Genomic DNA, 71,872 nt, shown 5'->3' with positions numbered 1-71,872 from the left:
GCTCGTCTTGCATCTCCCAAGACGAACGGATGTCTGAATCCCCTGTGGAGACCACAGAGAAAGACCTAGTTCCCCACTTCATCGCGACCGGAGGCCTCACATCCTTTGAAAACTCCAGAGGGACGCGGAGATCAGTGCCTCCAAAGGAGACGATGCCTGACTCCTCGTGAAAATTGATAGGAGTCCCTGGATTCCTTCGGTACGTGAAAAGGGGCCCTTGGTCTCCCGCCTCAGCTGGAGAGGCGTCCCAATTGCCCTGCCAAGCCTCGAGGAGAATCCCGAGTTGTCCCTCGCAACTAGGCAGGAGTCCTGACGTCGCTGAACAAACACGTGTGTGGAAGGGCCATCCCCGTCGTAACTCGAGAATATACCCCAGGTTCCCGCCGCAACTCGAGAAAAACCATGACACTTCCCCCTCGCCGAGAGATGAGGCCCGATTCCCCTGCACTGCGTGCAGAGCAATGCCGTGTTGCCCATCACAATGGAAAGGAGCCTTTATTTCCTTGATGGCACTCCAGAGAAACCCCAAGAACACTGTTTCAAGGCTAGAGGCATCCTGAGGTCACTGTAGTAAGACGAAAAAGCTCCGTGGACCAAAAATCAACTCGAGATGAGAGGTTAGTCCCTGGCTTCGACTCCATAGGAATACCACATTAACACAAGCACCTCAAGAGGAGGCTTCTCTCAGCTCTAGGTATGTGAGAGGGACCCTGAGTATGCGGCCTCAAGTGGAATGGACCCCGCGATGCCGTGACTCGAAATAAAGCCGGATATCCCTGCAGTGACTTGAATGCAGGCTCGTCTTGCATCTCCTAAGAAGAAAGGATGTCTGAATCCCGTGCGGAGACCACAGAGAAAGACCTAGTTCCCCACCTCATCTCGACCGGAGGCCTCACATCCTTTGAAAACTCCAGAGGGACGCGGAGATCAGTGCCTCCAAAGGAGACGATGCCTGACTCCTCATGAAACTTGATAGGAGTCCCAGGATTCCTGTGGCACGTGGAAAGGGACCCTTGGTCTCCCGCCTCAGCTGGAGATGCGTCCCAATTGCCCTGCCAAGCCTCGAGGAGAATCCCGAGTTGTCCCTCACAACTAGGCAGGAGTCCTGACGTCGCTGAACAAACACGTGTGTGGAAGGGCCATCCCCGTCGTAACTCGAGAATATACCCCAGGTTCCCGCCGCAACTCGAGAAAAACCATGAGACTTCCCCCTCGCCCCGAGATGAGGCCCGATTCCCCTGCACTGCATGCCGAGCAATGCCGTGTTGCACATCACACAGGAAAGGAGCCTTGATTTCCTTGATGGCACTCCAGAGAAACCCCAAGAACACTGTTTCAAGGCTAGAGGGATCCTGAGGTCACGTAAGTAACACAAAAGAGCTCCGTGGACCCCAAATCAACTCGACATGAGAGGTTAGTCCCTGGTTTCGACTCCAGAGGAATACCACCTTGCCACAAGCACCTCAAGAGGAGGCTTCTCTCAGCTCTAGGTATGTGAGAGGGACCCTGATTTTGAGGCCTAAAGTGGAATGGACACCGCGATGCCCTGACTCGAAATAAGGCCGGATTTCTCTGCAGTGATTTGAATGCAGGGTCGTCTTGCATCTCGCAAGACGAAAGGATGTCTGAATCCCCTGTGGAGGCCACAGAGAAAGACCTAGTTCCCCACCTCATCGCGACCGGAGGCCTCACATCCTTTGAAAACTCCAGAGGGACGCGGAGATCAGTGCCTCCAAAGGAGACGATGCCTGACTCCTCGTGAAACTTGATAGGAGTCCCAGGATTCCTGTGGCACGTGGAAAGGGACCCTTGGTCTCCCGCCTCAGCTGGAGAGGCGTCCCAATTGCCCTGCCAAGCCTCGAGGAGAATCCCGAGTTGTCCCTCGCAACTAGGCAGGAGTCCTGACGTCGCTGAACAAACACGTGTGTGGAAGGGCCATCCCCGTCGTAACTCGAGAATATACCCCAGGTTCCCGCCGCAACTTGAGAAAAACCATGAGACTTCCCCCTCGCCGCGAGATGAGGCCCGATTCCCCTGCACTGCATGCAGAGCAATGCCGTGTTGCACATCACACAGGAAAGGAGCCTTGATTTCCTTGATGGCACTCCACAGAAAACCCAAGAACACTGTTTCAAGGCTAGAGCGATCCTGAGGTCACTGTAGCAACAAGAAAGAGCAGCATGGACCACAAATCAACTCGAGATGCGAGGTTAGTCCCTGGCTTCGACTCCAGAGGAATACCACCTTACCAGAAGCACCTCAAGAGGAGGCTTCTCTCAGCTCTAGGTATGTGAGAGGTACCCTGAGTTTGCGGCCTCAAGTGGAATGGATACCGTGATGCCCTGACTCGAAATAATGCCGGATATCCCTGCAGTGACTTGAATGCAGGCTCGTCTTGCATCTGCCAAGACGAAAGGATGTCTGAATCCCCTATGGAGACCACAGAGAAAGACCTAGTTCCCCACCTCATTGCGACCGGAGGCCTCACATTCTTTGAAAACTCCAGAGGGACGCGGAGATAAGTGCCGCCAAAAGAGACGATGCCTGACTCCTCGTGAAACTTGATAGTAGTCCCAGGATTCCTGTGGCACGTGGAAAGGGACCCTTGGTCTCCCCCCTCAGGTGGAGAGGCGTCCCAATTTCCCTACCAAGCCTCGAGGAGAATCCCGAGTTGTCCCTCGCAATTACGCAGGAGTCCTGACGTCGCTGAACAAACACGTGTTTGGAAGGGCCATCCCCGTCGTAACTCGAGAATATACCCCAGGTTACCGCCGCAACTCGAGAAAAACCATGAGACTTCCCCCTCGCCGCAAGATGAGGCCCGATTGCCCTGCACTGCGTGCAGAGCAACTCCGTGTTGCACATCACACAGGAAAGGAGCCTTGATTTCCTTGATGGCACTCCAGAGAAAGCCCACGAACACTGTTTCAAGGCTAGAGGGATCCTGACGTCACTGGAGCAACAAGAAAGAGCTCCGTGGACCAAAAATCAAGTCGAGATGAGAGGTTAGTCCCTGGCTTCCACTCCAGAGGAGTACCACCTCACCACAAGCACCTCAAGAGGAGGCTTCTCTCAACTCTAGGTATGTGAGAGGGACCCTGAGTTTGCGGCCTCAAGTGGAATGGACACCGTGATGCCCTGACTCGAAATAAGGCCGGATATCCCTGCAGTGACTTGAATGCAGGCTCGTCTTGCATCTCCCAAGACGAAAGGATGTCTGAATCCCCTGTGGAGACCACAGAGAAAGACCTAGTTCCCCACCTCATCGCGACCGGAGGCCTCACATCCTTTGAAAACTCCAGAGGGACGCGGAGATCAGTGCCTCCAAAGGAGACGATGCCTGACTCCTCGTGAAACTTGATAGGAGTCCCAGTATTCCTGTGGCACGTGGAAAGGGAACCTTGTTATCCCGCCTCAGCTGGAGAGGCGTCCCAATTGCCCTGCCAAGCCTCGAGGAGAATCCCGAGTTGTCCCTCGCAACTAGGCAGGAGTCCTGACGTCGCTGAACAAACACGTGGGTGGAAGGGCCATCCCCGTCGTAACTCGAGAATATACCCCAGGTTCCCGCCGCAACTCGAGAAAAACCATGAGAATTCCCCCTTGCCGGGAGATGAGGCCCGATTCCCCTGCACTGCGTGCAGAGCAATGCCGTGTTCCACATCACACAGGAAAGGAGCCTTGATTTCCTTGATGGCACTCCAGAGAAAGCCCACGAACACTGTTTCAAGGCTAGAGGGATCCTGAGGTCACTGTAGCAACACGAAAGAGCTCCGTGGACCAAAAATCAACTCGAGATGAGAGGTTAATCCCTGGCTTCCACTCCAGAGGAGTACTACCTTACCACAAGCACCTCAAGAGGAGGTTTCTCTCAGCTCTAGGTATGTGAGAGGGACCCTGAGTTTGCAGCCTCAAGTGGAATGGACACCGCGATGCCCTGACTCGAAATAAGGGCGGATATCCCTGCAGTGACTTGAATGCAGGCTCGTCTTGCATCTCCCAAGACGAAAGGTCGTCTGAATCCCCTGTGGAGACCACAGAGAAAGACCTAGTTCCCCACCTCATCATGACCGGAGGCCTCACATCCTTTGAAAACTCCAGAGGGACGCGTAGATCAGTGCCTCCAAAGGAGACGATGCCTGACTCCTCGTGAAACTTGATAGGAGTCCCAGGATTCCTGTGCCACGTGGAAAGGGACACTTGGTCTCCCACCTCAGCTGGACAGGCGTCCCAATTGCCCTGCCAAGCCTCGAGGAGAATCCCGAGTTGTCCCTCGCAACTAGGCAGGAGTCCTGACGTCGCTGAACAAACAGGTGTGTGGAAGGGCCATCCCCGTCGTAACTCGAGAATATACCCCAGGTTCCCGCCGCAACTCGAGAAAAACCATGAGAATTCCACCTCGCCGCGAGATGAGGCCCGATTCCCCTGCACTGCATGCAGAGCAATGCGGTGTTGCACATCACACAGGAAAGGAGCCTTGATTATCTTGATGGCACTCCAGAGAAACCCCAAGAACACTGTTTCAAGGCTAGAGGGATCCTGAGGTCACTGTAGCAACAGGAAAGAGCTCCGTGGACCCCAAATCAACTCGACATGAGAGGTTAGTCCCTGGCTTCGACTCCAGAGGAATACCACCTTACCACAAGCACCTCAAGAGGAGGCTTCTCTCAGCTCTAGGTATGTGAGAGGGACCCTGAGTTTTCGGCCTCAAGTGGAATGGACACTGCGATGCCCTGACTCAAAATAAGGCCGGATATCCCTGCAGTGACTTGAATGCAGGCTCGTCTTGCATCTCCCAAGACGAAAGGATGTCTGAATCCCCTGTGGAGACCACAGAGAAAGACCTAGTTCCCCACCTCATCGCGACCGGAGGCCTCACATCCTTTGAAAACTCCAGAGGGACGCGGAGATCAGTGCCTCCAAAGGAGACGATGCCTGACTCCTCGTGAAACTTGATAGGAGTCCCAGGATTCCTGTGGCAAGTGGAAAGGGACCCTTGGTCTCCCGCCTCAGCTGGAGAGGCGTCCCAATTGCCCTGTCAAGCCTCGAGGAGAATTCCGAGTTGTCCCTCGCAACTAGGCAGGAGTCCTGACGTCGCTGAACAAACACGTGTGTGGAAGGGCCAACCCCGTCGTAACTCGAGAATATACCCCAGGTTCCCGCCGCAACTCGAGAAAAACCATGAGACTTCCGCCTCTCCGCGAAATGAGGCCCGATTCCCCTGCACTGCGTGCAGAGCAATGCCGTGTTGCACATCACACAGGAAAGGAGCCTAGATTTCCTTGATGGCACTCCAGAGAAAGCCCAAGAACACTGTTTCAAGGCTAGAGGGATCCTGAGGTCACTGAAGCAACAAGAAAGAGCTCCGTGGACCAAAAATCAACTCGAGATGAGAGGTTAGTCCCTGGCTTCGACTCCAGAGGAATACCACCTTACCACAAGCACCTCAAGAGGAGGCTTCTCTCAGCTCTAGGTATGTGAGAGGGACCCTGAGTTTGCGGCCTCAAGTGGAATGGACACCGCGATGCCCTGACTCGAAATAAGGCCGGATATCCCTGCAGTGACTTGAATGCAGGCTCGTCTTGCATCTCCCAAAACGAAAGGATGTCTGAATCCCCTGTGGAGACCACAGAGAAAGACCTAGTTACCCACCTCATCGTGACCGGAGGCCTCACATCCTTTGAAAACCTCAGAGGGACGCGGAGATCAGTGCCTCCAAAGGAGACGATGCTTGACTCCTCGTGAAACTTGATAGGAGTCCCAGGATTCCTGTGGCACGTGGAAATGGACCCTTGGTCTCCCGCCTCAGCTGGAGAGGCGTCCCAATTGCCCTGCCAAGCCTCAAGGAGAATCCCGAGTTGTCCCTCGCAACTAGGCAGGAGTCCTGACGTCGCTGAACAAACAAGTGTGTGGAAGGGCCATCGCCGTCGTAACTCGAGAATATACCCCAGGTTCCCGCCACAACTCGAGAAAAACCATGAGGCTTTCCCCTCGCCGTGAAATGAGGCCCGATTCTCCTGCACTGCGTGCAGAGCAATGCCGTGTGGCACATCACACAGGAAAGGAGCCTTGATTTCCTTGATGGCACTACAGAGAAACCCCAAGAACATTGTTTCAAGGCTAGATGGATCCTGAGGTCACTCTAGCAGCACGAAAGAGCTCCATGGACCCCAAATCAACTCGACATGAGAGGTTAGTCCCTGGCTTCGACTCCAGAGGAATACCACCTTACCACAAGCACCTCAAGAGGAGGCTTCTCTCAGCTCTAGGTATGTGAGAGGGACCCTGAGTTTGCAGCCTCAAGTGGAATGGACACCGCGATGCCCTGACTCGAAATAAGGCCGGATATGCCTGCAGTGACTTGAATGCAGGCTCGTCTTGCATCTCCCAAGACGAAAGGATGTCTGAATCCCCTGTGGAGACCACAGAGAAAGACCTAGTTCCCCACCTCATCGCGACCGGAGGCCTCACATCCTTTGAAAACTCCAGAGGGACGCGTAGATCAGTGCCTCCAAAGGAGACGATGCCTGACTCCTCGTGAAACTTGATAGGAGTCCCAGGATTCCTGTGCCACGTGGAAAGGGACACTTGGTCTCCCACCTCAGCTGGAGAGGCGTCCCAATTGCCCTGCCAAGCCTCGAGGAGAATCCCTAGTTGTCCCTCGCAACTAGGCAGGAGTCCTGATGTCGCTGAACAAACACGGGTGTGAAAGGGCAATCCCCGTCGTAACTCGAGAATATACCCCAGGTTCCTGCCGCAACTCGAGAAAAACCATGAGAATTCCACCTCTCCGCGAGATGAGGCCCGATTCCCCTGCACTGCGTGCAGAGCAATGCCGTGTTGCACATCACACAGGAAAGGAGCCTTGATTTCCTTGATGGCACCCCAGAAAAACCCCAAGAACACTGTTTCAAGGCTAGAGGGATCCTGAGGTCATTGTAGCAAGACGAAAAACCTCCATGGACCAAAAATCAACTCGAGATGCGAGGTTAGTCCCTGGCTTCGACTCCAGAGGAATACCACCTTACCAGAAGCACCTCAAGAGGAGGCTTCTCTCAGCTCTAGGTATGTGAGAGGGAACCTGAGTTTGCGGCCTCAAGTGAAATGGACACCGCGATGCCCTGACTCGAAATAAGGCTGGATATGCCTACAATGAATTGAATGCAGGCTCGTCTTGCATCTCCCAAGACGAAAGGATGTCTGAATCCCCTGTGGAGACCACAGAGAAAGACCTAGTTCCCCACCTCATCGCGACCGGAGGCCTCACATCCTTTGAAAACTCCAGAGGGACGCGGAGATCAGTGCCTTCAAAGGAGACGATGCCTGACTCCTCGTGAAACTTGATAGGAGTCCCAGGATTCCTATGGCACGTGGAAACGGACACTTGGTCTTCCGCCTTACCTGGAGAGGCGTCCCAATTGCCCTGCCAAGCCTCGAGGAGAATCCCGAGTTGTCCCTCGCAACTAGGCAGGAGTCCTGACGTCGCTGAACAAACACGTGTGTGGAAGGGCCATCCCCGTCGTAACTCGAGAATATACCCCAGGTTTCCGCCGCAACTCGAGAAAAACCATGAGACTTCTCCCTCGCCGCGAGATGAGGCCCGATTCCCCTGCACTGCGTGCAGAGCAATGCCGTGTTGCACATCACACAGGAAAGGAGCCTTGATTTCCTTGATGGCACTCCAGAGAAAGCCCAAGAACACTGTTTCAAGGCTAGAGGGATCCTGAGGTCACTGTAGCAACAAGAAAGAGCAGCATGGACCACAAATCAACTCGAGATGAGGGGTTAGTCCCTGGCTTCGATTCCAGAGGAATACCACCTTACCAAAAGCACCTCAAGAGGAGGCTTCTCTCAGGTCTAGGTATGTGAGAGGGAACCTGAGTTTGCGGCCTCAAGTGAAATGGACACCGCGATGCCCTGACTCGAAATAAGGCTGGATATGCCTACAATGAATTGAATGCAGGCTCGTCTTGCATCTCCCAAGACGAAAGGATGTCTGAATCCCCTGCGGAGACCACAGAGAAAGACCTAGTTCCCCACCTCATCGCGACCGGAGGCCTCACATCCTTTGAAAACTCCAGAGGGATGCGGAGATCAGTGCCTCCAAAGGAGACGATGCCTGACTCCTCGGGAAACTTGATAGGAGTCCCAGGATTCCTGTGGCACGTGGAAAGGGACCCTTGGTCTCCCGCCTCAGCTGGAGAGGCGTCCCAATTGCCCTGCCAAGCCTCGAGGAGAATCCTTAGTTGTCCCTCGCAACTAGGCAGAAGTCCTGACGTCGCTGAACAAACACGTGTGTGGAAGGGCCATCCCCGTCGTAACTCGAGAATATACCCCAGGTTCCCGCCGCAGCTCTAGAAAAACCATGAGACTTCCCCCTCGCCGCGAGATGAGGCCCGATTCCCCTGCACTGCATGCAGAGCAATGCCGTGTTGCACATCACACAGGAAAGGAGCCTTGATTTCCTTGATGGCACTCCACAGAAACTCCAAGAACACTGTTTCAAGGCTAGAGGGATCCTGAGGTCACTGTAGCAACAAGAAAGAGCAGCATGGACCATAAATCAACTCGAAATGCGAGGTTAGTCCCTGGCTTCGACTCCAGAGGAATACCACCTTACCAGAAGCACCTCAAGAGGAGGCTTCTCTCAGCTCTAGGTATGTGAGAGGGACCCTGAGTTTGCGGCCTCAAGTGGAATGGATACCGTGATGACCTGACTCGAAATAAGGACGGATATCCCTGCAGTGACTTGAATGCAGGCTCGTCTTGCATCTGCCAAGACGAAAGGATGTCTGAATCCCCTGGGGAGACCACAGAGAAAGACCTAGTTCCCCACCTCATCGCGACCGGAGGCCTCACATCCTTTGAAAACTCCAGAGGGACGCGGAGATAAGTGCCGCCAAAAGAGACGATGCCTGACTCCTCGTGAAACTTGATAGGAGTCCCAGGATTCCTGTGGCACGTGGAAAGGGACCCTTGGTCTCCCGCCTCAGCTGGAGAGGCGTCCCAATTGCCCTGCCAAGCCTCGAGGAGAATCCCGAGTTGTCCCTCGCAACTAGGCAGGAGTCCTGACGTCGCTGAACAAACACGTGTGTGGAAGGGCCATCCCCGTCGTAACTCGAGAATATACCCCAGGTTCCCGCCGCAACTCGAGAAAAACCATGACACTTCCCCCTCGCCGCGAGATGAGACCCTATTCCCCTGCACTGCGTGCAGAGCAATGCCGTGTTGCACATCACACAGGAAAGGAGCCTTGATTTCCTTGATGGCACTCCAGAGAAAGCCCACGAACACTGTTCCAAGGCTAGAGGGATCCTGAGGTCACTGTAGCAACACGAAAGAGCTCCGTGGACCAAAAATCAACTCGAGATGAGAGGTTAGTCCCTGGCTTCCACTCCAGAGGAGTACTACCTTACCACAAGCACCTCAAGAGGAGGCTTCTCTCAGCTCTAGGTATATGAGAGGGACCCAGAGTTTGCAGCCTCAAGTGGAATGGACACCGCCATGCCCTGACTCGAAATAAGGCCGGATATCCCTGCAGTGACTTGAATGCTGGCTCGTCTTGCATCTGCCAAGACGAAAGGATGTCTGAATCCCCTTTGGAGACCACAGAGAAAGACCTAGTTCCCCACCTCATCATGACCGGAGGCCTCACATCCTTTGAAAACTCCAGAGGGACGCGGAGATAAGTGCCTCCAAAAGAGACGATGCCTGACTCCTCGTGAAACTTGATAGGAGTCCTAGGATTCCTGTGGCACGTGGAAAGGGACTCTTGATCTCCCGCCTCAGCTGGAGAGGCGTCCCAATTGCCCTGCCAAGCCTCGAGGGGAATCCCGAGTTGTCCCTCGCAACTAGTCAGGAGTCCGGACGTCGCTGAACAAACACGTGTGTGGAAGGGCCATCGCCGTCGTAACTCGAGAATGTACCCCAGGTTCCCGCCGCTACTCGAGAAAAACCATGAGACTTCCCCCTCGCCGCGAGATGAGGCCCGATTCCTCTGCACTGCATGCAGAGCAATGCCGTGTTGCACATCACACAGGAAAGGAGCGTTGATTTCCTTGATGGCACTCCAGAGAAACCCCAAGAACACTGTTTCAAGGCTAGAGGGATCCTGAGGTCACTGTAGCAACACGAAAGAGCTCCGTGGACCAAAAATCAACTCGAGATGAGAGGTTAGTCCCTGGCTTCCACTCCAGAGGAGTACTACCTTACCACAAGCACCTCAAGAGGAGGCTTCTCTCAGCTCTAGGTATGTGAGAGGGACCCTGAATTTGCAGCCTCAAGTGGAATGGACACCGCCATGACCTGACTCAAAATAACGCCGGATATCCCTGCAGTGACTTGAATGCAGGCTCGTCTTGCATCTCCCAAGACGAAAGGATGTCTGAATCCCCTGTGGAGACCACAGAGAAAGACCTAGTTCCCCACCTCATCACGACCGGGGGCCTCACATCCTTTGAAAACTCCAGAGGGACGCGGAGATAAGTGCCTCCAAAAGAGACGATGCCTGACTCCTCGTGAAACTTGATAGGAGTCCCAGGATTCCTGTGGCACGTGGAAAGGGACCCTTGGTCTCCCACCTCAGCTGGAGAGGCGTCCCAATTGCCCTGCCAAGCCTCGAGGAGAATCCCGAGTTGTCCCTCGCAACTAGGCAGGAGTCCTGACGTGGCTGAACAAACACGTGTGTGGAAGGGCCATCCCCGTCGTAACTCGAGAATATACACCAGGTTCCCGCCGCTACTTGAGAAAAACCATGAGACTTCCCCCTCGCCGCGAGATGAAGCCCGATTCCCCTGCACTGCATGCAGAGCAATGCCGTGTTGCACATCACACAGGAAAGGAGCCTTGATTTCCTTGATGGCACTCCACAGAAACCCCAAGAACACTGTTTCAAGGCTAGAGGGATCCTGAGGTCACTGTAGCAACAAGAAAGAGCAGCATGGACCACAAATCAACTCGAAATGCGAGGTTAGTCCCTGGCTTCGACTCCAGAGGAATACCACCTTACCAGAAGCACCTCAAGAGGAGGCTTCTCTCAGCTCTAGGTATGTGAGAGGGACTCTGAGTTTGCGGCCTCAAGTGGAATGGATACCGTGATGACCTGACTCGAAATAAGGCCGGATATCCCTGCAGTGACTTGAATGCAGGCTCGTCTTGCATCTGCCAAGACGAAAGGATGTCTGAATCCCCTGGGGAGACCACAGAGAAAAACCTAGTTCCCCACCTCATCGCGACCGGAGGCCTCACATCCTTTGAAAACTCCAGAGGGACGCGGAGATAAGTGCCGCCAAAAGAGACGATGCCTGACTCCTCGTGAAACTTGATAGGAGTCCCAGGATTCCTGTGGCACGTGGAAAGGGACCCTTGGTCTCCCGCCTCAGCTGGAGAGGCGTCCCAATTGCCCTGCCAAGCCTCGAGGAGAATCCCGAGTTGTCCCTCGCAACTAGGCAGGAGTCCTGACGTCGCTGATCAAACACGTGTGTGGAAGGGCCATCCTCGTCGTAACTCGAGAATATACCCCAGGTTCCCGCCGCAACTCGAGAAAAACCATGACACTTCCCCCTCGCCGCGAGATGAGACCCGATTCCCCTGCACTACGTGCAGAGCAATGCCGTGTTGCACATCACACAGGAAAGGAGCCTTGATTTCCTTGATGGCACTCCAGAGAAAGCCCACGAACACTGTTTCAAGGCTAGAGGGATCCTGAGGTCACTGTAGCAACACGAAAGAGCTCCGTGGACCAAAAATCAACTCGAGATGAGAGGTTAGTCCCTGGCTTCCACTCCAGAGGAGTACTACCTTACCACAAGCACCTCAAGAGGAGGCTTCTCTCAGCTCTAGGTATATGAGAGGGACCCAGAGTTTGCAGCCTCAAGTGGAATGGACACCGCCATGCCCTGACTCGAAATAAGGCCGGATATCCATGCAGTGACTTGAATGCAGGCTCGTCTTGCATCTGCCAAGACGAAAGGATGTCTGAATCCCCTGGGGAGACCACAGAGAAAGACCTAGTTCCCCACCTCATCATGACCGGAGGCCTCACATCCTTTGAAAACTCCAGAGGGATGCGGAGATAAGTGCCTCCAAAAGAGACGATGCCTGACTCCTCGTGAAACTTGATAGGAGTCCCAGGATTCCTGTGGCACGTGGAAAGGGACTCTTGATCTCCCGCCTCAGCTGGAGAGGCGTCCCAATTGCCCTGCCAAGCCTCGAGGGGAATCCCGAGTTGTCCCTCGCAACTAGTCAGGAGTCCGGACGTCGCTGAACAAACACGTGTGTGGAAGGGCCATCGCCGTCGTAACTCGAGAATGTACCCCAGGTTCCCGCCGCTACTCGAGAAAAACCATGAGACTTCCCCCTCGCCGCGAGATGAGGCCCGATTCCTCTGCACTGCATGCAGAGCAATGCCGTGTTGCACATCACACAGGAAAGGAGCCTTGATTTCCTTGATGGCACTCCAGAGAAACCCCAAGAACACTGTTTCAAGGCTAGAGGGATCCTGAGGTCACTGTAGCAACGTGAAAGAGTCTGTGGACCCCAAATCAACTCGACATGAGAGGTTAGTCCCTGGCTTCGACTCCAGAGGAATACCACCTTACCACAAGGACTTCAAGAGGAGGCTTCTCTCAGCTCCAGGTTTGTGGGAGGGACCCTGAGTTTGCGGCCTCAAGTGGAATGGACACCGCGATGCCCTGACTCCAAATAAGGCCGGATATGCCTGCAGTAACTTGAATGCAGGCTCGTCTTGCATCTCCCAAGACGAAAGGATGTCTGAATCCCTGTAGAGACCACAGAGAAAGACCTAGTTCCCCACCTCATCGCGACCGGAGGCCTCACATCCTTGGAAAACTCCAGAGGGACGTGGAGATCAGTGCCTCCAAAGGAGACGATGCCTGACTCCTCGTGAAACTTGATAGGAGTCCCAGGATTCCTGTGGCACGTGGAAAGGGACCCTTGGTCTCCCGCCTCAGCTGGAGAGGCGTCCCAATTGCCCTGCCAAGCCTCGAGGAGAATCCCTAGTTGTCCCTCGCAACTAGGCAGAAGTCCTGACGTCGCTGAACAAACACGTGTGTGGAAGGGCCATCCCCGTCGTAACTCGAGAATATACCCCAGGTTCCCGCCGCAACTCGAGAAAAACCATGAGACTTCCCCCTCGCCGCGAGATGAGGACCGATTCCCCTGCACTGCGTGCAGAGCAATGCCGTGTTGCACATCACACAGGAAAGGAGCCTTGATTTCCTTGATGGCACTCCAGAGAAACCCCAAGAACACTGTTTCAAGGCTAGAGGGATCCTGAGGTCACTGTAGCAACACGAAAGAGCTCCGTGGACCAAAAATCAACTCGAGATGAGAGGTTAGTCCCTGGCTTCCACTCCAGAGGAGTACTACCTTACCACAAGCACCTCAAGAGGAGGCTTCTCTCAGCTCTAGGTATGTGAGAGGGACCCTGAGTTTGCAGCCTCAAGTGGAATGGACACCGCCATGACCTGACTCGAAATAACGCCGGATATCCCTGCAGTGACTTGAATGCAGGCTCGTCTTGCATCTCCCAAGACGAAAGGATGTCTGAATCCCCTGTGGAGACCACAGAGAAAGACCTAGTTCCCCACCTCATCACGACCGGGGGCCTCACATCCTTTGAAAACTCCAGAGGGACGCGGAGATAAGTGCCTCCAAAAGAGACGATGCCTGACTCCTCGTGAAACTTGATAGGAGTCCCAGGATTCCTGTGGCACGTGGAAAGGGACCCTTGGTCTCCCACCTCAGCTGGAGAGGCGTCCCAATTGCCCTGCCAAGCCACGAGGAGAATCCCGAGTTGTCCCTCGCAACTAGGCAGGAGTCCTGACGTGGCTGAACAAACACGTGTGTGGAAGGGCCATCCCCGTCGTAACTCGAGAATATACACCAGGTTCCCGCCGCTACTTGAGAAAAACCATGAGACTTCCCCCTCGCCGCGAGATGAGGCCCGATTCCCCTGCACTGCATGCAGAGCAATGCCGTGTTGCACATCACACAGGAAAGGAGCCTTGATTTCCTTGATGGCACTCCAGAGAAACCCCAAGAACACTGTTTCAAGGCTAGAGGGATCCTGAGGTCACTGTAGCAACAAGAAAGAGCAGCATGGACCACAAATCAACTCGAAATGCGAGGTTAGTCCCTGGCTTCGACTCCAGAGGAATACCACCTTACCAGAAGCACCTCAAGAGGAGGCTTCTCTCAGCTCTAGGTATGTGAGAGGGACGCTGAGTTTGCGGCCTCAAGTGGAATGGATACCGTGATGACCTGACTCGAAATAAGGCCGGATATCCCTGCAGTGACTTGAATGCAGGCTCGTCTTGCATCTGCCAAGACGAAAGGATGTCTGAATCCCCTGGGGAGACCACAGAGAAAGACCTAGTTCCCCACCTCATCGCGACCGGAGGCCTCACATCCTTTGAAAACTCCAGAGGGACGCGGAGATAAGTGCCGCCAAAAGAGACGATGCCTGACTCCTCGTGAAACTTGATAGGAGTCCCAGGATTCCTGTGGCACGTGGAAAGGGACCCTTGGTCTCCCGCCTCAGCTGGAGAGGCGTCCCAATTGCCCTGCCAAGCCTCGAGGAGAATCCCGAGTTGTCCCTCGCAACTAGGCAGGAGTCCTGACGTCGCTGAACAAACACGTGTGTGGAAGGGCCATCCTCGTCGTAACTCGAGAATATACCCCAGGTTCCCGCCGCAACTCGAGAAAAACCATGACACTTCCCCCTCGCCGTGAGATGAGACCCGATTCCCCTGCACTGCGTGCAGAGCAATGCCGTGTTGCACATCACACAGGAAAGGAGCCTTGATTTCCTTGATGGCACTCCAGAGAAAGCCCACGAACACTGTTTCAAGGCTAGAGGGATCCTGAGGTCACTGTAGCAACACGAAAGAGCTCCGTGGACCAAAAATCAACTCGAGATGAGAGGTTAGTCCCTGGCTTCCACTCCAGAGGAGTACTACCTTACCACAAGCACCTCAAGAGGAGGCTTCTCTCAGCTCTAGGTATATGAGAGGGACCCAGAGTTTGCAGCCTCAAGTGGAATGGACACCGCGATGCCCTGACTCGAAATAAGGCCGGATATCCCTGCAGTGACTTGAATGCAGGCTCGTCTTGCATCTGCCAAGACGAAAGGATGTCTGAATCCCCTGGGGAGACCACAGAGAAAGACCTAGTTCCCCACCTCATCATGACCGGAGGCCTCACATCCTTTGAAAACTCCAGAGGGACGCGGAGATAAGTGCCTCCAAAAGAGACGATGCCTGACTCCTCGTGAAACTTGATAGGAGTCCTAGGATTCCTGTGGCACGTGGAAAGGGACTCTTGATCTCCCGCCTCAGCTGGAGAGGCGTCCCAATTGCCCTGCCAAGCCTCGAGGGGAATCCCGAGTTGTCCCTCGCAACTAGTCAGGAGTCCGGACGTCGCTGAACAAACACGTGTGTGGAAGGGCCATCGCCGTCGTAACTCGAGAATGTACCCCAGGTTCCCGCCGCTACTCGAGAAAAACCATGAGACTTCCCCCTCGCCGCGAGATGAGTCCCGATTCCTCTGCACTGCATGCAGAGCAATGCCGTGTTGCACATCACACAGGAAAGGAGCCTTGATTTCCTTGATGGCACTCCAGAGAAACCCCAAGAACACTGTTTCAAGGCTAGAGGGATCCTGAGGTCACTGTAGCAACGTGAAAGAGTCTGTGGACCCCAAATCAACTCGACATGAGAGGTTAGTCCCTGGCTTCGACTCCAGAGGAATACCACCTTACCACAAGGACTTCAAGAGGAGGCTTCTCTCAGCTCCAGGTTTGTGGGAGGGACCCTGAGTTTGCGGCCTCAAGTGGAATGGACACCGCGATGCCCTGACTCCAAATAAGGCCGGATATGCCTGCAGTAACTTGAATGCAGGCTCGTCTTGCATCTCCCAAGACGAAAGGATGTCTGAATCCCTGTAGAGACCACAGAGAAAGACCTAGTTCCCCACCTCATCGCGACCGGAGGCCTCACATCCTTGGAAAACTCCAGAGGGACGTGGAGATCAGTGCCTATAAAGGAGACGATGCCTGACTCCTCGTGAAACTTGATAGGAGTCCCAGATTTCCTGTGGCACGTAAAAAGGGACCCTTCGTCTCCCGCCTCAGGTGGAGAGGCGTCCCAATTGCCCTGCGAAGCCTCGAGGAGAATCCCGAGTTGTCCCTCGCAACTAGGCAGGAGTCCTGACGTCGCTGAACAAACACGTGTGTGGAAGAGCCATCCCCGTCGTAACTCGAGATTGTACCTCAGGTTCCCGCCGCAACTCGAGAAAAACCATGAGACTTCCCCCTCGCCGCGAGATGAGGCCCGATTCCCCTGCACTGCGTGCAGAGCAATGCCGTGTTGCACATCACACAGGAAAGGAGCCTTGATTTCCTTGGTGGCACTCCAGAGAAACCCCAAGAACACTGTTTCAAGGCTAGAGGGATCCTGAGGTCACTGTAGCAAGACGAAAAAGCTCCGTGGATCAATAATCAACTCGAGATGAGAGGTTAGTCCCTGGCTTCCTCTCCAGAGGAGTACCACCTTACCACAAGCACCTCAAGAGGAGGCTTCTCTCAGCTCTAGGTATGTGAGAGGGACCCTGAATTTGCAGCCTCAAGTGGAATGGACACCGCCATGACCTGACTCAAAATAACGCCGGATATCCCTGCAGTGACTTGAATGCAGGCTCGTCTTGCATCTCCCAAGACGAAAGGATGTCTGAATCCCCTGTGGAGACCACAGAGAAAGACCTAGTTCCCCACCTCATCACGACCGGGGGCCTCACATCCTTTGAAAACTCCAGAGGGACGCGGAGATAAGTGCCTCCAAAAGAGACGATGCCTGACTCCTCGTGAAACTTGATAGGAGTCCCAGGATTCCTGTGGCACGTGGAAAGGGACCCTTGGTCTCCCACCTCAGCTGGAGAGGCGTCCCAATTGCCCTGCCAAGCCTCGAGGAGAATCCCGAGTTGTCCCTCGCAACTAGGCAGGAGTCCTGACGTGGCTGAACAAACACGTGTGTGGAAGGGCCATCCCCGTCGTAACTCGAGAATATACACCAGGTTCCCGCCGCTACTTGAGAAAAACCATGAGACTTCCCCCTCGCCGCGAGATGAGGCCCGATTCCCCTGCACTGCATGCAGAGCAATGCCGTGTTGCACATCACACAGGAAAGGAGCCTTGATTTCCTTGATGGCACTCCACAGAAACCCCAAGAACACTGTTTCAAGGCTAGAGGGATCCTGAGGTCACTGTAGCAACAAGAAAGAGCAGCATGGACCACAAATCAACTCGAAATGCGAGGTTAGTCCCTGGCTTCGACTCCAGAGGAATACCACCTTACCAGAAGCACCTCAAGAGGAGGCTTCTCTCAGCTCTAGGTATGTGAGAGGGACTCTGAGTTTGCGGCCTCAAGTGGAATGGATACCGTGATGACCTGACTCGAAATAAGGCCGGATATCCCTGCAGTGACTTGAATGCAGGCTCGTCTTGCATCTGCCAAGACGAAAGGATGTCTGAATCCCCTGGGGAGACCACAGAGAAAGACCTAGTTCCCCACCTCATCGCGACCGGAGGCCTCACATCCTTTGAAAACTCCAGAGGGACGCGGAGATAAGTGCCGCCAAAAGAGACGATGCCTGACTCCTCGTGAAACTTGATAGGAGTCCCAGGATTCCTGTGGCACGTGGAAAGGGACCCTTGGTCTCCCGCCTCAGCTGGAGAGGCGTCCCAATTGCCCTGCCAAGCCTCGAGGAGAATCCCGAGTTGTCCCTCGCAACTAGGCAGGAGTCCTGACGTCGCTGAACAAACACGTGTGTGGAAGGGCCATCCTCGTCGTAACTCGAGAATATACCCCAGGTTCCCGCCGCAACTCGAGAAAAACCATGACACTTCCCCCTCGCCGCGAGATGAGACCCGATTCCCCTGCACTACGTGCAGAGCAATGCCGTGTTGCACATCACACAGGAAAGGAGCCTTGATTTCCTTGATGGCACTCCAGAGAAAGCCCACGAACACTGTTTCAAGGCTAGAGGGATCCTGAGGTCACTGTAGCAACACGAAAGAGCTCCGTGGACCAAAAATCAACTCGAGATGAGAGGTTAGTCCCTGGCTTCCACTCCAGAGGAGTACTACCTTACCACAAGCACCTCAAGAGGAGGCTTCTCTCAGCTCTAGGTATATGAGAGGGACCCAGAGTTTGCAGCCTCAAGTGGAATGGACACCGCCATGCCCTGACTCGAAATAAGGCCGGATATCCCTGCAGTGACTTGAATGCAGGCTCGTCTTGCATCTGCCAAGACGAAAGGATGTCTGAATCCCCTGGGGAGACCACAGAGAAAGACCTAGTTCCCCACCTCATCATGACCGGAGGCCTCACATCCTTTGAAAACTCCAGAGGGACGCGGAGATAAGTGCCTCCAAAAGAGACGATGCCTGACTCCTCGTGAAACTTGATAGGAGTCCTAGGATTCCTGTGGCACGTGGAAAGGGACGCTTGATCTCCCGCCTCAGCTGGAGAGGCGTCCCAATTGCCCTGCCAAGCCTCGAGGGGAATCCCGAGTTGTCCCTCGCAACTAGTCAGGAGTCCGGACGTCGCTGAACAAACACGTGTGTGGAAGGGCCATCGCCGTCGTAACTCGAGAATGTACCCCAGGTTCCCGCCGCTACTCGAGAAAAACCATGAGACTTCCCCCTCGCCGCGAGATGAGGCCCGATTCCTCTGCACTGCATGCAGAGCAATGCCGTGTTGCACATCACACAGGAAAGGAGCCTTGATTTCCTTGATGGCACTCCAGAGAAACCCCAAGAACACTGTTTCAAGGCTAGAGGGATCCTGAGGTCACTGTAGCAACGTGAAAGAGTCTGTGGACCCCAAATCAACTCGACATGAGAGGTTAGTCCCTGGCTTCGACTCCAGAGGAATACCACCTTACCACAAGGACTTCAAGAGGAGGCTTCTCTCAGCTCCAGGTTTGTGGGAGGGACCCTGAGTTTGCGGCCTCAAGTGGAATGGACACCGCGATGCCCTGACTCCAAATAAGGCCGGATATGCCTGCAGTAACTTGAATGCAGGCTCGTCTTGCATCTCCCAAGACGAAAGGATGTCTGAATCCCTGTAGAGACCACAGAGAAAGACCTAGTTCCCCACCTCATCGCGACCGGAGGCCTCACATCCTTGGAAAACTCCAGAGGGACGTGGAGATCAGTGCCTATAAAGGAGACGATGCCTGACTCCTCGTGAAACTTGATAGGAGTCCCAGATTTCCTGTGGCACGTAAAAAGGGACCCTTCGTCTCCCGCCTCAGGTGGAGAGGCGTCCCAATTGCCCTGCGAAGCCTCGAGGAGAATCCCGAGTTGTCCCTCGCAACTAGGCAGGAGTCCTGACGTCGCTGAACAAACACGTGTGTGGAAGAGCCATCCCCGTCGTAACTCGAGAATGTACCTCAGGTTCCCGCCGCAACTCGAGAAAAACCATGAGACTTCCCCCTCGCCGCGAGATGAGGCCCGATTCCCCTGCACTGCGTGCAGAGCAATGCCGTGTTGCACATCACACAGGAAAGGAGCCTTGATTTCCTTGATGGCACTCCAGAGAAACCCCAAGAACACTGTTTCAAGGCTAGAGGGATCCTGAGGTCACTGTAGCAAGACGAAAAAGCTCCGTGGATCAAAAATCAACTCGAGATGAGAGGTTAGTCCCTGGCTTCCTCTCCAGAGGAGTACCACCTTCCCACAAGCACCTCAAGAGGAGGCTTCTCTCAGCTCTAGGTATGTGAGAGGGACCCTGAGTTTGCAGCCTCAAGTGGAATGGACACCGCGATGCCCTGACTCGAAATAAGGCCGGATATCCCTGCAGTGACTTGAATGCAGGCTCGTCTTGCATCTGCCAAGACGAAAGGATGTCTGAATCCCCTGTGGAGACCACAGAGAAAGACCTAGTGCCCCACCTCATCGAGACCGGAGGCCTCACATCCTTTGAAAACTCCAAGGGATGCGGAGATCAGTGCCTCCAAAAGAGACGATGCCTGACTCCTCGTGAAAATTGATAGGAGTCCCAGGATTCCTGTGGCACGTGGAAAGGGACCCTTGGTCTCCCGCCTCAGCTGGACAGGCGTCCCAATTGCCCTGCCAAGCCTCGAGGAGAATCCCGAGTTGTCCCTCGCAACTAGGCAGGAGTCCTGACGTCGCTGAACAAACACCAGTGTGGAAGGGCCATCCCCGTCGTAACTCAAGAATATACCCCAGGTTCCCGCCGCAACTCGAGAAAAACCATGAGACTTCCCCCTCGCCGCGAGATGAGGCCCGATTCCCCTGCACTGCATGCAGAGCAATGCCGTGGTGCACATCACACAGGAAAGGAGCCTTGATTTCCTTGATGGCACTCCAGAGAAACCCCAAGAACAATGTTTCAAGGCTAGAGGTATCCTGAGGTCACTGTAGCAACACGAAAGAGCTCCGTGGACCACAAATCAACTCGACATGAGAGGTTAGTCCCTGGCTTCGACTCCAGAGGAATACCACCTTACCACAAGCACCTCAAGAGGAGGCTTCTCTCAGCTCTAGGTGTGTGAGAGGGACCCTGAGTTTGCGGCCTCAAGTGGAATGGACACCGCGATGCCCTGACTCGAAATAAGGTCGGATATCCCTGCAGTGACTTGAATGCAGGCTCGACTTGCATCTCCCAAGACGAAAGGATGACTGAATCCCCTGTGGAGACCACAGAGAAAGACCTAGTTCCCCACCTGATCGCGACCGGAGGCCTCACATCCTTTGAAAACTCCAGAGGGACGCGGAGATACGTGCCGCCAAAAGAGACGATGCCTGACTCCTCGTGAAACTTGATAGGAGTCCCAGGATTCCTGTGGCACGTGGAAAGGGACCCTTGGTCTCCCCCCTCAGGTGGAGAGGCGTCCCAATTTCCCTACCAAGCCTCGAGGAGAATCCCGAGTTGTCCCTCGCAACTAGGCAGCAGTCCTGACGTCGCTGAACAAACACGTGTGTGGAAGGGCCATCCCCGTCGTAACTCGAGAATATACCCCAGGTTCCCGCCGCAACTCGAGAAAAACCATGAGACTTCCCCCTCGCCGCGAGATGAGGCCCGATTCCCCTGCACTGCGTGCAGAGCAATTCCGTGTTGCACATCACACAGGAAAGGAGCCTTGATTTCCTTGATGGCACTCCAGAGAAAGTCCACGAACACTGTTTCAAGGCTAGAGGGATCCTGAGGTCACTGTAGCAACAAGAAAGAGCTCCGTGGACCAAAAATCAAGTCGAGATGAGAGGTTAGTCCCTGGCTTCCACTCCAGAGGAGTACCACCTCACCACAAGCACCTCAAGAGGAGGCTTCTCTCAGCTCTAGGTATGTGAGAGGGACCCTGAGTTTGCGGCCTCAAGTGGAATGGACACCGTGATGCCCTGACTCGAAATAAGGCCGGATATCCCTGCAGTGACTTGAATGCAGGCTCGTCTTGCATCTGCCAAGACGAACGGATGTCTGAATCCCCTGTGGAGACCACAGAGAAAGACCTAGTTCCCCACTTCATCGCGACCGGAGGCCTCACATCCTTTGAAAACTCCAGAGGTACGCGGAGATCAGTGCCTCCAAAGGAGACGATGCCTGACTCCTCGTGAAAATTGATAGGAGGCCCTGGATTCCTTCGGTACGTGGAAAGGGACCCTTGGTCTCCCGCCTTAGCTGGAGAGGCGTCCCAATTGCCCTGCCAAGCCTCGAGGAGAATCCCGAGTTGTCCCTCGCAACTAGGCAGGAGTCCTGACGTCGCTGAACAAACACGTGTGTGGAAGGGCCATCCCCGTCGTAACTCGAGAATATACCCCAGGTTCCCGCCGCAACTCGAGAAAAACCATGACACTTCCCCCTCGCCGAGAGATGAGGCCCGATTCCCCTGCACTGCTTGCAGAGCAATGCCGTGTTGCCCATCACAAAGGAAAGGAGCCTTTATTTCCTTGATGGCACTCCAGAGAAACCCCAAGAACACTGTTTCAAGGCTAGAGGCATCCTGAGGTCACTGTAGTAAGACGAAAAAGCTCCGTGGACCAAAAATCAACTCGAGATGAGAGGTTAGTCCCTGGCTTCGACTCCATAGGAATACCACATTACCACAAGCACCTCAAGAGGAGGCTTCTCTCAGCTCTAGGTATGTGAGAGGGACCCTGAGTTTGCGGCCTCAAGTGGAATGGACACCGCGATGCCCTGACTCGAAATAAGGCCGGATTTCTCTGCAGTGATTTGAATGCAGTGTCGTCTTGCATCTCGCAAGACGAAAGGATGTCTGAATCCCCTGTGGAGGCCACAGAGAAAGACCTAGTTCCCCACCTCATCGCGACCGGAGGCCTCACATCCTTTGAAAACTCCAGAGGGACGCGGAGATCAGTGCCTCCAAAGGAGACGATGCCTGACTCCTCGTGAAACTTGATAGGAGTCCCAGGATTCCTGTGGCACGTGGAAAGGGACCCTTGGTCTCCCGCCTCAGCTGGAGAGGCGTCCCAATTGCCCTGCCAAGCCTCGAGGAGAATCCCGAGTTGTCCCTCGCAACTAGGCAGGAGTCCTGACGTCGCTGAACAAACACGTGTGTGGAAGGGCCATCCCCGTCGTAACTCGAGAATATATCCCAGTTTCCCGTCGCAACTCGAGAAAAACCATGAGACTTCTGCCTCTCCGCGAAATGAGGCCCGATTCCCCTGCACTGCGTGCAGAGCAATGCCGTGTTGCACATCACACAGGAAAGGAGCCTTGATTTCCTTGATGGCACTCCAGAGAAAGCCCAAGAACACTGTTTCAAGGCTAGAGGGATCCTGAGGTCACTGAAGCAACAAGAAAGAGCTCCGTGGACCACAAATCAACTCGAGATGAGAGGTTAGTCCCTGGCTTAGACTCCAGAGGAATACCACCTTACCACAAGCACCTCAAGAGGAGGCTTCTCTCAGCTCTAGGTATGTGAGAGGGACCCTGAGTTTGCGGCCTCAAGTGGAATGGACACCGCGATGCCCTGACTCGAAATAAGGCCGGATATCCCTGCAGTGACTTGAATGCAGGCTCGTCTTGCATCTCCCAAAACGAAAGGATGTCTGAATCCCCTGTGGAGACCACAGAGAAAGACCTAGTTACCCACCTCATCCTGACCGGAGGCCTCACACCCTTAGAAAACTCCAGAGGGACGCGGAGATCAGTGCCTTGAAAGGAGACGATGCCGGACGCCTCGTGAAACTTAATAGGATTCCCAGGATTCCTGTGGCACGTGGAAAGGGACCCTTGGTCTCCCGCCTCAGCTGGAGAGGCGTCCCAATTGCCCTGCCAAGCCACGAAGAGAATCCCGAATTGTCCTTCGCAACTAGGCAGGAGTCCTGACGTCGCTGAACAAACACGTGGGTGGAAGGGCCATCCCCGACGTAACTCGGGAATATACCCCAGGTTTCTGCCGCAACTCGAGAAAAACCATGAGACTTCCCCCTCGCCGCGAGATGAGGCCCGATTTCCCTGCACTGCGTGCAGAGCAATGCCGTGTTGCACATCACACAGGAAAGGAGCGTTGATTTCCTTGATGGCACTCCAGAGAAAGCCCAAGAACACTGTTTCAAGGCTAGAGGGATCCTGAGGTCACTGTAGCAGCAAGAAAGAGCTCCGTGGAACCCAAATCAACTCGACATGAGAGGTTAGTCCCTGCTTCGACTCCAGAGGAATACCACCTTACCACAAGCACCTCAAAAGGAGGCTTCTGTCAGCTCTAGGTATGTGAGAGGGACCCTGAGTTTACGGCCTCAAGTGGAATGGACACCGCGATGCCCTGACTCGAAATAAGGCCGGATATCCATGCAGTGACTTGAATGCAGGCTCGTCTTGCATCTCCCAAGACGAAAGGATGTCTGAATCCCCTGTGGAGACCACAGAGATAGAACTAGTTCCCCACCTCATCGTGACCGGAGGCCTCACATCCTTTGAAAACTCCAGAGGGACGCGGAGATCAGTGCCTCCAAAGGAGACAATGCCTGACTCCTCGTGAAACTTGATAGGAGTCCCAGGATTCCTGTGGCACGTGGAAAGGGACCCTTGGTCTCAGGCCTCAGCTGGAGAGGCGTCCCAATTGCCCTGCCAAGACTCGAGGAGAATCCCGAGTTGTCCCTCGCAACTAGGCAGGAGTCCTGACGTCGCTGAACAAACACGTGTGTGGAAGGACCATCCCCGTCGTAATTCGAGAATATACCCCAGGTTCCCGCCGCAACTCGAGAAAAACCATGAGAATTCCACCTCTCCGCGAGATGAGGACCGATTTCCCTGCACTGCGTGCAGAGCAATGCCGTCTTGCACATCACACAGGAAAGGAGCCTTGATTTCCTTGATGGCACTTCAGAAAAACCCCAAGAACACTCTTTTAAGGCTAGATGGATCCTGAGGTCACTGTAGCAAGACGAAAAACCTCCGTGGACCAAAAATCAACTCGAGATGAGAGGTTAGTCCCTGGCTTCGACTCCAAGGAATACCACCTTACCAGAAGCACCTCAAGAGGAGGCTTCTCTCAGCTCTAGGTATGTGAGAGGGACCCTGAGTTTGCGGCCTCAAGTGGAATGGACACCGCGATGCCCTGACTCAAAATAAGGCCGGATATGCCTGCAGTGACTTGAATGCTGGCTCGTCTTGCATCTCCCAAAACGAAAGGATGTCTGAATCCCCTGTGGAGACCACAGAGAAAGACCTAGTTCCCCACCTCATCGTGACCGGAGGCCTCACATCCCTTGAAAACTCCAGAGGGACGCAGAGATCAGTGCCTCCAAAGGAGACGATGCCTGACTCCTCGTGAAACTTGATAGGAGTCCCAGGATTCCTGTGGCACGTGGAAAGGGACCCTTGGTCTCCCGCCTCAGCTGGAGAGGCGTCCCAATTGCCGTGCCAAGCCTCGAGGAGAATCCCGAGTTGTCCCTCGCAACTAGGCAGGAGTCCTGATGTCGCTGAACAAACACGTGTGTGGAAGGGCCATCCCCGTCGTAACTCGGGAATATACCCCAGGTTCCTGCCGCAACTCGAGAAAAACCATGAGACTTCCCCCTCGCCGCGAGATGAAGCCCGATTCCCCTGCACTGCATGGAGAGCAATGCCGTGTTGCACATCACACAGGAAAGGAGCCTTGATTTCCTTGATGGCACTCCAGAGAAACCCCAAGAACACTGTTTCAAGGCTAGAGGGTTCCTGAGGTCACTGTAGCAGCATGAAAGAGCTCCGTGGACCCCAAATCAACTCGACATGAGAGGTTAGTCCCTAGCTTCGACTCCAGAGGAATACCACCTTACCACAAGGACCTCAAGAGGAGGCTTCTCTCAGCTCTAGGTATGTGAGAGGGACCCTGAGTTTGCGGCCTCAAGTGGAATGGACACCGCGATGCCCTGACTCGAAATAAAGCCGGATATGCCTTCAGTGACTTGAATGCAGGCTCGTCTTGCATCTCCCAAGACGAAAGGTTGTCTGAATCCCCTGTGGAGACCACAGAGAAAGGCCTAGTTCCCCACCTCATCGCGACCGGAGGCCTCACATCCTTTGAAAACTCCAGAGGTATGCGGAGATCAGTGCCTCCAAAGGAGACGATGCCTGACTCCTCGTGAAACTTGATAGGAGTCCCAGGATTCCTGTGGCACGTGGAAAGGGACACTTGGTCTCCCGCCTCAGCAGGAGAGGCATCCCAATTGCCCTGCCAAGCCTCGAGGAGAATCCCGAGTTGTCCCTCCCAACTAGGCAGGAGTCCTTACGTCGCTGAACAAACACGTGTGTGGAAGGGCCATCCCCGTCGTAACTCGAGAATATACCCCAGGTTCCCGCCGCAACTCGAGAAAAACCATGAGACTTCCCCCTCGCCGCGAGATGAGGCCCGATTCCCCTGCACTGCGTGCAGAGCAATGCCGTGTTGCACATCACACTGGAAAGGAGCCTTGATTTCCTTGATGGCACTCCAGAGAAAGCCCAAGAACACTGTTTCAAGGCTAGAGGGATCCTGAGGTCACTGTAGCAACACGAAAGAGCTCCGTGGACCAAAAATCAACTCGAGATGAGAGGTTAGTCCCTGGCTTCGACTCCAGAGGAATACCACCTTACCACAAGCACCTCAAGAGGAGGCTTCTCTCAGCTCTAGGTATGTGAGAGGGACCCTGAGTTTGCAGCCTCAAGTGGAATGGACATCGCGATGCCCTGACTCGAAATAAGGCCGGATTTCCCTGCAGTGACTTGAATGCATGCTCGTCTTGCATCTCCCAAGACGAAAGGTCGTCTGAATCCCCTGTGGAGACCACAGAGAAAGACCTAGTTCCCCACCTCATCGCGACCGGAGGCCTCACATCCTTTGAAAACTCCAGAGGGACGCGGGGATCAGTGCCTCCAAAGGAGACGATGCCTGACTCCTCGTGAAACTTGATAGCAGTTCCAGGATTCCTGTGGTACGTGGAAAGGGACCCTTGGTCTCCCGCCTCAGCTGCAGAGGCGTCCCAATTGCCCTGCCAAGCCTGGAGGAGAATCCCGAGTTTTCCCTCGCAACTAGGCAGGACTCCTGACGTCGCTGAACAAACACGTGTGTGGAAGGGCCATCCCCGTCGTAACTCCAGAATATACCCCAGGTTCCCGCCGCAACTCGAGAAAAACCATGAGACTTCCCCCGCACCGCGAGATGAGGCCCGATTGCCCTGCACTGCGTGCAGAGCAATGCCGTGTTGCATATCACACAGGAAAGGAGCCTTGATTTCCTTGATGGCACTCCAGAGAAACCCCAAGAACACTGTTTCAAGGCTAGAGGGATCCTGAGGTCACTGTAGGAAGACGAAAAAGCTCCGTGGACCACAAATCAACTCGAGATGAGAGGTTAGTGCCTGGCTTCGACTCCAGAGGAATACCACCTTAACACAAGCACATCAAGAGGAGGCTTCTCTCAGCTCTAGGTATGTGAGAGGGACCCTGAGTTTGCGGCCTCAAGTGGAATGGACACTGCAATGCCCTGACTCGAAATAAGGCCGGATATGCCTGCAGTGACTTGAATGCAGGCTCGTCTTGCATCTCGCAAGACGAAAGGATGTCTGAATCCCCTGTTGAGACCACAGAGAAAGACCTAGTTCCCCACCTCATCGCGACCGGAGGCCTCACATCCTTTGAAAACTCCAGAGGGACGCGGGGATCAGTGCCTCCAAAGGAGACGATGCCTGACTCCTCGTGAAACTTGATAGGAGTCCCAGGATTCCTGTGGCACGTGGAAAGGGAGCCTTGGTTTCCCGCCTCAGCTGGAGAGGCGTCCCAATTGCCCTGCCAAGCCTCGAGGAGAATCCCGAGTTGTCCCTCGCAACTAGGCAGGAGTCCTGACGTCGCTGAACAAACACGTGTGTGGAAGGGCCATCCCCGTCGTAACTCGAGAATATACCCCAGGTTCCCGCCGCAACTTGAGAAAAACCAAGAGACTTTCCCCTCGCCGCGAGATGAGGCCCGATTCCCCTGCACTGCATGCAGAGCAATGCCGTGTTGCACATCACACAGGAAAGGAGTCTTGATTTCCTTGATGGCACTCCAGAGAAACCCCAAGAACACTGTTTCAAGGCTAGAGGGATCCTGAGGTCACTGTAGCAGCAAGAAAGAGCTCCGTGGAACCCAAATCAACTCGACATGAGAGGTTAGTCCCTGCTTCGACTCCAGAGGAATACCACCTTACCACAAGCACCTCAAAAGGAGGCTTCTGTCAGCTCTAGGTATGTGAGAGGGACCCTGAGTTTACGGCCTCAAGTGGAATGGACACCGCGATGCCCTGACTCGAAATAAGGCCGGATATCCATGCAGTGACTTGAATGCAGGCTCGTCTTGCATCTCCCAAGACGAAAGGATGTCTGAATCCCCTGTGGAGACCACAGAGATAGAACTAGTTCCCCACCTCATCGTGACCGGAGGCCTCACATCCTTTGAAAACTCCAGAGGGACGCGGAAATCAGTGCCTCCAAAGGAGACAATGCCTGACTCCTCGTGAAACTTGATAGGAGTCCCAGGATTCCTGTGGCACGTAGAAAGGGACCCTTGGTCTCAGGCCTCAGCTGGAGAGGCGTCCCAATTGCCCTGCCAAGACTCGAGGAGAATCCCGAGTTGTCCCTCGCAACTAGGCAGGAGTCCTGACGTCGCTGAACAAACACGTGTGTGGAAGGACCATCCCCGTCGTAATTCGAGAATATACCCCAGGTTCCCGCCGCAACTCGAGAAAAACCATGAGAATTCCACCTCTCCGCGAGATGAGGACCGATTTCCCTGCACTGCGTGCAGAGCAATGCCGTCTTGCACATCACACAGGAAAGGAGCCTTGATTTCCTTGATGGCACTTCAGAAAAACCCCAAGAACACTCTTTTAAGGCTAGATGGATCCTGAGGTCACTGTAGCAAGACGAAAAACCTCCGTGGACCAAAAATCAACTCGAGATGAGAGGTTAGTCCCTGGCTTCGACTCCAAGGAATACCACCTTACCAGAAGCACCTCAAGAGGAGGCTTCTCTCAGCTCTAGGTATGTGAGAGGGACCCTGAGTTTGCGGCCTCAAGTGGAATGGACACCGCGATGCCCTGACTCAAAATAAGGCCGGATATGCCTGCAGTGACTTGAATGCTGGCTCGTCTTGCATCTCCCAAAACGAAAGGATGTCTGAATCCCCTGTGGAGACCACAGAGAAAGACCTAGTTCCCCACCTCATCGTGACCGGAGGCCTCACATCCCTTGAAAACTCCAGAGGGACGCAGAGATCAGTGCCTCCAAAGGAGACGATGCCTGACTCCTCGTGAAACTTGATAGGAGTCCCAGGATTCCTGTGGCACGTGGAAAGGGACCCTTGGTCTCCCGCCTCAGCTGGAGAGGCGTCCCAATTGCCGTGCCAAGCCTCGAGGAGAATCCCGAGTTGTCCCTCGCAACTAGGCAGGAGTCCTGATGTCGCTGAACAAACACGTGGGTGGAAGGGCCATCCCCGTCGTAACTCGGGAATATACCCCAGGTTCCTGCCGCAACTCGAGAAAAACCATGAGACTTCCCCCTCGCCGCAAGATGAAGCCCGATTCCCCTGCACTGCATGGAGAGCAATGCCGTGTTGCACATCACACAGGAAAGGAGCCTTGATTTCCTTGATGGCACTCCAGAGAAACCCCAAGAACACTGTTCCAAGGCTAGAGGGTTCCTGAGGTCACTGTAGCAGCACGAAAGAGCTCCGTGGACCCCAAATCAACTCGACATGAGAGGTTAGTCCCTAGCTTCGACTCCAGAGGAATACCACCTTACCACAAGGACCTCAAGAGGAGGCTTCTCTCAGCTCTAGCTATGTGAGAGGGACCCTGAGTTTGCGGCCTCAAGTGGAATGGACACCGCGATGCCCTGACTCGAAATAAAGCCGGATATGCCTGCAGTGACTTGAATGCAGGCTCGTCTTGCATCTCCCAAGACAAAAGGTTGTCTGAATCCCCTGTGGAGACCACAGAGAAAGGCCTAGTTCCCCACCTCATCGCGACCGGAGGCCTCACATCCTTTGAAAACTCCAGAGGTATGCGGAGATCAGTGCCTCCAAAGGAGACGATGCCTGACTCCTCGTGAAACTTGATAGGAGTCCCAGGATTCCTGTGGCACGTGGAAAGGGACACTTGGTCTCCCGCCTCAGCAGGAGAGGCATCCCAATTGCCCTGCCAAGCCTCGAGGAGAATCCCGAGTTGTCCCTCCCAACTAGGCAGGAGTCCTTACGTCGCTGAACAAACACGTGTGTGGAAGGGCCATCCCCGTCGTAACTCGAGAATATACCCCAGGTTCCCGCCGCAACTCGAGAAAAACCATGAGACTTCCCCCTCGCCGCGAGATGAGGCCCGATTCCCCTGCACTGCGTGCAGAGCAATGCCGTGTTGCACATCACACTGGAAAGGAGCCTTGATTTCCTTGATGGCACTCCAGAGAAAGCCCAAGAACACTGTTTCAAGGCTAGAGGGATCCTGAGGTCACTGTAGCAGCACGAAAGAGCTCCGTGGACCCCAAATCAACTCGACATGAGAGGTTAGTCCCTAGCTTCGACTCCAGAGGAATACCACCTTACCACAAGGACCTCAAGAGGAGGCTTCTCTCAGCTCTAGGTATGTGAGAGGGACCCTGAGTTTGCAGCCTCAAGTGGAATGGACATCGCGATGCCCTGACTCGAAATAAGGCCGGATTTCCCTGCAGTGACTTGAATGCATGCTCGTCTTGCATCTCCCAAGACGAAAGGTCGTCTGAATCCCCTGTGGAGACCACAGAGAAAGACCTAGTTCCCAACCTCATCGCGACCGGAGGCCTCACATCCTTTGAAAACTCCAGAGGGACGCGGGGATCAGTGCCTCCAAAGGAGACGATGCCTGACTCCTCGTGAAACTTGATAGCAGTCCCAGGATTCCTGTGGCACGTGGAAAGGGACCCTTGGTCTCCCGCCTCAGCTGCAGAGGCGTCCCAATTGCCCTGCCAAGCCTCGAGGAGAATCCCGAGTTGTCCCTCGCAACTAGGCAGGACTCCTGACGTCGCTGAACAAACACGTGTGTGGAAGGGCCATCCCCGTCGTAACTCGAGAATATACCCCAGGTTCCCGCCGCAACTCGAGAAAAACCATGAGACTTCCCCCGCGCCGCGAGATGAGGCCCGATTGCCCTGCACTGCGTGCAGAGCAATGCCGTGTTGCACATCACACAGGAAAGGAGCCTTGATTTCCTTGATGGCACTCCAGAGAAACCCCAAGAACACTGTTTCAAGGCTAGAGGGATCCTGAGGTCACTGTAGGAAGACGAAAAAGCTCCGTGGACCACAAATCAACTCGAGATGACAGGTTAGTGCCTGGCTTCGACTCCAGAGGAATACCACCTTAACACAAGCACATCAAGAGGAGGCTTCTCTCAGCTCTAGGTATGTGAGAGGGACCCTGAGTTTGCGGCCTCAAGTGGAATGGACACCGCAATGCCCTGACTCGAAATAAGGCCGGATATGCCTGCAGTGACTTGAATGCAGGCTCGTCTTGCATCTCGCAAGACGAAAGGATGTCTGAATCCCCTGTGGAGACCACAGAGAAAGACCTAGTTCCCCACCTCATCGCGACCGGAGGCCTCACATCCTTTGAAAACTCCAGAGGGACGCGGGGATCAGTGCCTCCAAAGGAGACGATGCCTGACTCCTCGTGAAACTTGATAGGAGTCCCAGGATTCCTGTGGCACGTGGAAAGGGACCCTTGGTCTCCCGCCTCAGCTGGAGAGGCGTCCCAATTGCCCTGCCAAGCCTCGAGGAGAATCCCGAGTTGTCCCTCGCAACTAGGCAGGAGTCCTGACGTCGCTGAACAAACACGTGTGTGGAAGGGCCATCCCCGTCGTAACTCGAGAATATACCCCAGGTTCCCGCCGCAACTTGAGAAAAACCAAGAGACTTTCCCCTCGCTGCGAGATGAGGACCGATTCCCCTGCACTGCATGCAGAGCAATGCCGTGTTGCACATCACACAGGAAAGGAGTCTTGATTTCCTTGATGGCACTCCAGAGAAACCCCAAGAACACTGTTTCAAGGCTAGAGGGATCCTGAGGTCACTGTAGCAACAAGAAAGAGCAGCATGGACCACAAATCAACTCGAGATGCGAGGTTAGTCCCTGGCTTCGACTCCAGATGAATACCACCTTACCAGAAGCACCTCAAGAGGAGGCTTCTCTCAGCTCTAGGTATGTGAGAGGGACCCTGAGTTTGCGGCCTCAAGTGGAATGGACACCGCGATGCCCTGACTCGAAATAAGGCCGGATATGCCTGCAGTGACTTGAATGCAGGCTCGTCTTGCATCTCCCAAGATGAAAGGATGTCTGAATCCCCTGTGGAGACCACAGAGAAAGACATAGTTCCCCACCTCATCGCGACCGGAGGCCTCACATCCTTTGAAAACTCCAGAGGGACGCGGAGATCAGTGCCTCCAAAGGAGACGATGCCTGACTCCTCGTGAAACTTGATAGGAGTCCCAGGATTCCTGTGCCACGTGGAAAGGGACCCTTGGTCTCCCGCCTCAGCTGGAGAGGCGTCCCAATTGCCCTGCCAAGCCTCGAGGAGAATCCCGAGTTGTCCCTCGCAACTAGGCAGGAGTCCTGATGTCGCTGAACAAACACGGGTGTGGAAGGGCAATCCCCGTCGTAACTCGAGAATATACCCTAGGTTCCCGCCGCAACTCGAGAAAAACCATGAGAATTCCACCTCTCCGCGAAATGAGGCCCGATTCCCCTGCACTGCGTGCAGAGCAATGCCGTGTTGCACATCACACAGGAAAGGAGCCTTGATTTCCTTGATGGCACCCCAGAAAAACCCCAAGAACACTGTTTCAAGGCTAGAGGGATCCTGAGGTCATTGTAGCTAGACGAAAAACCTCCGTGGACCAAAAATCAACTCGAGATGAGGGGTTAGTCCCTGGCTTCGACTCCAGAGGAATACCACCTTACCACAAGCACCTCAAGAGGAGGCTTCTCTCAGCTCTATGTATGTGAGAGGGACCTTGAGTTTGCGGCCTCAAGTGGAATGGACACCGCGATGCCCTGACTCGAAATAAGGCCGGATTTCCCTGCAGTGACTTGAATGCAGGGTCGTCTTGCATCTCGCAAGACGAAAGGATGTCTGAATCCCCTGTGGAGCCCTCAGAGAAAGACCTAGTTCCCCACCTCATCGCGACCGGAGGCCTCACATCCTTTGAAAACTCCAGAGGGACGCGGAGATCAGTGCCTCCAAAGGAGACGATGCCTGACTCGTCGTGAAACTTGATAGGAGTCCCAGGATTCCTGTGGCACGTGGAAAGGGACCCTTGGTCTCCCGCCTCAGCTGGAGAGGCGTCCCAATTGCCCTGCCAAGCCTCGAGGAGAATCCCGAGTTGTCCCTCGCAACTAGGCAGGAGTCCTGACGTCGCTGAACAAACACGTGTGTGGAAGGGCCATCCCCGTCGTAACTCGAGAATATACCCCAGGTTCCCGCCGCAACTCGAGAAAAACCATGAGAATTCCGCCTCTCCGCGAAATGAGGCCCGATTCCCCTGCACTGTGTGCAGAGCAATGCCGTGTTGCACATCACCAAGGAAAGGAACCTTGATTTCCTTGATGGCACTCCAGAGAAAGCCCAAGAACACTGTTTCAAGGCTAGAGGCATCCTGAGGTCACTGTAGCAAGACGAAAAACCTCCGTGGACCAAAAATCAACTCGAGATGAGAGGTTAGTCCCTGACTTCGACTCCAGAGGAATACCACCTTACCACAAGCACCTCAAGAGGAGGCTTCTCTCAGCTCTAGGTATATGAGAGGGACCCTGAGTTTGCGGCCTCAAGTGGAATGGACACCGCGATGCCCTGACTCGAAATAAGGCCGGATTTCCCTGCAGTGACTTGAATGCAGGCTCGTCTTGCATCTCGCAAGACGAAAGGATGTCTGAATCCCCTGTGGAGACCACAAAGAAAGACCTAGTTCCCCACCTCATTGCGACCGGAGGCCTCACACCCTTAGAAAACTCCAGAGGGACGCGGAGATCAGTGCCTCCAAAGGAGACGATGCCGGACGCCTCGTGAAACTTAATAGGATTCCCAGGATTCCTGTGGCACGTGGAAAGGGACCCTTGGTCTCCCGCCTCAGCTGGAGAGGCGTCCCAATTGCCCTGCCAAGCCTCGAGGAGAACCCCGAGTTGTCCCTCGCAACTAGGCAGGAGTCCTGACGTCGCTGAAGAAACACGTGTGTGGAAGGGCCATCCCCGTCGTAACTCGAGAATATACCCCAGGTTCCCGCCGCAACTCGAGAAAAACCATGAGACTTCCCCCGCGCCGCGAGATGAGGCCCGATTGCCCTGCACTGCGTGCAGAGCAATGCCGTGTTGCACATCACACAGGAAAGGAGCCTTGATTTCCTTGATGGCACTCCAGAGAAACCCCAAGAACACTGTTTCAAGGCTAGAGGGATCCTGAGGTCACTGTAGCAAGACGAAAAAGTTCCGTGGACCACAAATCAACTCGAGATGAGAGGTTACTGCCTGGCTTCGACTCCAGAGGAATACCACCTTAACACAAGCACATCAAGAGGAGGCTTCTCTCAGCTCTAGGTATGTGAGAGGGACCCTGAGTTTGCGGCCTCAAGTGGAATGGACATTGCGATGCCCTGACTCGAAATAAGGCCGGATATGCCTGCAGTGACTTGAATGCAGGCTCGTCTTGCATCTCGCAAGAGGAAAGGATGTCTGAATCCCCTGTGGAGACCGCAGAGGAAGACCTAGTTCCCCACCTCATCGCGACCGGAGGCCTCACATTCTTTGAAAACTCCAGAGGGACGCGGAGATCAGTAACTCCAAAGGAGACAATGCCTGACTCCTCGTGAAACTTGATAGGAGTCCCAGGATTCCTGTGGCACGTGGAAAGGGACCCTTGGTCTCCCGCCTCAGATGGAGAGGCGTCCCAATTGCCCTGCCAAGCCACGAGGAGAATCCCGAGTTGTCCCTCGCAACTAGGTAGGAGTCCTGACGTCGCTGAACAAACACGTGTGTGGAAGGGCCATCCCCGTTGTAACTCGAGAATATACCCCAGGTTCCCGCCGCAACTCGAGCAAAACCATGAGACTTCCCCCTCGGCGCGAGATGAGGCCCGATTCCCCTGTACTGCGTGCAGAGCAATGCCGTGTTGCTCATCACAGAGGAAAGTAGCCTTGATTTCCTTGATGGCACTCCAGAAAAACCCCAAGAACACTGTTTCAAGGCTAGAGGGATCCTGAGGTCACTGTAGCAGCACGAAAGAGCTCCGTCGACCAAAAGTAAAATCGAGATGAGAGGTTAGTCCCTGGCTTCGACTCCATAGGAATACTACCTTACCACAAGCACGTCAAGAGGAGGCTTCTCTCAGCTCTATGTATGTGAGAGGGACCCTGAGTTTGCGGCCTCAAGTGGAATGGACACTGCGATGCCCTGACTCGGAATAAGGCCGAATATGCCTGCAGTGACTTGAATGCTGGCTCGTCTTGCATCTCCCAAGACGAAAGGATGTCTGAATCCCCTGTGGAGACCACAGAGAAAGATCTAGTTCCCCACCTCATCGTGACGGAGGCCTCACATCCTTTGAAAACTCCAGAGGGACACGGAGATCAGTGCCTCCAAAGGAGACGATGCCTGACTCCTCGTGAAACTTGATAGGAGTCCCAGGATTCCTGTGGCAGGTGGAAAGGGACCCTGGGTCTCCCGCCTCAGCTGGAGAGGCATCCCAATTGCCCTGCCAAGCCTCGAGGAGAATCCCTAGTTGTCCCTCGCAACAAGGCAGTAGTCCTGACGTCGCTGAACAAACACGTGTGTGGAAGGGCCATCCCCGTCGTAACTCGAGAATATACCCCAGGTTCCCGCCGCAACTCGAGAAAAACCATGAGACTTCCCCCTCGCCGCGAGATGAGGCCCGATTCCCCTGCACTGCGTGCAGAGCAATGCCGTGTTGCACATCACACTGGAAAGGAGCCTTGATTTCCTTGATGGCACTCCAGAGAAAGCCCAAGAACACTGTTTCAAGGCTAGAGGGATCCTGAGGTCACTGTAGCAACACGAAAGAGCTCCATGGACCACAAATCAACTCGAGATGAGAGGTAAGTCCCTGGCTTCGACTCCAGAGGAATACCACCTTACCACAAGCACCTCAAGAGGAGGCTTCTCTCAGCTCTAGGTTTGTGAGAGGGACCGTGAGTTTGCAGCCTCAAGTGGAATGGACATCGCGATGCCCTGACTCGAAATAAGGCCGGATATGACTGCAGTGACTTGAATGCATGCTTGCCTTGCATCTGCCAAGACGAAAGGATGTCTGAATCCCCTGGGGAGACCACAGAGAAAGACCTAGTTCCCCACCTCATCATGACCGGAGGCCTCACATCCTTTGAAAACTCCAGAGGGACGCGGAGATAAGTGCCTCCAAAAGAGACGATGCCTGACTCCTCGTGAAACTTGATAGGAGTCCTAGGATTCCTGTGGCACGTGGAAAGGGACTCTTGATCTCCCGCCTCAGCTGGAGAGGCGTCCCAATTGCCCTGCCAAGCCTCGAGGGGAATCCCGAGTTGTCCCTCGCAACTAGTCAGGAGTCCGGACGTCGCTGAACAAACACGTGTGTGGAAGGGCCATCGCCGTCGTAACTCGAGAATGTACCCCAGGTTCCCGCCGCTACTCGAGAAAAACCATGAGACTTCCCCCTCGCCGCGAGATGAGGCCCGATTCCTCTGCACTGCATGCAGAGCAATGCCGTGTTGCACATCACACAGGAAAGGAGCCTTGATTTCCTTGATGGCACTCCAGAGAAACCCCAAGAACACTGTTTCAAGGCTAGAGGGATCCTGAGGTCACTGTAGCAACGTGAAAGAGTCTGTGGACCCCAAATCAACTCGACATGAGAGGTTAGTCCCTGGCTTCGACTCCAGAGGAATACCACCTTACCACAAGGACTTCAAGAGGAGGCTTCTCTCAGCTCCAGGTTTGTGGGAGGGACCCTGAGTTTGCGGCCTCAAGTGGAATGGACACCGCGATGCCCTGACTCCAAATAAGGCCGGATATGCCTGCAGTAACTTGAATGCAGGCTCGTCTTGCATCTCCCAAGACGAAAGGATGTCTGAATCCCTGTAGAGACCACAGAGAAAGACCTAGTTCCCCACCTCATCGCGACCGGAGGCCTCACATCCTTGGAAAACTCCAGAGGGACGTGGAGATCAGTGCCTATAAAGGAGACGATGCCTGACTCCTCGTGAAACTTGATAGGAGTCCCAGCTTTCCTGTGGCACGTAAAAAGGGACCCTTCGTCTCCCGCCTCAGGTGGAGAGGCGTCCCAATTGCCCTGCGAAGCCTCGAGGAGAATCCCGAGTTGTCGCTCGCAACTAGGCAGGAGTCCTGACGTCGCTGAACAAACACGTGTGTGGAAGAGCCATCCCCGTCGTAACTCGAGAATGTACCTCAGGTTCCCGCCGCAACTCGAGAAAAACCATGAGACTTCCCCCTCGCCGCGAGATGAGGCCCGATTCCCCTGCACTGCGTGCAGAGCAATGCCGTGTTGCACATCACACAGGAAAGGAGCCTTGATTTCCTTGATGGCACTCCAGGGAAACCCCAAGAACACTGTTTCAAGGCTAGAGGGATCCTGAGGTCACTGTAGCAAGACGAAAAAGCTCCGTGGATCAAAAATCAACTCGAGATGAGAGGTTAGTCCCTGGCTTCCTCTCCAGAGGAGTACCACCTTACCACAAGCACCTCAAGAGGAGGCTTCTCTCAGCTCTAGGTATGTGAGAGGGACCCTGAGTTTGCAGCCTCAAGTGGAATGGACACCGCGATGCCCTGACTCGAAATAAGGCCGGATATCCCTGCAGTGACTTGAATGCAGGCTCGTCTTGCATCTGCCAAGACGAAAGGATGTCTGAATCCCCTGTGGAGACCACAGAGAAAGACCTAGTGCCCCACCTCATCGAGACCGGAGGCCTCACATCCTTTGAAAACTCCAAGGGATGCGGAGATCAGTGCCTCCAAAAGAGACGATGCCTGACTCCTCGTGAAAATTGATAGGAGTCCCAGGATTCCTGTGGCACGTGGAAAGGGACCCTTGGTCTCCCGCCTCAGCTGGACAGGCGTCCCAATTGCCCTGCCAAGCCTCGAGGAGAATCCCGAGTTGTCCCTCGCAACTAGGCAGGAGTCCTGACGTCGCTGAACAAACACCAGTGTGGAAGGGCCATCCCCGTCGTAACTCAAGAATATACCCCAGGTTCCCGCCGCAACTCGAGAAAAACCATGAGACTTCCCCCTCGCCGCGAGATGAGGCCCGATTCCCCTGCACTGCATGCAGAGCAATGCCGTGGTGCACATCACACAGGAAAGGAGCCTTGATTTCCTTGATGGCACTCCAGAGAAACCCCAAGAACAATGTTTCAAGGCTAGAGGTATCCTGAGGTCACTGTAGCAACACGAAAGAGCTCCGTGGACCACAAATCAACTCGAGATGAGAGGTTAGTCCCTGGCTTCGACTCCAGAGGAATACCACCTTACCACAAGCACCTCAAGAGGAGGCTTCTCTCAGCTCTAGGTGTGTGAGAGGGACCCTGAGTTTGCGGCCTCAAGTGGAATGGACACCGCGATGCCCTGACTCGAAATAAGGTCGGATATCCCTGCAGTGACTTGAATGCAGGCTCGACTTGCATCTCCCAAGACGAAAGGATGACTGAATCCCCTGTGGAGACCACAGAGAAAGACCTAGTTCCCCACCTGATCGCGACCGGAGGCCTCACATCCTTTGAAAACTCCAGAGGGACGCGGAGATACGTGCCGCCAAAAGAGACGATGCCTGACTCCTCGTGAAACTTGATAGGAGTCCCAGGATTCCTGTGGCACGTGGAAAGGGACCCTTGGTCTCCCCCCTCAGGTGGAGAGGCGTCCCAATTTCCCTACCAAGCCTCGAGGAGAATCCCGAGTTGTCCCTCGCAACTAGGCAGCAGTCCTGACGTCGCTGAAGAAACACGTGTGTGGAAGGGCCATCCCCGTCGTAACTCGAGAATATACCCCAGGTTCCCGCCGCAACTCGAGAAAAACCATGAGACTTCCCCCTCGCCGCGAGATGAGGCCCGATTCCCCTGCACTGCGTGCAGAGCAATTCCGTGTTGCACATCACACAGGAAAGGAGCCTTGATTTCCTTGATGGCACTCCAGAGAAAGTCCACGAACACTGTTTCAAGGCTAGAGGGATCCTGAGGTCACTGTAGCAACAAGAAAGAGCTCCGTGGACCAAAAATCAAGTCGAGATGAGAGGTTAGTCCCTGGCTTCCACTCCAGAGGAGTACCACCTCACCACAAGCACCTCAAGAGGAGGCTTCTCTCAGCTCTAGGTATGTGAGAGGGACCCTGAGTTTGCGGCCTCAAGTGGAATGGACACCGTGATGCCCTGACTCGAAATAAGGCCGGATATCCCTGCAGTGACTTGAATGCAGGCTCGTCTTGCATCTGCCAAGACGAACGGATGTCTGAATCCCCTGTGGAGACCACAGAGAAAGACCTAGTTCCCCACTTCATCGCGACCGGAGGCCTCACATCCTTTGAAAACTCCAGAGGTACGCGGAGATCAGTGCCTCCAAAGGAGACGATGCCTGACTCCTCGTGAAAATTGATAGGAGTCCCTGGATTCCTTCGGTACGTGGAAAGGGACCCTTGGTCTCCCGCCTTAGCTGGAGAGGCGTCCCAATTGCCCTGCCAAGCCTCGAGGAGAATCCCGAGTTGTCCCTCGCAACTAGGCAGGAGTCCTGACGTCGCTGAACAAACACGTGTGTGGAAGGGCCATCCCCGTCGTAACTCGAGAATATACCCCAGGTTCCCGCCGCAACTCGAGAAAAACCATGACACTTCCCCCTCGCCGAGAGATGAGGCCCGATTTCCCTGCACTGCTTGCAGAGCAATGCCGTGTTGCCCATCACAAAGGAAAGGAGCCTTTATTTCCTTGATGGCACTCCAGAGAAACCCCAAGAACACTGTTTCAAGGCTAGAGGCATCCTGAGGTCACTGTAGTAAGACGAAAAAGCTCCGTGGACCAAAAATCAACTCGAGATGAGAGGTTAGTCCCTGGCTTCGACTCCATAGGAATACCACATTACCACAAGCACCTCAAGAGGAGGCTTCTCTCAGCTCTAGGTATGTGAGAGGGACCCTGAGTTTGAGGCCTAAAGTGGAATGGACACCGCGATGCCCTGACTCGAAATAAGGCCGGATTTCTCTGCAGTGATTTGAATGCAGTGTCGTCTTGCATCTCGCAAGACGAAAGGATGTCTGAATCCCCTGTGGAGGCCACAGAGAAAGACCTAGTTCCCCACCTCATCGCGACCGGAGGCCTCACATCCTTTGAAAACTCCAGAGGGACGCGGAGATCAGTGCCTCCAAAGGAGACGATGCCTGACTCCTCGTGAAACTTGATAGGAGTCCCAGGATTCCTGTGGCACGTGGAAAGGGACCCTTGGTCTCCCGCCTCAGCTGGAGAGGCGTCCCAATTGCCCTGCCAAGCCTCGAGGAGAATCCCGAGTTGTCCCTCGCAACTAGGCAGGAGTCCTGACGTCGCTGAACAAACACGTGTGTGGAAGGGCCATCCCCGTCGTAACTCGAGAATATATCCCAGTTTCCCGTCGCAACTCGAGAAAAACCATGAGACTTCTGCCTCTCCGCGAAATGAGGCCCGATTCCCCTGCACTGCGTGCAGAGCAATGCCGTGTTGCACATCACACAGGAAAGGAGCCTTGATTTCCTTGATGGCACTCCAGAGAAAGCCCAAGAACACTGTTTCAAGGCTAGAGGGATCCTGAGGTCACTGAAGCAACAAGAAAGAGCTCCGTGGACCACAAATCAACTCGAGATGAGAGGTTAGTCCCTGGCTTAGACTCCAGAGGAATACCACCTTACCACAAGCACCTCAAGAGGAGGCTTCTCTCAGCTCTAGGTATGTGAGAGGGACCCTGAGTTTGCGGCCTCAAGTGGAATGGACACCGCGATGCCCTGACTCGAAATAAGGCCGGATATCCCTGCAGTGACTTGAATGCAGGCTCGTCTTGCATCTCCCAAAACGAAAGGATGTCTGAATCCCCTGTGGAGACCACAGAGAAAGACCTAGTTACCCACCTCATCCTGACCGGAGGCCTCACATCCTTTGAAAACCTCAGAGGAACGCGGAGATCAGTGCCTCCAAAGGAGACGATGCCTGACTCCTCGTGAAACTTGATAGGAGTCCCAGGATTCCTGTGGCACGTGGAAAGGGACCCTTGGTCTCCCCCCTCAGCTGGAGAGGCGTCCCAATTGCCCTGCCAAGCCTCGAGGAGAATCCCGAGTTGTCCCTCGCAACTAGGCAGGAGTCCTGACGTCGCTGAACAAACACGTGTGTGGAAGGGCCATCACCGTCGTAACTCGAGAATATACCCCAGGTTCCCGCCGCAACTCGAGAAAAACCATGAGGCTTTCCCCTCGCCGTGAAATGAGGCCCGATTCTCCTGCACTGCGTGCAGAGCAATGCCGTGTGGCACATCACACAGGAAAGGAGCCTTGATTTCCTTGATGGCACTCCAGAGAAAGCCCAAGAACACTGTTTCAAGGCTAGAGGCATCCTGAGGTTACTGTAGCAGCACGAAAGAGCTCCGTGGACCCCAAATCAACTCGACATGAGAGGTTAGTCCCTGGCTTCGACTCCAGAGGAATACCACCTTACCACAAGCACCTCAAGAGGAGGCTTCTCTCAGCTCTAGGTATGTGAGAGGGACCCTGAGTTTGCGGCTTCAAGTGGAATGGACACCGCGATGCCCTGACTCGAAATAAGGCCGGATATGCCTGCAGTGACTTGAATGCAGGCTCGTCTTGCATCTTCCAAGACGAAAGGATGTCTGAATCCCCTGTGGAGACCACAGAGAAAGACCTAGTTCCCCACCTCATCGCGACCGGAGGCCTCACATCCTTTGAAAACTCCAGAGGGACGCGGAGATCAGTGCCTCCAAAGGAGACGATGCCTGACTCCTCGTGAAACTTGATAGGAGTCCCAGGATTCCAGTGCCACGTGGAAAGGGACACTTGGTCTCCCACCTCAGCTGGAGAGGCGTCCCAATTGCCCTGCCAAGCCTCGAGGAGAATCCCTAGTTGTCCCTCGCAACTAGGCAGGAATCCTGACGTCGCTGAACAAACACGTGTGTGGAAGGACCATCCCCGTCGTAATTCGAGAATATACCCCAGGTTCCCGCCGCAACTCGAGAAAAACCATGAGAATTCCGCCTCTCCGCGAGATGAGGCCCGATTTCCCTGCACTGCGTGCAGAGCAATGCCGTCTTGCACATCACACAGGAAAGGAGCCTTGATTTCCTTGATGGCACTCCAGAAAAACCCCAAGAACACTCTTTTAAGGCTAGAGGGATCCTGAGGTCACTGTAGCAAGACGAAAAACCTCCGTGGACCAAAAATCAACTCGAGATGAGAGGTTAGTCCCTGGCTTCGACTCCAAGGAATACCACCTTACCAGAAGCACCTCAAGAGGAGGCTTCTCTCAGCTCTAGGTATGTGAGAGGGACCCTGAGTTTGCGGCCTCAAGTGGAATGGACACCGCGATGCCCTGACTCAAAATAAGGCCGGATATGCCTGCAGTGACTTGAATGCAGGCTCGTCTTGCATCTCCCAAGACGAAAGGATGTCTGAATCCCCTGTGGAGACCACAGAGAAAGACCTAGTTCCCCACCTCATCGTGACCGGAGGCCTCACATCCCTTGAAAACTCCAGAGGGACGCAGAGATCAGTGCCTCCAAAGGAGACGATGCCTGACTCCTCGTGAAACTTGATAGGAGTCCCAGGATTCCTGTGGCACGTGGAAAGGGAACCTTGGTCTCCCGCCTCAGCTGGAGAGGCGTCCCAATTGCCGTGCCAAGCCTCGAGGAGAATCCCGAGTTGTCCCTCGCAACTAGGCAGGAGTCCTGATGTCGCTGAACAAACACGTGTGTGGAAGGGCCATCCCCGTCGTAACTCGGGAATATACCCCAGGTTCCTGCCGCAACTCGAGAAAAACCATGAGACTTCCCCCTCGCCGCGAGATGAAGCCCGATTCCCCTGCACTGCATGGAGAGCAATGCCGTGTTGCACATCACACAGGAAAGGAGCCTTGATTTCCTTGATGGCACTCCAGAGAAACCCCAAGAACACTGTTTCAAGGCTAGAGGGTTCCTGAGGTCACTGTAGCAGCACGAAAGAGCTCCGTGGACCCCAAATCAACTCGATATGAGAGGTTAGTCCCTAGCTTCGACTCCAGAGGAATACCACCTTACCACAAGGACCTCAAGAGGAGGCTTCTCTCAGCTCTAGGTATGTGAGAGGGACCCTGAGTTTGCGGCCTCAATTGGAATGGACACCGCCATGCCCTGACTCGAAATAAGGCCGGATATGCCTGCAGTGACTTGAATGCAGGCTCGTCTTGCATCTCCCAAGACGAAAGGATGTCTGAATCCCCTGTGGAGACCACAGAGAAAGACCTAGTTCCCAATCTCATTGCGACCGGAGGCCTCACACCCTTAGAAAACTCCAGAGGGACGCGGAGATCAGTGCCTTGAAAGGAGACGATGCCGGACGCCTCGTGAAACTTAATAGGATTCCCAGGATTCCTGTGGCACGTGGAAAGGGACCCTTGGTCTCCCGCCTCAGCTGGAGAGGCGTCCCAATTGCCCTGCCAAGCCACGAAGAGAATCCCGAATTGTCCTTCGCAACTAGGCAGGAGTCCTGACGTCGCTGAACAAACACGTGGATGGAAGGGCCATCCCCGACGTAACTCGGGAATATACCCCAGGTTCCTGCCGCAACTCGAGAAAAACCATGAGACTTCCCCCTCGCCGCGAGATGAGGCCCGATTTCCCTGCACTGCGTGCAGAGCAATGCCGTGTTGCACATCACACAGGAAAGGAGCGTTGATTTCCTTGATGGCACTCCAGAGAAAGCCCAAGAACACTGTTTCAAGGCTAGAGGGATCCTGAGGTCACTGTAGCAGCAAGAAAGAGCTCCGTGGAACCCAAATCAACTCGACATGAGAGGTTAGTCCCTGCTTCGACTCCAGAGGAATACCACCTTACCACAAGCACCTCAAAAGGAGGCTTCTGTCAGCTCTAGGTATGTGAGAGGGACCCTGAGTTTACGGCCTCAAGTGGAATGGACACCGCGATGCCCTGACTCGAAATAAGGCCGGATATCCATGCAGTGACTTGAATGCAGGCTCGTCTTGCATCTCCCAAGACGAAAGGATGTCTGAATCCCCTGTGGAGACCACAGAGATAGAACTAGTTCCCCACCTCATCGTGACCGGAGGCCTCACATCCTTTGAAAACTCCAGAGGGACGCGGAGATCAGTGCCTCCAAAGGAGACAATGCCTGACTCCTCGTGAAACTTGATAGGAGTCCCAGGATTCCTGTGGCACGTGGAAAGGGACCCTTGGTCTCAGGCCTCAGCTGGAGAGGCGTCCCAATTGCCCTGCCAAGACTCGAGGAGAATCCCGAGTTGTCCCTCGCAACTAGGCAGGAGTCCTGACGTCGCTGAACAAACACGTGTGTGGAAGGACCATCCCCGTCATAATTCGAGAATATACCCCAGGTTCCCGCCGCAACTCGAGAAAAACCATGAGAATTCCACCTCTCCGCGAGATGAGGACCGATTTCCCTGCACTGCGTGCAGAGCAATGCCGTGTTGCACATCACACAGGAAAGGAGCCTTGATTTCCTTGATGGCACTCCAGAGAAACCCCAAGAACACTGTTTCAAGGCTAGAGGGATCCTGAGGTCACTGTAGGAAGACGAAAAAGCTCCGTGGACCACAAATCAACTCGAGATGAGAGGTTAGTGCCTGGCTTCGACTCCAGAGGAATACCACCTTAACACAAGCACATCAAGAGGAGGCTTCTCTCAGCTCTAGGTATGTGAGAGGGACCCTGAGTTTGCGGCCTCAAGTGGAATGGACACCGCAATGCCCTGACTCGAAATAAGGCCGGATATGCCTGCAGTGACTTGAATGCAGGCTCGTCTTGCATCTCGCAAGACGAAAGGATGTCTGAATCCCCTGTGGAGACCACAGAGAAAGACCTAGTTCCCCACCTCATCGCGACCGGAGGCCTCACATCCTTTGAAAACTCCAGAGGGACGCGGGGATCAGTGCCTCCAAAGGAGACGATGCCTGACTCCTCGTGAAACTTGATAGGAGTCCCAGGATTCCTGTGGCACGTGGAAAGGGACCCTTGGTTTCCCGCCTCAGCTGGAGAGGCGTCCCAATTGCCCTGCCAAGCCTCGAGGAGAATCCTGAGTTGTCCCTCGCAACTAGGCAGGAGTCCTGACGTCGCTGAACAAACACGTGTGTGGAAGGGCCATCCCCGTCGTAACTCGAGAATATACCCCAGGTTCCCGCCGCAACTTGAGAAAAACCAAGAGACTTTCCCCTCGCCGCGAGATGAGGCCCGATTCCCCTGCACTGCATGCAGAGCAATGCCGTGTTGCACATCACACAGGAAAGGAGTCTTGATTTCCTTGATGGCACTCCAGAGAAACCCCAAGAACACTGTTTCAAGGCTAGAGGGATCCTGAGGTCACTGTAGCAGCAAGAAAGAGCTCCGTGGAACCCAAATCAACTCGACATGAGAGGTTAGTCCCTGCTTCGACTCCAGAGGAATACCACCTTACCACAAGCACCTCAAAAGGAGGCTTCTGTCAGCTCTAGGTATGTGAGAGGGACCCTGAGTTTACGGCCTCAAGTGGAATGGACACCGCGATGCCCTGACTCGAAATAAGGCCGGATATCCATGCAGTGACTTGAATGCAGGCTCGTCTTGCATCTCCCAAGACGAAAGGATGTCTGAATCCCCTGTGGAGACCACAGAGATAGAACTAGTTCCCCACCTCATCGTGACCGGAGGCCTCACATCCTTTGAAAACTCCAGAGGGACGCGGAAATCAGTGCCTCCAAAGGAGACAATGCCTGACTCCTCGTGAAACTTGATAGGAGTCCCAGGATTCCTGTGGCACGTGGAAAGGGACCCTTGGTCTCAGGCCTCAGCTGGAGAGGCGTCCCAATTGCCCTGCCAGGACTCGAGGAGAATCCCGAGTTGTCCCTCGCAACTAGGCAGGAGTCCTGACGTCGCTGAACAAACACGTGTGTGGAAGGACCATCCCCGTCGTAATTCGAGAATATACCCCAGGTTCCCGCCGCAACTCAAGAAAAACCATGAGAATTCCACCTCTCCGCGAGATGAGGACCGATTTCCCTGCACTGCGTGCAGAGCAATGCCGTCTTGCACATCACACAGGAAAGGAGCCTTGATTTCCTTGATGGCACTTCAGAAAAACCCCAAGAACACTCTTTTAAGGCTAGATGGATCCTGAGGTCACTGTAGCAAGACGAAAAACCTCCGTGGACCAAAAATCAACTCGAGATGAGAGGTTAGTCCCTGGCTTCGACTCCAAGGAATACCACCTTACCAGAAGCACCTCAAGAGGAGGCTTCTCTCAGCTCTAGGTATGTGAGAGGGACCCTGAGTTTGCGGCCTCAAGTGGAATGGACACCGCGATGCCCTGACTCAAAATAAGGCCGGATATGCCTGCAGTGACTTGAATGCTGGCTCGTCTTGCATCTCCCAAAACGAAAGGATGTCTGAATCCCCTGTGGAGACCACAGAGAAAGACCAAGTTCCCCACCTCATCGTGACCGGAGGCCTCACATCCCTTGAAAACTCCAGAGGGACGCAGAGATCAGTGCCTCCAAAGGAGACGATGCCTGACTCCTCGTGAAACTTGATAGGAGTCCCAGGATTCCTGTGGCACGTGGAAAGGGACCCTTGGTCTCCCGCCTCAGCTGGAGAGGCGTCCCAATTGCCGTGCCAAGCCTCGAGGAGAATCCCGAGTTGTCCCTCGCAACTAGGCAGGAGTCCTGATGTCGCTGAACAAACACGTGTGTGGAAGGGCCATCCCCGTCGTAACTCGGGAATATACCCCAGGTTCCTGCCGCAACTCGAGAAAAACCATGAGACTTCCCCCTCGCCGCGAGATGAAGCCCGATTCCCCTGCACTGCATGGAGAGCAATGCCGTGTTGCACATCACACAGGAAAGGAGCCTTGATTTCCTTGATGGCACTCCAGAGAAACCCCAAGAACACTGTTTCAAGGCTAGAGGGTTCCTGAGGTCACTGTAGCAGCACGAAAGAGCTCCGTGGACCCCAAATCAACTCGACATGAGAGGTTAGTCCCTAGCTTCGACTCCAGAGGAATTCCACCTTACCACAAGGACCTCAAGAGGAGGCTTCTCTCAGCTCTAGGTATGTGAGAGGGACCCTGAGTTTGCGGCCTCAAGTGGAATGGACACCGCGATGCCCTGACTCGAAATAAAGCCGGATATGCCTGCAGTGACTTGAATGCAGGCTCGTCTTGCATCTCCCAAGACGAAAGGTTGTCTGAATCCCCTGTGGAGACCACAGAGAAAGGCCTAGTTCCCCACCTCATCGCGACCGGAGGCCTCACATCCTTTGAAAACTCCAGAGGTATGCGGAGATCAGTGCCTCCAAAGGAGACGATGCCTGACTCCTCGTGAAACTTGATAGGAGTCCCAGGATTCCTGTGGCACGTGGAAAGGGACACTTGGTCTCCCGCCTCAGCAGGAGAGGCATCCCAATTGCCCTGCCAAGCCTCGAGGAGAATCCCGAGTTGTCCCTCCCAACTAGGCAGGAGTCCTTACGTCGCTGAACAAACACGTGTGTGGAAGGGCCATCCCCGTCGTAACTCGAGAATATACCCCAGGTTCCCGCCGCAACTCGAGAAAAACCATGAGACTTCCCCCTCGCCGCGAGATGAGGCCCGATTCCCCTGCACTGTGTGCAGAGCAATGCCGTGTTGCACATCACACTGGAAAGGAGCCTTGATTTCCTTGATGGCACTCCAGAGAAAGCCCAAGAACACTGTTTCAAGGCTAGAGGGATCCTGAGGTCACTGTAGCAACACGAAAGAGCTCCGTGGACCAAAAATCAACTCGAGATGAGAGGTTAGTCCCTGGCTTCGACTCCAGAGGAATACCACCTTACCACAAGCACCTCAAGAGGAGGCTTCTCTCAGCTCTAGGTATGTGAGAGGGACCCTGAGTTTGCAGCCTCAAGTGGAATGGACATCGCGATGCCCTGACTCGAAATAAGGCCGGATTTCCCTGCAGTGACTTGAATGCATGCTCGTCTTGCATCTCCCAAGACGAAAGGTCGTCTGAATCCCCTGTGGAGACCACAGAGAAAGACCTAGTTCCCCACCTCATCGCGACCGGAGGCCTCACATCCTTTGAAAACTCCAGAGGGACGCGGGGATCAGTGCCTCCAAAGGAGACGATGCCTGACTCCTCGTGAAACTTGATAGCAGTTCCAGGATTCCTGTGGTACGTGGAAAGGGACCCTTGGTCTCCCGCCTCAGCTGCAGAGGCGTCCCAATTGCCCTGCCAAGCCTGGAGGAGAATCCCGAGTTTTCCCTCGCAACTAGGCAGGACTCCTGACGTCGCTGTACAAACACGTGTGTGGAAGGGCCATCCCCGTCTTAACTCGAGAATATACCCCAGGTTCCCGCCGCAACTCGAGAAAAACCATGAGACTTCCCCCGCGCCGCGAGATGAGGCCCGATTGCCCTGCACTGCGTGCAGAGCAATGCCGTGTTGCACATCACACAGGAAAGGAGCCTTGATTTCCTTGATGGCACTCCAGAGAAACCCCAAGAACACTGTTTCAAGGCTAGAGGGATCCTGAGGTCACTGTAGGAAGACGAAAAAGCTCCGTGGACCACAAATCAACTCGAGATGAGAGGTTAGTGCCTGGCTTCGACTCCAGAGGAATACCACCTTAACACAAGCACATCAAGAGGAGGCTTCTCTCAGCTCTAGGTATGTGAGAGGGACCCTGAGTTTGCGGCCTCAAGTGGAATGGACACCGCAATGCCCTGACTCGAAATAAGGCCGGATATGCCTGCAGTGACTTGAATGCAGGCTCGTCTTGCATCTCGCAAGACGAAAGGATGTCTGAATCCCCTGTGGAGACCACAGAGAAAGACCTAGTTCCCCACCTCATCGCGACCGGAGGCCTCACATCCTTTGAAAACTCCAGAGGGACGCGGGGATCAGTGCCTCCAACGGAGACGATGCCTGACTCCTCGTGAAACTTGATAGGAGTCCCAGGATTCCTGTGGCACGTGGAAAGGGACCCTTGGTTTCCCGCCTCAGCTGGAGAGGCGTCCCAATTGCCCTGCCAAGCCTCGAGGAGAATCCTGAGTTGTCCCTCGCAACTAGGCAGGAGTCCTGACGTCGCTGAACAAACACGTGTGTGGAAGGGCCATCCCCGTCGTAACTCGAGAATATACCCCAGGTTCCCGCCGCAACTTGAGAAAAACCAAGAGACTTTCCCCTCGCCGCGAGATGAGGCCCGATTCCCCTGCACTGCATGCAGAGCAATGCCGTGTTGCACATCACACAGGAAAGGAGTCTTGATTTCCTTGATGGCACTCCAGAGAAACCCCAAGAACACTGTTTCAAGGCTAGAGGGATCCTGAGGTCACTGTAGCAGCAAGAAAGAGCTCCGTGGAACCCAAATCAACTCGACATGAGAGGTTAGTCCCTGCTTCGACTCCAGAGGAATACCACCTTACCACAAGCACCTCAAAAGGAGGCTTCTGTCAGCTCTAGGTATGTGAGAGGGACCCTGAGTTTACGGCCTCAAGTGGAATGGACACCGCGATGCCCTGACTCGAAATAAGGCCGGATATCCATGCAGTGACTTGAATGCAGGCTCGTCTTGCATCTCCCAAGACGAAAGGATGTCTGAATCCCCTGTGGAGACCACAGAGATAGAACTAGTTCCCCACCTCATCGTGACCGGAGGCCTCACATCCTTTGAAAACTCCAGAGGGACGCGGAAATCAGTGCCTCCAAAGGAGACAATGCCTGACTCCTCGTGAAACTTGATAGGAGTCCCAGGATTCCTGTGGCACGTGGAAAGGGACCCTTGGTCTCAGGCCTCAGCTGGAGAGGCGTCCCAATTGCCCTGCCAAGACTCGAGGAGAATCCCGAGTTGTCCCTCGCAACTAGGCAGGAGTCCTGACGTCGCTGAACAAACACGTGTGTGGAAGGACCATCCCCGTCGTAATTCGAGAATATACCCCAGGTTCCCGCCGCAACTCGAGAAAAACCATGAGAATTCCACCTCTCCGCGAGATGAGGACCGATTTCCCTGCACTGCGTGCAGAGCAATGCCGTCTTGCACATCACACAGGAAAGGAGCCTTGATTTCCTTGATGGCACTTCAGAAAAACCCCAAGAACACTCTTTTAAGGCTAGATGGATCCTGAGGTCACTGTAGCAAGACGAAAAACCTCCGTGGACCAAAAATCAACTCGAGATGAGAGGTTAGTCCCTGGCTTCGACTCCAAGGAATACCACCTTACCAGAAGCACCTCAAGAGGAGGCTTCTCTCAGCTCTAGGTATGTGAGAGGGACCCTGAGTTTGCGGCCTCAAGTGGAATGGACACCGCGATGCCCTGACTCAAAATAAGGCCGGATATGCCTGCAGTGACTTGAATGCTGGCTCGTCTTGCATCTCCCAAGACGAAAGGTTGTCTGAATCCCCTGTGGAGACCACAGAGAAAGGCCTAGTTCCCCACCTCATCGCGACCGGAGGCCTCACATCCTTTGAAAACTCCAGAGGTATGCGGAGATCAGTGCCTCCAAAGGAGACGATGCCTGACTCCTCGTGAAACTTGATAGGAGTCCCAGGATTCCTGTGGCACGTGGAAAGGGACACTTGGTCTCCCGCCTCAGCAGGAGAGGCATCCCAATTGCCCTGCCAAGCCTCGAGGAGAATCCCGAGTTGTCCCTCCCAACTAGGCAGGAGTCCTTACGTCGCTGAACAAACACGTGTGTGGAAGGGCCATCCCCGTCGTAACTCGAGAATATACCCCAGGTTCCCGCCGCAACTCGAGAAAAACCATGAGACTTCCCCCTCGCCGCGAGATGAGGCCCGATTCCCCTGCACTGCGTGCAGAGCAATGCCGTGTTGCACATCACACTGGAAAGGAGCCTTGATTTCCTTGATGGCACTCCAGAGAAAGCCTAAGAACACTGTTTCAAGGCTAGAGGGATCCTGAGGTCACTGTAGCAACACGAAAGAGCTCCGTGGACCAAAAATCAACTTGAGATGAGAGGTTAGTCCCTGGCTTCGACTCCAGAGGAATACCACCTTACCACAAGCACCTCAAGAGGAGGCTTCTCTCAGCTCTAGGTATGTGAGAGGGACCCTGAGTTTGCAGCCTCAAGTGGAATGGACATCGCGATGCCCTGACTCGAAATAAGGCCGGATTTCCCTGCAGTGACTTGAATGCATGCTCGTCTTGCATCTCCCAAGACGAAAGGTCGTCTGAATCCCCTGTGGAGACCACAGAGAAAGACCTAGTTCCCCACCTCATCGCGACCGGAGGCCTCACATCCTTTGAAAACTCCAGAGGGACGCGGGGATCAGTGCCTCCAAAGGAGACGATGCCTGACTCCTCGTGAAACTTGATAGCAGTTCCAGGATTCCTGTGGTACGTGGAAAGGGACCCTTGGTCTCCCGCCTCAGCTGCAGAGGCGTCCCAATTGCCCTGCCAAGCCTGGAGGAGAATCCCGAGTTTTCCCTCGCAACTAGGCAGGACTCCTGACGTCGCTGAACAAACACGTGTGTGGAAGGGCCATCCCCGTCTTAACTCGAGAATATACCCCAGGTTCCCGCCGCAACTCGAGAAAAACCATGAGACTTCCCCCGCGCCGCGAGATGAGGCCCGATTGCCCTGCACTGCGTGCAGAGCAATGCCGTGTTGCACATCACACAGGAAAGGAGCCTTGATTTCCTTGATGGCACTCCAGAGAAACCCCAAGAACACTGTTTCAAGGCTAGAGGGATCCTGAGGTCACTGTAGGAAGACGAAAAAGCTCCGTGGACCACAAATCAACTCGAGATGAGAGGTTAGTGCCTGGCTTCGACTCCAGAGGAATACCACCTTAACACAAGCACATCAAGAGGAGGCTTCTCTCAGCTCTAGGTATGTGAGAGGGACCCTGAGTTTGCGGCCTCAAGTGGAATGGACACCGCAATGCCCTGACTCGAAATAAGGCCGGATATGCCTGCAGTGACTTGAATGCAGGCTCGTCTTGCATCTCGCAAGACGAAAGGATGTCTGAATCCCCTGTGGAGACCACAGAGAAAGACCTAGTTCCCCACCTCATCGCGACCGGAGGCCTCACATCCTTTGAAAACTCCAGAGGGACGCGGGGATCAGTGCCTCCAAAGGAGACGATGCCTGACTCCTCGTGAAACTTGATAGGAGTCCCAGGATTCCTGTGGCACGTGGAAAGGGACCCTTGGTTTCCCGCCTCAGCTGGAGAGGCGTCCCAATTGCCCTGCCAAGCCTCGAGGAGAATCCCGAGTTGTCCCTCGCAACTAGGCAGGAGTCCTGACGTCGCTGAACAAACACGTGTGTGGAAGGGCCATCCCCGTCGTAACTCGAGAATATACCCCAGGTTCCCGCCGCAACTTGAGAAAAACCAAGAGACTTTCCCCTCGCCGCGAGATGAGGCCCGATTCCCCTGCACTGCATGCAGAGCAATGCCGTGTTGCACATCACACAGGAAAGGAGTCTTGATTTCCTTGATGGCACTCCAGAGAAACCCCAAGAACACTGTTTCAAGGCTAGAGGGATCCTGAGGTCACTGTAGCAGCAAGAAAGAGCTCCGTGGAACCCAAATCAACTCGACATGAGAGGTTAGTCCCTGCTTCGACTCCAGAGGAATACCACCTTACCACAAGCACCTCAAAAGGAGGCTTCTGTCAGCTCTAGGTATGTGAGAGGGACCCTGAGTTTACGGCCTCAAGTGGAATGGACACCGCGATGCCCTGACTCGAAATAAGGCCGGATATCCATGCAGTGACTTGAATGCAGGCTCGTCTTGCATCTCCCAAGACGAAAGGATGTCTGAATCCCCTGTGGAGACCACAGAGATAGAACTAGTTCCCCACCTCATCGTGACCGGAGGCCTCACATCCTTTGAAAACTCCAGAGGGACGCGGAAATCAGTGCCTCCAAAGGAGACAATGCCTGACTCCTCGTGAAAATTGATAGGAGTCCCAGGATTCCTGTGGCACGTGGAAAGGGACCCTTGGTCTCAGGCCTCAGCTGGAGAGGCGTCCCAATTGCCCTGCCAAGACTCGAGGAGAATCCCGAGTTGTCCCTCGCAACTAGGCAGGAGTCCTGACGTCGCTGAACAAACACGTGTGTGGAAGGACCATCCCCGTCGTAATTCGAGAATATACCCCAGGTTCCCGCCGCAACTCGAGAAAAACCATGAGAATTCCACCTCTCCGCGAGATGAGGACCGATTTCCCTGCACTGCGTGCAGAGCAATGCCGTCTTGCACATCACACAGGAAAGGAGCCTTGATTTCCTTGATGGCACTTCAGAAAAACCCCAAGAACACTCTTTTAAGGCTAGATGGATCCTGAGGTCACTGTAGCAAGACGAAAAACCTCCGTGGACCAAAAATCAACTCGAGATGAGAGGTTAGTCCCTGGCTTCGACTCCAAGGAATACCACCTTACCAGAAGCACCTCAAGAGGAGGCTTCTCTCAGCTCTAGGTATGTGAGAGGGACCCTGAGTTTGCGGCCTCAAGTGGAATGGACACCGCGATGCCCTGACTCAAAATAAGGCCGGATATGCCTGCAGTGACTTGAATGCTGGCTCGTCTTGCATCTCCCAAAACGAAAGGATGTCTGAATCCCCTGTGGAGACCACAGAGAAAGACCTAGTTCCCCACCTCATCGTGACCGGAGGCCTCACATCCCTTGAAAACTCCAGAGGGACGCAGAGATCAGTGCCTCCAAAGGAGACGATGCCTGACTCCTCGTGAAACTTGATAGGAGTCCCAGGATTCCTGTGGCACGTGGAAAGGGACCCTTGGTCTCCCGCCTCAGCTGGAGAGGCGTCCCAATTGCCGTGCCAAGCCTCGAGGAGAATCCCGAGTTGTCCCTCGCAACTAGGCAGGAGTCCTGATGTCGCTGAACAAACACGTGTGTGGAAGGGCCATCCCCGTCGTAACTCGGGAATATACCCCAGGTTCCTGCCGCAACTCGAGAAAAACCATGAGACTTCCCCCTCGCCGCAAGATGAAGCCCGATTCCCCTGCACTGCATGGAGAGCAATGCCGTGTTGCACATCACACAGGAAAGGAGCCTTGATTTCCTTGATGGCACTCCAGAGAAACCCCAAGAACACTGTTTCAAGGCTAGAGGGTTCCTGAGGTCACTGTAGCAGCACGAAAGAGCTCCGTGGACCCCAAATCAACTCGACATGAGAGGTTAGTCCCTAGCTTCGACTCCAGAGGAATACCACCTTACCACAAGGACCTCAAGAGGAGGCTTCTCTCAGCTCTAGCTATGTGAGAGGGACCCTGAGTTTGCGGCCTCAAGTGGAATGGACACCGCGATGCCCTGACTCGAAATAAAGCCGGATATGCCTGCAGTGACTTGAATGCAGGCTCGTCTTGCATCTCCCAAGACGAAAGGTTGTCTGAATCCCCTGTGGAGACCACAGAGAAAGGCCTAGTTCCCCACCTCATCGCGACCGGAGGCCTCACATCCTTTGAAAACTCCAGAGGTATGCGGAGATCAGTGCCTCCAAAGGAGACGATGCCTGACTCCTCGTGAAACTTGATAGGAGTCCCAGGATTCCTGTGGCACGTGGAAAGGGACACTTGGTCTCCCGCCTCAGCAGGAGAGGCATCCCAATTGCCCTGCCAAGCCTCGAGGAGAATCCCGAGTTGTCCCTCCCAACTAGGCAGGAGTCCTTACGTCGCTGAACAAACACGTGTGTGGAAGGGCCATCCCCGTCGTAACTCGAGAATATACCCCAGGTTCCCGCCGCAACTCGAGAAAAACCATGAGACTTCCCCCTCGCCGCGAGATGAGGCCCGATTCCCCTGCACTGCGTGCAGAGCAATGCCGTGTTGCACATCACACTGGAAAGGAGCCTTGATTTCCTTGATGGCACTCCAGAGAAAGCCCAAGAACACTGTTTCAAGGCTAGAGGGATCCTGAGGTCACTGTAGCAACACGAAAGAGCTCCGTGGACCAAAAATCAACTCGAGATGAGAGGTTAGTCCCTGGCTTCGACTCCAGAGGAATACCACCTTACCACAAGCACCTCAAGAGGAGGCTTCTCTCAGCTCTAGGTATGTGAGAGGGACCCTGAGTTTGCAGCCTCAAGTGGAATGGACATCGCGATGCCCTGACTCGAAATAAAGCCGGATTTCCCTGCAGTGACTTGAATGCATGCTCGTCTTGCATCTCCCAAGACGAAAGGTCGTCTGAATCCCCTGTGGAGACCACAGAGAAAGACCTAGTTCCCAACCTCATCGCGACCGGAGGCCTCACATCCTTTGAAAACTCCAGAGGGACGCGGGGATCAGTGCCTCCAAAGGAGACGATGCCTGACTCCTCGTGAAACTTGATAGCAGTTCCAGGATTCCTGTGGTACGTGGAAAGGGACCCTTGGTCTCCCGCCTCAGCTGCAGAGGCGTCCCAATTGCCCTGCCAAGCCTCGAGGAGAATCCCGAGTTGTCCCTCGCAACTAGGCATGACTACTGACGTCGCTGAACAAACACGTGTGTGGAAGGGCCATCCCCGTCTTAACTCGAGAATATACCCCAGGTTCCCGCCGCAACTCGAGAAAAACCATGAGACTTCCCCCGCGCCGCGAGATGAGGCCCGATTGCCCTGCACTGCGTGCAGAGCAATGCCGTGTTGCACATCACACAGGAAAGGAGCCTTGATTTCCTTGATGGCACTCCAGAGAAACCCCAAGAACACTGTTTCAAGGCTAGAGGGATCCTGAGGTCACTGTAGGAAGACGAAAAAGCTCCGTGGACCACAAATCAACTCGAGATGAGAGGTTAGTGCCTGGCTTCGACTCCAGAGGAATACCACCTTAACACAAGCACATCAAGAGGAGGCTTCTCTCAGCTCTAGGTATGTGAGAGGGACCCTGAGTTTGCGGCCTCAAGTGGAATGGACACCGCAATGCCCTGACTCGAAATAAGGCCGGATATGCCTGCAGTGACTTGAATGCAGGCTCGTCTTGCATCTCGCAAGACGAAAGGATGTCTGAATCCCCTGTGGAGACCACAGAGAAAGACCTAGTTCTCCACCTCATCGCGACCGGAGGCCTCACATCCTTTGAAAACTCCAGAGGGACGCGGGGATCAGTGCCTCCAAAGGAGACGATGCCTGACTCCTCGTGAAACTTGATAGGAGTCCCAGGATTCCTGTGGCACGTGGAAAGGGACCCTTGGTTTCCCGCCTCAGCTGGAGAGGCGTCCCAATTGCCCTGCCAAGCCTCGAGGAGAATCCCGAGTTGTCCCTCGCAACTAGGCAGGAGTCCTGACGTCGCTGAACAAACACGTGTGTGGAAGGGCCATCCCCGTCGTAACTCGAGAATATACCCCAGGTTCCCGCCGCAACTTGAGAAAAACCAAGAGACTTTCCCCTCGCCGCGAGATGAGGCCCGATTCCCCTGCACTGCATGCAGAGCAATGCCGTGTTGCACATCACACAGGAAAGGAGTCTTGATTTCCTTGATGGCACTCCAGAGAAACCCCAAGAACACTGTTTCAAGGCTAGAGGGATCCTGAGGTCACTGTAGCAACAAGAAAGAGCAGCATGGACCACAAATCAACTCGAGATGCGAGGTTAGTCCCTGGCTTCGACTCCAGAGGAATACCACCTTACCAGAACCACCTCAAGAGGAGGCTTCTCTCAGCTCTAGGTATGTGAGAGGGACCCTGAGTTTGCGGCCTCAAGTGGAATGGACACCGCGATGCCCTGACTCGAAATAAGGCCGGATATGCCTGCAGTGACTTGAATGCAGGCTCGTCTTGCATCTCCCAAGATGAAAGGATGTCTGAATCCCCTGTGGAGACCACAGAGAAAGACATAGTTCCCCACCTCATCGCGACCGGAGGCCTCACATCCTTTGAAAACTCCAGAGGGACGCGGAGATCAGTGCCTCCAAAGGAGACGATGCCTGACTCCTCGTGAAACTTGATAGGAGTCCCAGGATTCCTGTGGCAGGTGGAAAGGGACCCTTGGTCTCCCGCCTCAGCTGGAGAGGCGTCCCAATTGCCCTGCCAAGCCTCGAGGAGAATCCCTAGTTGTCCCTCGCAACTAGGCAGGAGTCCTGATGTCGCTGAACAAACACGGGTGTGGAAGGGCAATCCCCGTCGTAACTCGAGAATATACCCTAGGTTCCCGCCGCAACTCGAGAAAAACCATGAGAATTCCACCTCTCCGCGAAATGAGGCCCGATTCCCCTGCACTGCGTGCAGAGCAATGCCGTGTTGCACATCACACAGGAAAGGAGCCTTGATTTCCTTGATGGCACCCCAGAAAAACCCCAAGAACACTGTTTCAAGGCTAGAGGGATCCTGAGGTCATTGTAGCTAGACGAAAAACCTCCGTGGACCAAAAATCAACTCGAGATGAGGGGTTAGTCCCTGGCTTCGACTCCAGAGGAATACCACCTTACCACAAGCACCTCAAGAGGAGGCTTCTCTCAGCTCTATGTATGTGAGAGGGACCTTGAGTTTGCGGCCTCAAGTGGAATGGACACCGCGATGCCCTGACTCGAAATAAGGCCGGATTTCCCTGCAGTGACTTGAATGCAGGGTCGTCTTGCATCTCGCAAGACGAAAGGATGTCTGAATACCCTGTGGAGCCCTCAGAGAAAGACCTAGTTCCCCACCTCATCGCGACCGGAGGCCTCACATCCTTTGAAAACTCCAGAGGGACGCGGAGATCAGTGCCTCCAAAGGAGACGATGCCTGACTCGTCGTGAAACTTGATAGGAGTCCCAGGATTCCTGTGGCACGTGGAAAGGGACCCTTGGTCTCCCGCCTCAGCTGGAGAGGCGTCCCAATTGCCCTGCCAAGCCTCGAGGAGAATCCCGAGTTGTCCCTCGCAACTAGGCAGGAGTCCTGACGTCGCTGAACAAACACGTGTGTGGAAGGGCCATCCCCGTCGTAACTCGAGAATATACCCCAGGTTCCCGCCGCAACTCGAGAAAAACCATGAGAATTCCGCCTCTCCGCGAAATGAGGCCCGATTCCCCTGCACTGTGTGCAGAGCAATGCCGTGTTGCACATCACCAAGGAAAGGAACCTTGATTTCCTTGATGGCACTCCAGAGAAAGCCCAAGAACACTGTTTCAAGGCTAGAGGCATCCTGAGGTCACTGTAGCAAGACGAAAAACCTCCGTGGACCAAAAATCAACTCGAGATGAGAGGTTAGTCCCTGACTTCGACTCCAGAGGAATACCACCTTACCACAAGCACCTCAAGAGGAGGCTTCTCTCAGCTCTAGGTATATGAGAGGGACCCTGAGTTTGCGGCCTCAAGTGGAATGGACACCGCGATGCCCTGACTCGAAATAAGGCCGGATTTCCCTGCAGTGACTTGAATGCAGGCTCGTCTTGCATCTCGCAAGACGAAAGGATGTCTGAATCCCCTGTGGAGACCACAAAGAAAGACCTAGTTCCCCACCTCATTGCGACCGGAGGCCTCACACCCTTAGAAAACTCCAGAGGGACGCGGAGATCAGTGCCTCCAAAGGAGATGATGCCGGACGCCTCGTGAAACTTGATAGGATTCCCAGGATTCCTGTGGCACGTGGAAAGGGACCCTTGGTCTCCCGCCTCAGCTGGAGAGGCGTCCCAATTGCCCTGCCAAGCCTCGAGGAGAACCCCGAGTTGTCCCTCGCAACTAGGCAGGAGTCCTGACGTCGCTGAAGAAACACGTGTGTGGAAGGGCCATCCCCGTCGTAACTCGAGAATATACCCCAGGTTCCCGCCGCAACTCGAGAAAAACCATGAGACTTCCCCCGCGCCGCGAGATGAGGCCCGATTGCCCTGCACTGCGTGCAGAGCAATGCCGTGTTGCACATCACACAGGAAAGGAGCCTTGATTTCCTTGATGGCACTCCAGAGAAACCCCAAGAACACTGTTTCAAGGCTAGAGGGATCCTGAGGTCACTGTAGCAAGACGAAAAAGTTCCGTGGACCACAAATCAACTCGAGATGAGAGGTTACTGCCTGGCTTCGACTCCAGAGGAATACCACCTTAACACAAGCACATCAAGAGGAGGCTTCTCTCAGCTCTAGGTATGTGAGAGGGACCCTGAGTTTGCGGCCTCAAGTGGAATGGACATTGCGATGCCCTGACTCGAAATAAGGCCGGATATGCCTGCAGTGACTTGAATGCAGGCTCGTCTTGCATCTCCCAAGACGAAAGGATGTCTGAATCCCCTGTGGAGACCGCAGAGGAAGACCTAGTTCCCCACCTCATCGCGACCGGAGGCCTCACATTCTTTGAAAACTCCAGAGGGACGCGGAGATCAGTAACTCCAAAGGAGACAATGCCTGACTCCTCGTGAAACTTGATAGGAGTCCCAGGATTCCTGTGGCACGTGGAAAGGGACCCTTGGTCTCCCGCCTCAGATGGAGAGGCGTCCCAATTGCCCTGCCAAGCCACGAGGAGAATCCCGAGTTGTCCCTCGCAACTAGGTAGGAGTCCTGACGTCGCTGAACAAACACGTGTGTGGAAGGGCCATCCCCGTTGTAACTCGAGAATATACCCCAGGTTCCCGCCGCAACTCGAGCAAAACCATGAGACTTCCCCCTCGGCGCGAGATGAGGCCCGATTCCCCTGCACTGCGTGCAGAGCAATGCCGTGTTGCTCATCACAGAGGAAAGTAGCCTTGATTTCCTTGATGGCACTCCAGAAAAACCCCAAGAACACTGTTTCAAGGCTAGAGGGATCCTGAGGTCACTGTAGCAGCACGAAAGAGCTCCGTCGACCAAAAGTCAAATCGAGATGAGAGGTTAGTCCCTGGCTTCGACTCCATAGGAATACTACCTTACCACAAGCACGTCAAGAGGAGGCTTCTCTCAGCTCTATGTATGTGAGAGGGACCCTGAGTTTGCGGCCTCAAGTGGAATGGACACTGCGATGCCCTGACTCGGAATAAGGCCGAATATGCCTGCAGTGACTTGAATGCTGGCTCGTCTTGCATCTCCCAAGACGAAAGGATGTCTGAATCCCCTGTGGAGACCACAGAGAAAGATCTAGTTCCCCACCTCATCGTGACGGAGGCCTCACATCCTTTGAAAACTCCAGAGGGACACGGAGATCAGTGCCTCCAAAGGAGACGATGCCTGACTCCTCGTGAAACTTGATAGGAGTCCCAGGATTCCTGTGGCAGGTGGAAAGGGACCCTGGGTCTCCCGCCTCAGCTGGAGAGGCGTCCCAATTGCCCTGCCAAGCCTCGAGGAGAATCCCGAGTTGTCCCTCGCAACAAGGCAGTAGTCCTGACGTCGCTGAACAAACACGTGTGTGGAAGGGCCATCCCCGTCGGAACTCGAGAATATACCCCAGGTTCCCGCCGCAACTCGAGAAAAACCATGAGACTTCCCCCTCGCCGCGAGATGAGGCCCGATTCCCCTGCACTGCGTGCAGAGCAATGCCGTGTTGCACATCACACTGGAAAGGAGCCTTGATTTCCTTGATGGCACTCCAGAGAAAGCCCAAGAACACTGTTTCAAGGCTAGAGGGATCCTGAGGTCACTGTAGCAACACGAAAGAGCTCCATGGACCACAAATCAACTCGAGATGAGAGGTAAGTCCCTGGCTTCGACTCCAGAGGAATACCACCTTACCACAAGCACCTCAAGAGGAGGCTTCTCTCAGCTCTAGGTTTGTGAGAGGGACCGTGAGTTTGCAGCCTCAAGTGGAATGGACATCGCGATGCCCTGACTCGAAATAAGGCCGGATATGACTGCAGTGACTTGAATGCATGCTTGCCTTGCATCTCCCAGGACGAAAGGTCGTCTGAATCCCCTGTGGAGACCACAGAGAAAGACCTAGTTCCCCACCTCATCGCGACCGGAGGCCTCACATCCTTTGAAAACTCCAGAGGGACGCGGGGATAAGTGCCTCCAAAGGAGACGATGCCTGACTCCTCGTGAAACTTGATAGGAGTCCCAGGATTCCTGTGGCACGTGGAAAGGGACCCTTGGTCTCCCGCCTCAGCTGGAGAGGCGTCCCAATTGCCCTGCCAAGCCGCGCGGAGAATCCCGATTTGTCTCTCGCAACTAGGTAGGAGTCCTGACGTCGCTGAACAAACACGTGTGTGGAAGGGCCATCCCCGTTGTAACTCGAGAATATACCCCAGGTTCCCGCCGCAACTCGAGCAAAACCATGAGACTTCCCCCTCGGCGCGAGATGAGGCCCGATTCCCCTGCACTGCGTGCAGAGCAATGCCGTGTTGCTCATCACAGAGGAAAGTAGCCTTGATTTCCTTGATGGCACTCCAGAGAAACCCCAAGAACACTGTTTCAAGGCTAGAGGGATCCTGAGGTCACTGTAGCAACACGAAAGAGCTCCGTGGACCACAAATCAACTCGAGATGAGAGGTTAGTCCCTGGCTTCGACTCCAGAGGAATACCACCTTACCACAAGCACCTCAAGAGGAGGCTTCTCTCAGCTCTAGGTATGTGAGAGGGACCCTGAGTTTGCGGCCTCAAGTGGAATGGACACCGCGATGCCCTGACTCGAAATAAGGCCGGATATCCCTGCAGTGACTTGAATGCAGGCTCGTCTTGCATCTCCGAAGACGAAAGGATGTCTGAATCCCCTGGGGAGACCACAGAGAAAGACCTAGTTCCCCACCTCATCGCGACCGGAGGCCTCACATCCTTTGAAAACTCCAGAGAGACACGGAGATCAGTGCCTCCAAAGAAGAAGATGCCTGACTCCTCGTGAAACTTGATAGGAGTCCCAGGATTCCTGTGGCAGGTTGAAAGGGACCCTTGGTCTCCCGGCTCAGCTGGAGAGGCGTCCCAATTGCCCTGCCAAGCCTCGGGGAGAATCCCGAGTTGTCCCTCGCAACAAGGCAGGAGTCCTGACGTCGCTGAAGAAACACGTGTGTGGAAGGGCCATCCCCGTTGTAACTCGAGAATATACCCCAGGTTCCCGCCGCAACTCGAGAAAAACCATGAGACTTGCCCCTTGCCCCGAGATGAGGCCCGATTCCCCTGCACTGCGTGCAGAGCAATGCCGTGTTGCACATCACACAGGAAAGGAGCCTTGATTTCCTTGATGGCACTCCAGAGAAAGCCCAAGAACACTGTTTCAAGGCTAGAGGGATCCTGAGGTCACTGTAGCAACACGAAAGAGCTCCGTGGACCACAAATAAACTCGAGATGAGAGGTTAGTCCCTGGCTTCGACTCCAGAAGAATACCACCTTACCACAAGCACCTCAAGAGGAGGCTTCTCTCAGCTCTAGGTATGTGAGAGGGACCCTGAGTTTGCGGCCTCAAGTGAAATGGACACCGCGATGCGCTGACTCGAAATAAGGCAGGATATCCCTGCAGTGACTTGAATGCAGGCTCGTCTTGCATCTCCCAAGACGAAAGGATGTCTGAATCCCCTGTGGAGCCCACAGAGAAAGACCTAGTTCCCCACCTCATCGCGACCGGAGGCCTCACATCCTTTGAAAACTCCAGAGGGATGCGGAGATCAGTGCCTCCAAAGGAGACGATGCCTGACTCCTCGTGAAACTTGATAGGAGTCCCAGGATTCCTGTGGCAGGTGGAAAGGGACCCTTGGTCTCCCGCCTCAGCTGGAGAGGCGTCCCAATTGCCCTGCCAAGCCTCGAGGAGAATCCCGAGTTGTCCCTCGCAAGAAGGCAGGAGTCCTGACGTCGCTGAAGAAACACGTGTGTGGAAGGGCCATCCCCGTCGTAACTCGAGAATATACCCCAGGTTGACGCCGCAACTCGAGAAAAACCATGAGACTTGCCACTTGCCTCGAGATGAGGCCCGATTCCCCTGCACTGCGTGCAGAGCTATGCCGCGTTGCACATCACACAGGAAAGGAGCCTTGATTTCCTTGATGGCACTCCAGAGAAACCCCAAGAACACTGTTTCAAGGCTAGAGGGATCCTGAGGTCATGGTAGCAACACGAAAGAGCTCCGTGGACCACAAATCAACTCGAGATGAGAGGTTAGTCCCTGGCTTCGACTCCAGAAGAATACCACCTTACCACAAGCACCTCAAGAGGAGGCTTCTCTCAGCTCTAGGTATGTGAGAGGGACCCTGAGTTTGCGGCCTCAAGTGGAATGGACACCGCGATGCCCTGACTTAAAATAAGGCCGGATATCCCTGCAGTGACTTGAATGCACGCTCGTTTTGCATCTCCCAAGACGAAAGGATGGCTGAATCCCCTGTGGAGACCAAAGAGAAAGACCTAGTTCCCCACCTCATCGCGACCGGAGGCCTCACATCCTTTGAAAACTCCAGAGTTATGCGGAGATCAGTGCCTCCAAAGGAGACGATGCCTGACTCTTCGTGAAACTTGATAGGAGTCCCAGGATTCCTGTGGCACGTGGAAAGGGACCCTTGGTCTCCCGCCTCAGCTGGAGAGGCATCCCAATTGCATTGCCAAGCCTCGAGGAGAATCCCGAGTTGTCCCTCGCAACTAGGTAGGAGTCCTGACGTCGCTGAACAAACACGTGTGTGGAAGGGCCATCCCCGTTGTAACTCGAGAATATACCCCAGGTTCCCGCCGCAACTCGAGCAAAACCATGAGACTTCCCCCTCGGCGCGAGATGAGGCCCGATTCCCCTGCACTGCGTGCAAAGCAATGCCGTGTTGCTCATCACAGAGGAAAGTAGCCTTGATTTCCTTGATGGCACTCCAGAAAAACCCCAAGAACACTGTTTCAAGGATAGAGGGATCCTGAGGTCACTGTAGCAGCACGAAAGAGCTCCGTGGACCCCAAATCAACTCGACATGAGCGGTTAGTCCCTGGCTTCGACTCCAGAGGAATACCACCTTACCACAAGGACCTCAAGAGGAGGCTTCTCTCAGCTCTAGGTATGTGAGAGGGACCCTGAGTTTGCGGCCTCAAGTGGAATGGACACCACGATGCGCTGACTCGAAATAAGGCCGGATATCCCTGCAGTGACTTGAATGCAGGCTCGTCTTGCATCTCCCAAGACGAAAGGATGTCTGAATCCCCTGTGGAGACCACAGAGAAAGACCTAGTTCCCCACCTCATCGCAACCGGAGGCCTCACATCCTTTGAAAACTCCAGAGGGACGCGGAGATCAGTGCCTCCAAAGGAGACGATGCCTGACTCCTCGTGAAACTTGATAGGAGTCCCAGGATTCCTGTGGCAGGTGGAAAGGGACCCTTGGTCTCCCGCCTCAGCTGGAGAGGTGTCCCAATTGCCCTGCCAAGCCTCGAGGAGAATCCCGAGTTGTCCCTCGCAACTAGGCAGGAGTCCTGACGTCGCTGAACAAACACGTGTGTGGAAGGGCCATCCCCGTCGTAACTCGAGAATATACGCCAGGTTCCCGCCGCAACTCGAGAAAAACCATGAGACTTCCCCCTCGCCGCGAGATGAGGCCCGATTCCCCTGCACTGCGTGCAGAGCAATGCCGTGTTGCACTTCACACAGGAAAGGAGCCTTGATTTCCTTGATGGCACTCCAGAGAAAGCCCAAGAACACTGTTTCAAGGATAGAGGGATGCTGAGGTCACTGTAGCAACACGAAAGAGCTCCATGGACCACAAATCAACTCGAGATGAGAGGTTAGTCCCTGGCTTCGACTCCAGAGGAATACCACCTTACCACAAGCACCTCAAGAGGAAGCTTCTCTCAGCTCTAGGTATGTGGGAGGGAAGCTGAGATTGCGGCCTCAAGTGAAATGGACACCACGATGCCCTGACTCGAAATAAGGCTGGATATCCCTGCAGTGACTTGAATGCAGGCTCGTCTTGCATCTCCCAAGACGAAAGGATGGCTGAATCCCCTGTGGAGACCACAGAGAAAGACCTAGTTCACCACCTCATCGCGACCGGAGGCCTCACATCCTTTGAAAACTCCAGAGGGATGCGGAGATCAGTGCCTCCAAACGAGACGATGCCTGACTCCTCGTGAAACTTGATAGGAGTCCCAGGATTCCTGTGGCACGTGGAAAGGGACCCTTGGTCTCCCGCCTCAGCTGGAGAGGCATCCCAATTGCATTGCCAAGCCTCGAGGAGAATCCCGAGTTGTTCCTCGCAACTAGGTAGGAGTCCTGACGTCGCTGAACAAACACGTGTGTGGAAGGTCCATCCCCGTCGTAACTCGAGAATATACCCCAGGTTCCCGCCGCAACTCGAGCAAAACCATGAGACTTCCCCCTCGGCGCGAGATGAGGCCCGATTCCCCTGCACTGCGTGCAGAGCAATGCCGTGTTGCTCATCAGAGAGGAAAGTAGCCTTGATTTCCTTGATGGCACTCCAGAAAAACCCCAAGAACACTGTTTCAAGGATAGAGGGATCCTGAGGTCACTGTAGCAGCACGAAAGAGCTCCGTGGACCCCAAATCAACTCGACATGAGAGGTTAGTCCCTGGCTTCGACTCCAGAGGAATACCACCTTACCACAAGGACCTCAAGAGGAGGCTTCTCTCAGCTCTAGGTATGTGAGAGGGACCCTGAGTTTGCGGCCTCAAGTGGAATGGACACCGCGATGCGCTGACTCGAAATAAGGCCGGATATCCCTGCAGTGACTTGAATGCAGGCTCGTCTTGCATCTCCCAAGACGAAAGGATGTCTGAATCCCCTGTGGAGACCACAGAGAAAGACCTAGTTCCCCACCTCATCGCGACCGGAGGCCTCACATCCTTTGAAAACTCCAGAGGGATGCGGAGACCAGTGCCTCCAAAGGAGACGATGCCTGACTCCTCGTGAAACTTGATAGGAGTCCCAGGATTCCTGTGGCACTTGGAAAGGGACACTTGGTCTCCCGCCTCACCTGGAGAGGCGTCCCAATTGCCCTGCCAAGCCTCGAGCAGAATCCCGAGTTGTCCCTCTCAACTAGGCAGCAGTCCTGACGTCGCTGAACAAACACGTGTGTGGAAAGGCCATCCCCGTCGTAACTCGGGAATATACCCCAGGTTCCCGCCGCAACTCGAGAAAAACCATGAGACTTCCCCCTCGCCGCGAGATGAGGCCCGATTCCCCTGCACTGCGTGCAGAGCAATGCCGTGTTGCACATCACACAGGAAAGGAGCCTTGATTTCCTTGATGGCACTCCAGAAAAACCCCAAGAACACTGTTTCAAGGCTAGAGGGATCCTGAGGTTACTGTAGCAAGACGAAAAACCTCCGTGAACCAAAAATCAACTCGAGATGAGAGGTTAGTCCCTGGCTTCGACTCCAGAGGAATACCACCTTACCACAAGCACCTCAAGAGGAGGCTTCTCTCAGCTCTAGGTATGTGATAGGGAACCTGATTTTGCGGCCTCAAGTGGAATGGACACCGCGATGCCCTGACTCGAAATAAGGCTGGATTTCCCTGCAGTGACTTGAATGCAGGCTCGTCTTGCATCTCGCAAGACGAAAGGATGTCTGAATCCCCTGTGGAGACCACAGAGAAAGACCTAGTTCCCCACCTCATCGCGACCGGAGGCCTCACATCCTTTGAAAACTCCAGAGGGATGGGGAGACCAGTGCCTCCAAAGGAGACGATGCCTGACTCCTCGTGAAACTTGATAGGAGTCCCAGGATTCCTGTAGCACTTGGAAAGGGACACTTGGTCTCCCGCCTCAGCTGGAGAGGCGTCCCAATTGCCCTGCCAAGCCTCGAGGAGAATCCCGAGTTGTCCCTCGCAACTAGGCAGGAGTCCTGACGTCGCTGAACAAACACGTGTGTGGAAGGGCCATCCCCGTCGTAACTCGGGAATATACCCCAGGTTCCTGCCGCAACTCGAGAAAAACCATGAGACTTCCCCCTCGCCGCGAGATGAGGCCCGATTCCCCTGCACTGCTTGCAGAGCAATGCCGTGTTGCACATCACACAGGAAAGGAGCCTTGATTTCCTTGATGGCACTCCAGAGAAAGCCCAAGAACACTGTTTCAAGGCTAGAGGGATCCTGAGGTCACTGTAGCAACACGAAAGAGCTCCGTGGACCACAAATCAACTCGAGATGAGAGGTTAGTCCCTGGCTTCGACTCCAGAAGAATACCACCTTACCACAAGCACCTCAAGAGGAGGATTCTCTCAGCTCTAGGTATGTGAGAGGGCCCTGAGTTTGCGGCCTCAAGCGGAATAAACACCGCGATGCGCTGACTCGAAATAAGGCAGGATATCCCTGCAGTGACTTGAATGCAGGCTCGTCTTGCATCTCCCAAGACGAAAGGATGTCTGAATCCCCTGTGGAGACCACAGAGAAAGACCTAGTTCCCCACCTCATCGCGACCGGAGGCCTCACATACTTTGAAAACTCCAGAGGGATGCGGAGATCAGTGCCTCCAAAGGAGACGATGCCTGACTCCTCGTGAAACTTTATAGGAGTCCCAGGATTCCTGTGGCACGTGGAAAGGGACCCTTGGTCTCCCGCCTCAGCTGGAGAGGCGTCCCAATTGCCCTGCCAAGCCTCGAGGAGAATCCCGAGTTGTCCCTCGCAACAAGGAAGGAGTCCTGACGTCGCTGGAGAAACACGTGTGTGGAAGGGCCATCCCCGTCGTAACTCGAGAATATACCCCAGGTTGACGCCGCAACTCGAGAAAAACCATGAGACTTGCCCCTTGCCCCGAGATGAGGCCCGATTCCCCTGTACTGCATGCAGAGCTATGCCTCGTTGCACATCACACAGGAAAGGAGCCTTGATTTCCTTGATGGCACTCCAGAGAAAGCCCAAGAACACTGTTTCAAGGCTAGAGGGATCCTGAGGTCACGGTAGCAACACGAAAGAGCTCCGTGGACCACAAATCAACTCGAGATGAGAGGTTAGTCCCTGGCTTCGACTCCAGAAGAATACCACCTTACCACAAGCACCTTAAGAGGAGGCTTCTCTCAGCTCTAGGTATGTGAGAGGGACCCTGAGTTTGCGGCCTCAAGTGGAATGGACACCGCGATGCCCTGACTCAAAATAAGGCCGGATATCCCTGCAGTGACTTGAATGCAGGCTCGTCTTGCATCTCCCAAGACGAAAGGATGGCTGAATCCCCTGTGGAGACCACAGAGAAAGACCTAGTTCCCCACCTCATCGCGACCGGAGGCCTCACATCCTTTGAAAACTCCAGAGGGATGCGGAGATCAGTGCCTCCAAAGGAGATGATGCCTGACTCCTCGTGAAACTTGATAGGAGGCCCAGGATTCCTGTGGCACGTGGAAAGGGACCCTTGGTCTCCCGCCTCAGCTGGAGAGGCGTCCCAATTGCCCTGCCAAGCCTCGAGGAGAATCCCGAGTTGTCCCTCGCAACTAGGCAGGAGTCCTGACGGCGCTGAACAAACACGTGTGTGGAAGGGCCATCTATGTCGTAACTCGAGAATATACCCCAGGTTCCCGCCGCAACTCGAGAAAAACCACGACACTTCCCCCTCGCCGCGAGATGAGGCCCGATTCCCCTGCACTGCGTGCAGAGCAATGCCGTGTTGCACATCACACAGGAAAGGAGCCTTGATTTCCTTGATGGCACTCCAGAGAAACCCCAAGAACAATGTTTCAAGGCTAGAGGGATACTGAGGTCACTGTAGCAAGACGAAAAAGCTCCGTGGACCAAAATTCAACTCGAGATGAGAGGTTAGTCCCTGGCTTCGACTTCATAGGAATACCACCGTACCACAAGCACCTCAAGAGGAGGCTTCTCTCAGCTCTAGGTATGTGAGAGGGACCCTGAGTTTGCGGCCTCAAGTGGAATGGACACCGTGATGCCCTGACTCGAAATAAGGCCGGATATCCCTGCAGTGATTTGAATGCAGGCTCGTCTTGCATCTCGCAAGACGAAAGGATGTCTGAATCCCCTGTGGAGACCACAGAGAAAGACCTAGTTCCCCACCTCATCGCGACCGGAGGCCTCACATCCTTTGAAAACTCCAGAGGGATGCGGAGACCAGTGCCTCCAAAGGAGACGATGCCTGACTCCTCGTGAAACTTGATAGAAGTCCCAGGATTTCTGTGGCACTTGGAAAGGGACACTTGGTCTCCCGCCTCACCTGGAGAGGCGTCCCAATTGCGCTGCCAAGCCTCGAGGAGAATCCCGAGTTGTCCCTCGCAACTAGGCAGGAGTCCTGACGTCGCTGAACAAACACGTGTGTGGAAGGGCCATCCCCGTCGTAACTCGGGAATATACCCCAGGATCCTGCCGCAACTTGACAAAACCCATGAGACTTCCCCCTCGCCGCGAGATGAGGCCCGAATTCCCTGCAGTGCATGCAGAGCAATGCCGTGTTGCACATCACACAGGAAAGGAGCCTTGATTTCCTTGATGGCACTCCAGAGAAACCCCAAGAACACTGTTTCAAGGCTAGAGGGATCCTGAGGTCACTGTAGCAACAAGAAAGAGCTCCGTGGACCAAAAGTCAACTCGAGATGAGAGGTTAGTCCCTGGCCTCGACTCCAGAGGAATACCACCTTACCGCAAGCACCTCAAGAGGAGGCTTCTCTCAGCTCTAGGTATGTGAGAGGGACCCTGAGTTTGCGGCCTCAAGTGGAAAGGACCCCGCTATGCCCTGACTCAAAATAAGGCCGGATATCCCTGCAGTGTCTTGAATGCAGGCTCGTCTTTCATCTCCCAAGATGAAAGGATGTCTGAAACCCCTGTGGAGACCACAGAGAAAGACCTAGTTCCCCACCTCATCGCGACCGGAGGCCTCACATCCTTTGAAAACTCCAGAGGGACGCGGAGATCAGTGCCTCCAAAGGAGACGATGCCTGACTCATCGTGAAACTTGATAGGAGTCCCAGGATTCCTGTGGCACGTGGAAAGGGACACTTGGTCTCCCCCCTCAGCTGGAGATGCGTCCCAATTGCCCTGCCAAGCCTCGAGTAGAATCCCGAGTTGTCCCTCGCAACTAGGCAGGAGTCCTGACGTCGCTGAACAAACACGTGTGTGGAAGGGCCATCTATGTCGTAACTCGAGAATATACCCCAGGTTCCCGCCGCAACTCGAGAAAAACCATGAGACTCCCCCCTCTCCGCGAGATGAGGCCCGATTCCCCTGCACTGCGTGCAGAGCAATGCCGTGTTGCACATCACACAGGAAAGGAGCCTTGATTTCTTGATGGCACTCCAGAGAAAGCCGAAGAACACTGTTTCAAGGCTAGAGGGATCCTGAGGTCACTGTAGCAACACGAAAGAACTCAGTGGACCAAAAGTCAACTCGATATGAGAGGTTAGTCCCTGGCTTCGACTTCAGAGGAATACCACCTTACCACAAGCACCTCAAGAGGAAGCTTCTCTCAGCTCTAGGTATGTGGGAGGGAAGCTGAGATTGCGGCCTCAAGTGGAATGGACACCACGATGCCCTGACTCGTAATAAGGCCGGATATGCCTGCAGTGACTTGAAAGCAGGCTCGTCTTGCATCTCCCAAGACGAAAGGATGTCTGAATCCCCTGTGGAGACCACAGAGAAAGACCTAGTTCCCCACCTCATCGCGACCGGAGGCCTCACATTCTTTGAAAACTCCAGAGGGACGCGGAGATCAGTGCCTCCAAAGGAGAAGATGCCTGACTCCTCGTGAAAACTGATAGGAGGCCCAGGATTCCTGTGGCACGTGGAAAGAGAAACTTGGTCTCCCGCCTCAGCTGGAGAGTCGTCCCAATTGCCCTGCCAAGCCTCGAGGAGAATCCCGAGTTGTCCCTCGCAACTAGCCAGGAGTCCTTACGTCGCTGAAAAAACACGTGTGTGGAAGGGCCATCCCGTCGTAACTCGAGAATATACCCTAGGTTCCCGCCGCAACTCGAGAAAAACCATGAGACGTCCGCCTCGCCGCGAGATGAGGCCCGATTCCCCTGCACTGCGTGCAAAGCAATGCCGTGCTGCACATCACACAGGAAAGGAGCCTTGATTTCCTTGATGGCACTCCAGAGAAAGCCCAAGAACACTGTTTCAAGGCTAGAGGGATCCTGAGGTCACTGTAGCAACACGAAAGAGCTCCGTGGACCAAAAATCAACTCGAGATGAAAGGTTAGTCCCTGTCTTCGACTCCAGAGGAATACCACCTTACCACAAGCACCTCAAGAGGAGGCTTCTCTCAGCTCTAGGTATGTGAGAGGGACCCTGAGTTTGCGGCCTCAAGTGGAATGGACACCGCGATGCCCTGACTCGAAATAAGGCCGGATATGCCTGCAGTGACTTGAATGCAGGCTCGTCTTGCATCTCCCAAGACGAAAGGATGTCTGAATCCCCTGTGGAGACCACAGAGAAAGACCTAGTTCCCCACCTCATCGCGACCGGAGGCCTCACATCCTTTGAAAACTCCAGAGGGACGCGGAGATCAGTGCCTCCAAAGGAGACGATGCCTGACTCCTCGTGAAACTTGATAGGAGTCCCAGGATTCCTGTGGCACTTGGAAAGGGACCCTTGGTCTCCCGCCTCAGCTGGAGAGGCGTCCCAATTGCCCTGCCAAGCCTCGAGGAGAATCCCGAGTTGTCCCTCGCAACTAGGCAGGAGTCCTGACGGCGCTGAACAAACACGTGTGTGGAAGGGCCATCTATGTCGTAACTCGAGAATATACCCCAGGTTCCCGCCGCAACTCGAGAAAAACCACGACACTTCCCCCTCGCCGCGAGATGAGGCCCGATTCCCCTGCACTGCGTGCAGAGCAATGCCGTGTTGCACATCACACAGGAAAGGAGCCTTGATTTCCTTGATGGCACTCCAGAGAAACCCCAAGAACAATGTTTCAAGGCTAGAGGGATACTGAGGTCACTGTAGCAAGACGAAAAAGCTCCGTGGACCAAAATTCAACTCGAGATGAGAGGTTAGTCCCTGGCTTCGACTTCATAGGAATACCACCGTACCACAAGCACCTCAAGAGGAGGCTTCTCTCAGCTCTAGGTATGTGAGAGGGACCCTGAGTTTGCGGCCTCAAGTGGAATGGACACCGTGATGCCCTGACTCGAAATAAGGCCGGATATCCCTGCAGTGACTTGAATGAAGGCTCGTCTTGCATCTCCCAAGACGAAAGGATGTCTGAATCCCCTGTGGAGACCACAGAGAAAGACCTAGTTCCCCACCTCATCGCGACCGGAGGCCTCACATCCTTTGAAAACTCCAGAGGGATGCGGAGACCAGTGCCTCCAAAGGAGACGATGCCTGACTCCTCGTGAAACTTGATAGAAGTCCCAGGATTTCTGTGGCACTTGGAAAGGGACACTTGGTCTCCCGCCTCACCTGGAGATTCGTCCCAATTGCGCTG

The sequence above is a fragment of the Cervus elaphus genome, chromosome 1 (genome assembly GCF_910594005.1).
Source record: "Cervus elaphus chromosome 1, mCerEla1.1, whole genome shotgun sequence".
Lineage (NCBI taxonomy): Eukaryota > Metazoa > Chordata > Mammalia > Artiodactyla > Cervidae > Cervus > Cervus elaphus.
Note: the sequence above shows the minus strand (reverse complement) of the source record.